The 58,293-nt window shown below is 39.6% G+C and overlaps 1 protein-coding gene across 1 annotated transcript; it reads right to left on the bottom strand.

Moving 5' to 3' along the window:
- Positions 1 to 8,564: 8,564 nt before the first annotated feature.
- On the bottom strand, positions 8,565 to 54,923 carry LOC135477553 (heparan-alpha-glucosaminide N-acetyltransferase-like). The gene is made up of 17 exons (XM_064757698.1): positions 54,843 to 54,923; positions 41,157 to 41,347; positions 35,345 to 35,472; positions 33,209 to 33,324; positions 32,157 to 32,226; positions 28,567 to 28,651; positions 27,400 to 27,557; positions 26,433 to 26,540; positions 25,696 to 25,844; positions 25,146 to 25,258; positions 24,553 to 24,674; positions 23,587 to 23,713; positions 21,802 to 21,888; positions 21,063 to 21,134; positions 15,767 to 15,837; positions 10,883 to 10,995; positions 8,565 to 10,250 (listed from the first exon to the last, which is right to left on the bottom strand). The coding sequence occupies exons 1-17, from the start codon at positions 54,892 to 54,894 to the stop codon at positions 10,075 to 10,077; spliced, it is 1,938 nt and encodes a 645-aa protein (XP_064613768.1). The 5' UTR covers positions 54,895 to 54,923; the 3' UTR covers positions 8,565 to 10,074.
- Between the last annotated feature and the right edge of the window lie 3,370 nt (positions 54,924 to 58,293).

Here is a 58,293-nt window from a genome sequence, read left to right as displayed (position 1 = left end):
GTTCTAGTGTAATGGTGTAACGCTGGTGGAGTTACATGTGTTCTGATGTAATGGCCTAACGCTGATGGAGTTACATGTTCTAGTGTAATGGTGTAACGCTGGTGGAGCTACACATGTTCTGATGTAATGGTGTAACGCTGGTGGAGTTACACATGTTCTAGTGTAATGGGGTAATGCTGGTGGAGTTACGCATGCTCTAGTGTAATGGTGTAATGCTGGTGAAGTTACACATGCTCTAGTGTAGTGGTGTAATGCTGGTGGAGTTACACATGCTCTAGTGTAGTGGTGTAATGCTGGTGGAGTTACACATGCTCTAGTGTAATGGGGTAATGCTGGTGGAGTTACACATGTTTTAGTGTAATGGTGTAATGCTGGTGGAGTTACACATGTTCTAGTGTAATGCTGGTGGAGTTACACATGCTCTAGTGTAATGGTGTAATGCTGGTGGAGTTACACATGCCCTAGTGTAATGGTGTAATGCTGGTGGAGTTACACATGCTCTAGTGTAATGGGGTAATGCTGGTGGAGTTACACATGCCCTAGTGTAGTGGTGTAACGCTGGTGAAGTTACACATGCTCTAGTGTAATGGTGTAATGCTGGTGGAGTTACATGTTCTAGTGTAATGGTGTAACGCTGGTGGAGCTACACATGTTCTGATGTAATGGTGTAATGCTGGTGGAGTTACACATGTTCTAATGTAATGGTGTAATGCTGGTGGAGTTACACATGCTCTAGTGTAATAATGTAATGCTGGTGGAGTTACACATGCTCTAGTGTAATGTGTAACACTGGTGAAGTTACACATGCTCTAGCGTAGTGGTGTAATGCTGATGGAGTTACACATGCTCTAGTGTAGTGATGTAACGCTGGTGGAGTTACACATGTTTTAGTGTAATGGTGTAACACTAGTGGAGTTACACATGTTTTAGTGTAATGGTGTAACGCTGGTGGAGTTACACATGTTCTAGTGTAATGCTGGTGAAGTTAAACATGCTCTAGTATAATGGTGTAATGCTGGTGGAGTTACACATGTCCTAGTGTAATGGTGTAATGCTGGTGGAGTTACACATGTTCTAGTGTAATGGTGTAATGCTGGTGGAGTAACACATGCTCTAGTGTAATGGTGTAATGCTGGTGGAGTTACACATGCTCTAGTGTAGTGGGGTAACGCTGGTGAAGTTACACATGTTCTAGTGTAATGGTGTAACACTAGTGGAGTTACACATGTTTTAGTGTAATGGTGTAATGCTGGTGGAGTTACACATGTTCTAGTGTAATGCTGGTGGAGTTACACATGCTCTAGTGTAATGGTGTAATGCTGGTGGAGTTACACATGTCCTAGTGTAATGGTGTAATGCTGGTGGAGTTACACATGTTCTAATGTAATGGTGTAATGCTGGTGGAGTTACACATGCTCTAGTGTAATGCTGGTGGAGTTACACATGTTCTAGTTTAATGGTGTAACGCTGGTGGAGTTACACATGCTCTAGTGTAATGGTGTAATGTTGGTGGAGTTACATGTTCTTGTGCAATGGTGTAACGCTGGTGGAGTTACACATGTTGTAGTGTAATAGTGCATCACTGATGAAATTATACCAGTATTTTACAATGTACTAAGTACCAGTATAAATCACAAAGGTATATCTTACAATTTATGTCCTAAACTACCTAAGATTTCACTGACAAAAGTGCATGTCACAAAACATTGCTTTTGGTCTGAAACTTACAATTTTCCAGTAGAATGTTATCGCATGTTCCAAGCAAACCTCAAAACGCCTTTCTAATCTCGGTAGAACTCTCTAGAAAAATAAGTAAGTTAGTCTTGGATGAAATTTATGGTCATCTATGGTATTAGTGGTGTGTTGCTGGTTGAGTGGTATATGCTATGAACTATCCACCTGTTTAAGAATGCTTGCATGACGTATTACTGGAAGACAAATCTTACTCTAGGGTAGATTGCACAGATGGCCCCGTGTTTCAGATTGCCACTATAGGTGTATTACAACTTTTTGAACATGGTGAAGGTGTATAGAGCTGTACAAATGTCTGTACAAATTTCGTAGGCAGAAATATAGTTATACAGGCATTAGATGTGTACCTTTAGCTGCTATGGGAATGTCCCACTACCCAAAGTGTACAGGTAAAACCAAGGTGCTGTTTGTCATCATTTATTAGGGTGTGCATGTATCAGTGCAGTTACCACTAAGTATAATATGTGCCAATACAGTGTGCATTTCTTCATTTCCTCTGTTAGGTTACAATGTGTAGTCATTAACACTTCTGCTAATACAACCATGTACAACACTGCTAATACAACCATGTACAACACTGCTAATACAGCCATCTACAGCACTGCCAATACAACCATGTACAACACATGATACAACTATTTACAACACGCCTGATACAACCATTTGCAACACGGCTAATACAACCATTTACAGCTCGGCTAATACAACTATTTACAACACGCCTGATACAACCATTTGCAACACGGCTAATAAAACCATTTACAACACGGCTGATACAACCATTTACAACGAGATGATACAACCATTTACAACACTACTAAGACAAGCGTTTAGTGCTAATATGGAATTGTACCATTGTGAGAAGTGTATGTTACTCGTGAATGTTTGTTTAACTTACATGTAAACAAATGTCATTAATGTACCCTTGTTTGTTTTGTAAACCAGTATGACAGTTGTAAATTCCAACCTGTGCTTATACCATGTGATTATAACTGTCTTCATTTAGTGTGTGATGAGAAGTTAACAGTTGTAACATGTAGTTTATCATCAGCTGTTTATGAATGTATAACTGATATATGTATTATATAACTTCGTGCACAAGGTGTAAGTCTAAATCTACACCTTCGTACTGGTACTTAATCCCAACTGGAAAGGTGTGCACCTTTACGGTATATTTAGGAAGTTACATGCATTTATAAATGATGATATAGGAAAATGTCAGTGCAATGAGAAACGAACCAATTTTTGAAACGTGCGCCATTGTGCCCAGCAGAAAATTGTACGTGGGCGCATATATCTTAAGCCAAATGGATATGATACTTACGTCATCCGGTTAAAGATTGTCATACGGTAATCAAATTATTTATGATGTTTTTCTTCGTCTACTAGGTGCTTTCCTATTTGTGGTTTTTACTGAAGCTGAAAAGAAAAATGTTTTGCTCACTTTTGTAAATAAATATGCGAACTTTTGTCAACACACAGAAGTTTGTTATGCGGTCTTCAGTGAGAACTGAATATATCAAAACTCGTCGCCTTTATGTATTAGTGAAATCATTTGAAATGTTACGACGATTTTTCATTGACGCCGAATATGAAACAAATGCATTTAGAAATAAATAAGAAACGGCAACGCAAAAATATGCATGGAATGTTGCAGCTGTTGTAATCCGCTATTTTTACACTCACAAGACATTGCTGACCAAGCGGTATAACGTCGAGTATATAGCCAGCCCTTGGCTGAAAGATTGCGGAATGTGTAATTTGTCATGGATTACTTCCAGTTTCACGTCAGAAAATGAGGTGGTTTTATCCCTTGGTTTCCTCCACACACAAAACTAATCATGGCGATAAACGCGAAGTTTATGTTAAGCTAGACGTTATGATTTATTTATATTTATTTAATTTAAGAATAATTCACTTCTACGTCGGCGGCCAGCATTGTGGTGGAGGAGCGTTGAGGAAAATGCTTCGCGAGCACGCTAACCACTTGGCCACACCATGACGTTATCCATCACTCACATGTTTCACTAGTTTCAGGTTGAACTCTGATGTTCCTATCTGATTTCTGAAAACATATGTAGGAGGAAACCGGATAGAGAAACCATAATATTGTAGCAAATTTGCCAACCGTATGTAAACTTTAAAGAGACTATCCCAGAGATTTTTGGCAAGAAATCGATAAGCGCACATCCGATTTTTTAATTTGAGTTTAGAAAAGCCCAATTAATTGCTTTTCACAAAATATCAGCCTGATCTGACGTGCAGGTGTTACCGTTCAAAATCGGTAATAATGTTCGTAAAATTGATAATACTTTGTCAGAATTTGGAGTGATTTTAACACTACAGATAATACAGGATAACGAGTTTGATATTTTCTGAAACGCAAATATTGGAGCTATGTTTGGTAAAGAGAGAAAAAATTGATTTGACAAACGAATATGGGTTTTTGCTGGCCAAAATCTCTGATAGCCCGTTAAGCTATTATGAGAAAAATACAACTGACGCAATACAGAACAACTTGATTAACATGTCAACGCAAAACCAAGGAAGTTGACCAAGGCAGTTGTTCTCAAATTGTAAACCTTCCCTGTATATTAAGCTAAAATAATCAGTGGATCTACTCACTTTGAATTTCTTCTGCATTTATACGCGTAGAATGTCAGGATTAATTTGCCTGAATTTGTTTTTTGATTTGTAGAGAAACTAAGCATTTTGTTATCTCACAGGCCGATTCCAGGTATCCATTTCTGACTTCAGTCTTCACAGTTACGTTTATATTTTGGTACCACAAGTTGAAAACCTATCATGTTTTAGTTAACACTGACGAGGTGATGACAATTATATTGTCCATGTCACAGAACAGTGTTTTCGAATTATGGCTGAAGTCAAACTGGAGTCATACGTGAGTGTCAAGAATGGTATAATCCGCATCGTGTTCCAGTACTACAGAGGCAGATGGACGTAATGTTGACAGTCCATGCTGGCTTCCTATCTGGTCGTACGTTGGAGGGTCTCCGGCATCCTGCGGATAGTCGTGTGTTTCTTCCCATAATGCTGGCCGCTGTCGCATAAGGGGGCTGCTTAAAAGAAAGAAAAATTCCGACTGCAAAAGTGAAAAAAAAAAAAACGAAAAAAAAACCCCGCACAGTTAAAAAGAAAGAAAAACGCCCTTTGCCCTTTTACGACACCGTAGTTTTCTACCTGTACATCGTAAATCTGTTTGTCCGATATGTGCTGGCATTATACATGCTCATAGTTTTTGCTGTTCCTTGCTTTTCTATGTTCACGATGTTAAAAGTAATTCTTGTACTTCGTGCCTGCCTTGGTCTTTGGCGTGGCGCTTTACACGTTTGTCAACAAGAGAAAAGCCTTATACAGCTTCATATTATGTATCTTGTGCTTTCCAGGGCAACATCATAACAATAGTGAACACATCCTGTCCGCTTCGGGACCGGTAGATCCAGGATCAATCCTTGATCGAGTCACACCCAAGACTTTAAAAGAGGAAGTTGTAACTTCCTCGCTTGGCGTTCAGCATGAAGGGGATAGTGCAACGACTGGTTGACCCGTATCAGTATAATGGCTCGGGCGGGGCGGCTTACTTGCCTTCGGTACGTCGTATCAGTGAAGCAGCACTAGATAAAAGAGTGGTGGAAATCCGTCCTGCTACAAGGAGGCACATTACACGTACATGCACCCTAAGGATTCCTTCGCCGTCATATGACTGAAAAATTGTTGAGTACGACGTTAAATCCCAAGCACTCACTCACTCACTCACTCACTCAATACTTTTGTCGAACAGGTAATCGATTAGCGTGCTTCCATCACTGGAAGCAGGTGAGGGAATAAATTTTTTTCTGAACTTTAAGTAGGCCTAGATGGCAATACGTTTTCGACGGTACTCTTTCGTGCAGTCTTACATGAGGTTCACTGAAGACCACTTGTCTTCAAACAGTATGACATGTCACACGTGGAAAAGTCAGTACTACTTGCCAAACGTCAGTGGTTTATACCCGGGCATTTATTACGGTTTCCTCCGGCCATCATATAAACTGACTGCCATAGGACAAATGGAATTCGTATACCGACATTAACAACTATAAAAAATGTTATAAAATCAATTCAAACTCGGTCTGTATGCGTTAATATGTTGTGTTAATCATTTCCACTTATTACATATATCGCATATATATCGTGGAAACACTGCACGTGGAATCTGTTATATCTGGTGACATGTACACCTACACATTTTGGTAATACCAGAGCACTATCATGATTACCATTTAGCAGAATGTCGGTTTTTCGCACAATTGCGAGCATAGGTATCATAGGGTTAGCCAGAGGGGTGTCTCTGTGTCTTTGAGGCACGCTAATCTAGCAAAATTTGACAGGGAAACGAGACAGCCTGATTTTTAAATTCTGGCTAAATCATTGGTGGATAGTCAGTGGGCGTGTTCCCTCGTAAACCATGCCTCACACTGAACTTGTCTTTTATGAACGATCTTAACACTGTCTCACCAGAACGTCATTTCGATGACACCGAACATAACACCGGATAGAACACCCCCTCCCCCTCCAGGACATGCGCTGTTCGGGCCGGATGAGCGCCATGTGAAATAACCAACAGCAGGGCATTGAGCGTATGTTGTTTTGGTTATGTGGTTAAGGCAATATCAGCTTTTCGCTGATTCTGGAAGAAACTGTAAGTCACAGTACAAAAAGTACACCATTTCATAAATAATTATTTTATTTATACAAAAGACAAATGATATGTACAGTTTTCTGTTCGAGCATTGATGCATATACAAATGCCAGTAATGGAAGAAGGCTTTGCTTGTATGTAAAGTACAGCAATATCGCGATTACAACCTTTATTTGCTACTGTTCTAAACACATTTATCAATTTGTCGGTGTAATACACGTCTACATAGTGTATTACATGTCAGTAGTATAAGATAGAGTTATATAAATATATGGTATACATATGAATGCTGTTAAACAAATATACCAGGAGAAAACTACAGAATGTTACTACTCTAATATAGCGTTTCTGTGTTATAATCAAATGATAAAAAAAGTAAAAACTAAATGCTATCATTTCTTTTTGACTATGAATCCTATTACAGTGGATACTACGTACGTAAAAATCAATATTTGTGTGTGTGTGTGTGTGTGTGTGTGTGTGTGTGTGTGTGTGTGTGTGTGTGTGTGTGTGTGTGTGTCGTTTTTCAGAAGAATAAATTACTAAACTCACACGTAACACTATCGGTATAAAGACAACACAGGGAGGACTGTTGTCACCGGATATGGGCGAGTAGATCACATTAACCACTGGTATTCTTTAAAAGCTTAAAATAGATCCATGAGAGTCACTAGTGTCGTTTTGTCGATGTATTTCGGTTGACTTCTGTCATTGTTGTGGCTATACCAATGGATATACCAAGATCACGAGCATTATCATTGTTAGTATATGGATACGAACAAGTCGAAGAGAATCATTAATGCTGTTATTGAGAACAAAAACAAGTTCATGTTATAATGATACAAATAAGTTCACGAAAATCATCACTTTTGCTATATAGATGCAAACGAGTTCACGAGAATCATCAATGTTTTTATTGTATACGAAAATAAGTTCGCCAGATTCATCATCCTTGTTATATTGGCACAAACAAGTTCACGAAAATCATCACATTTGCTATATAGATGCAAACGAGTTCACGGGAATCATCATTATTGAGCTTCCCGGCAGATAGTCGTCTCCAGTGTCCCTTGAGACACGAACAATTTACGGTATTGCCATTTTCACCTGAGCTGACATGCAATGGCAATCTCTCCTCATTTCTGTTTCGTTAGGGGAGTTTCGAGAGATACGAACTCTTTTATTGTTAAAGGTAAAAACAGTCCTACTATATCATGTGACTTGTGAAAAAGTTCACAAATACTCAACTCCTCAATTTTCCCCATTGATAGTCTGTTCTAAACTATTTTTTGTGAAACTTATTTCAGACGCTCAAATTTCAGTAATTATGATCGAAAATAATTGCCTAACATTCTTGACAGGTCACATGATTGAGACGCTTCATCAATTCATCATCAATGGATCATTTCAAATCGTACATGATATAGATGTGTGTTGTTGGCCACTAACTAGGTCTATTCAATATGTACAAGAGTAAGAATATGTATCTTTTATAATAACTATTCACAGAAAACATCATCTAATATATGAGTTTCCATTTTGTATCAATAGAGATAACGAACAGATATGTTATAGAGTAAGTTTTTATGTAAATGATCCCACAATGTACATGTATATAATGTGTACTTCATTTAAGACGACGTGAAAATCTTCAGGATTTTTTTGATGGCACGAATGTTAATCTTGTTGAGATTGGAGGACACAGCAACTAGAAATTGTCTCTCTAACCAAAAGTGTTCTAACTCTACTATCTCGTCTAAAGTTAACCAGGTCCAAGTTGTTCAGGCTGTCCGATCCTGTCACGTGTACATGTAGTTGTCAATCTGCTGACCAATCAGTAAAGAATTCTGATGAGAAACGCCGTGTGACTGGACATTCTATGCTGGCCAATCAAACTGCGTTTACAAGCATCGCCCTTTGCAAACTACAGATCACTAGCCAATAGTGATATCGTGAACAATAAGATCTCTGCAGGTTTGGCTTGAATGTTCATTGGGCATGAAAGTCCTCCACGGGACAAAGCATTCCTTGGAAACTATACATCCACCAAGGTACAAAGGTCTTCTCCTATGCAGAGCTTATCACTCCATGGACATAATACAATATGTCATAGCTTGTTATCAGCACTAATATTGAGGTGTTTTTAACACGTGGGTATAAAAGGAAGAAAGAAAAAAGGACCAAAGAGCAACAATTATCGTATCAACATTCTTCTGAAGAGCTGCCACAATATATCTTTCTTACCCCCCTTCCTGCAGGTAACGTTATGATTCGCTATTTCTGGAAGTCTGGTTAGGCTTTTGAATCATGACTTTCACACATCCAACTTTCAGTGGTTTTCTTGCTCCCTGATATAAAACAAAACGCTTACGAGTTATGACACCAATGTGTAGGCACTATGCTGAGTCACTATATGTTTCAATCTCATTCTGTATTTGAACAACATATATCCATGTTCAGCAAATCTTTTCATTCTGCAGTTGCATGATAATAATAAAGGGAATATGTGAACAACCGACTTACACACGATTGTGAACAACGAGTTTGCATACGATTGTGAACAACCGGTTTGCATACGATTGTGAACAACCAGCTTCTATATACATCGTACACTATCGTCAACAACCGACTTGCATATAAAACCATGGACAACCAACTTGCATAAGACTGTGGAAAGACGGCTTCTGTACGACTGTGAACAACCGACTTGCATATACGACTGTGAACAACCGGCTTGCATATACGACCATGGACAACCGACTAGCATAAGATTGTGAATAGCCCGCTTCTATACGACTGTCAACAACCGACTTGCATATACGACTGTGAACAACCGGCTTGCATATACGACCATGGACAACTGACTTGCTTAAGATTGTGAAAAGCCCGCTTCTATACGACTGTCAACAACCGGCTTGCATATACGACTGTGAACAACCGGCTTGCATATACGACCATGGACAACCGACTTGCATAAGACTGTGAAAAGGCCGCTTCTGTACGAATGTCAACAACCGGCTTGCATATACGACTGTGAACAACCGGCTTGCATATATGACCATGGACAACCGACTTGCTTAAGATTGTGAAAAGCCCGCTTCTGTACGACTGTGAACAACCGGCTTGCATATACGACCATGGACAACCGACTTGCCTGAAATGCATCATCACGTTTCAAACCAAGGACTTCATTGTGTTAAAATACATGTAATCAGAGCGCCCAGGTCTACACTAGGTGTAACCTTTCGAAGTGATGGGACAAAAAACACACCCAAGGTGTTCCACAGAATCCCTTTTGCCTGACCCTCGGGGATACAAAGCTTTACTTTTTTTAGTAGCTAGTGTCCTAACCGTGGTTAATGTTCATGGTATTTTGTAGATATCTATTAACCCAATCGGCTATAGGACACGGAATTCAATAAAAGGCGAAATCACACTTTTGAGCGAAATTTGCATATCGGCAGACAGACCCTTGTTCACGTGTCACTCCTATCATTTTGGGAAAAACATTACGTTCAGAAGCAGGGTTTGGTGAAACACAAATCGTATCCTGCTATTTCTCTCCATTTGTTGACTTGTAGAAAAAGAGTTCCCGAAGTCCCTTAACACACAGGGGGCCTTTATATGGCAACAAAGATCTTCTTCTTGAAGAGGACATAAGCGACGAAGATCCAGAGCCCAGATCCCCAGAGATCCCGGATCAGCAGCTTCCAGTGGATCATCTCCGTTTTCCACGTGACCGGAAAACACCCTCCGAGGAGACCGTGACACATGTAGATCACGATAGAGTTCATACCTGCCCGAAAGAAAAATCAAGGAATGACTGACCGATTGAGTAATTCATCGATTGATAAACTGACTGCCTGATTCATTCGATTAACTGATTCAGGTGATAAACTGAGTTAATTAACGGATTCACTGATTCAGCTGTTGATTAAGTTGATTGACTGATTGTAAACCGTGGGGCATGTAAATTACCTGTAGGACTTAGCTCATACCTGCACAGAAAATAAAAGATTAGTTGATTTATTTGATTGTATGAGACAATCACCCAGCACACCTCGGCACATACAGATTATCAGTCTCTGTCGTCGTCTGCATACCCGTGTGCACTGTGGTCAGCGTAATGATTCTTTTTTCTAACCAAGAATAAGTCACTGCCTAACAGACTGACATTTTCAGCAAGATTCAATGATTGAGTGAATGGCTGGCCCATCGACTGTATCCTTAGCAATCTATTTATTTATTTATTAGATTGAGTTTTACGCCGTATTCAAGAAAACTATATTGTTTGTGCGACGGCGGACAGTCTTATGGTGGGAGAAAACCGAGCAGAGCCCGGAGAAATCCACGACCATCCGCAGGCTGCCGGCCAACCCGTTTTTCATTTGCTTCCTACGCCCCTGGAATATAAAGTTAGGGGCTTACCCGGGTAAATGAAGGGGGTGCCGTCCCACCATCCGAACACGTCCACACACACGTACAGCAGGGTCAGGAAGGCGAAGGCCAGCGAGGAGGTCGCCAGCGCAAACGATACAGACCTGTCAATCAAGAAACGCGGAATTCATCTGTTTATTTGTTTATGTATTTATTTATTTCATTGGATTGGTGTTTAACCCCAAACTCAATAATTTCTCACTTATATGCCGTCAGTTAAATCCATGGGTTCAGGAAATCGAAGTGTTCGGGGTAGACTACCGCACTTTGCAAGGTATCTTGTATTTTTCGTGAATTACAATCAGCAGTTAAATCAGTAAGAGCTGGGTTCGAACCCGTGACCACCGGAAATCGCAGCGAGCTAAGGCTTTAAGTGTGTACCCGCGCCGATAATAGAGAGGTCCTTTGGTTTGGGTGCCTTATGCATGCAGATCAACCATAATTCAGTTAAAACACGGAATTCTGCCGTATGATAGCCTACAAAGATGACAAAACGTGGTCTGAGAGATTTGTACGCTATAACAGTCCTGTGCAAATATATCAACACATAACCTGAGAATTTTTGGTGTGTGACGGTCATGTACAGAGATATCAAAACGTGGTCTGAGGGATTTGTGCCCTGTGACAGTCTTGCACAAAGATGTCAAAATATAGTCTAAGAGATTTGTATTGTAAGACAGTCCGGCAAAAAGATATCAAAACGTGGTCTGAGAGATTTGTGCCCTGTGACAGTCTTGCACAATGATGTCAAAACATAGTCTAAGAGATCTGTATTGTAAGACAGTCCTGCAAAAAGATATCAAAACGTGGTCTGAGAGATTTGTGCCCTGTGACAGTCCTGCAAAACAGATGAGAGATTTGTGTTGTCTGACAGTCCTGCAAAAAAGATTTCAAAAAGTGTTCCGAGAGATTTCTGCCGTGTGACACTCCTGAACAAAGAAATCAAAACGTGGTCCCATAGATTTGTGCTGTGTGGCAGTCAAAATGATTTTAAAACGTGTTACGTGACATTTGTGCCCTTTGACAGTCCTGCACAAAGATATCAATACGTGGTCTAAGAGATTTCTGCCGTGTGACACTCCTGCACAAAGATATCAAAACTTGGTGGGTGACATTTTTGCTATGTTATACGACACTCATACTAATGCAGCAATTTTACACATTTAGTTCCAAAAGCTTCCTTATCGGGGCTGCAACTCCCTAGTCTATATTCTACACATATACCCTACTGACTCAGACAATCTAACACGTGATTTTAGGGACTCAGTCTGGCTTTTGTCATACTCATTTCAGCGCATGCATGGCTCTCTACATTCGCTTCACATCACTGGGGTCAAGTTAATCAGGCAGGAAGTGGTGTTAGAAAACACAACCTTTGTTTTTAATAATACTGTGTACAGCTAGGATTATCTTTATCTCACGTATGCAAAACATGATTCTAACCAAGGCCTGAGAGAAATGCTGTTCCGCGTGGGGACACTTCCTGCTAAGCCTTCACAAGCCAACATGTATCGTAAGCGTACCAAAACTAAAGCTTGTCTAGTTTTGGCAGTGATGTAATGCTGATTAAATAGATTCGCATGAGGTTACCCGTGATGATGCTAAGCCTGCACATGCCAAGGTCTATTTGTGGCAGTGAAATAAATATAGCAACATACAAGTGACTTCAGACCGGGTGTCTAGACCAGCTCATGCTTCCTCTCTGACCGTACGTGGGAAGGTCTTCCACCAACCTGCGGATGGTCGTGGGTTTCTCCCTGGCTCTGTCCGGTTTCCCCCCACCATAATGCTGGCCGCCGTCATATAAGTGAAATATTCTTGAGTACGGCGTAAAACACCAATGAAATAAATAAATAAATAAAATCAAACCGGGTGTATTGTGTACAAAAATAAATTCAATTCATTCATACGGGTCTAAATATAGCAAGTTTATTCGTGAATTGTGAACAGACACTTCCTAGTGCAACAAGCGCATGGCGTTTGACCCAGAATATGTATAATAAACAAATCGGTAGATTGAACTGTAGACTGTAGACCATAGAATTCTGACACCGGTTTCAAGCTGTCGGGTGATTTTCACAGCTACTGTGTTCACCGCGGCGCGTCATTTTTTTTTTTTGGCAGGGATACAAATGTCCCAAATATAAGGCAATGTCCTGAATGAAAATGCACAAGCCGCATGTAAGCTAGACGGGCCTAATGTTGCGGCAATGTTAACAGATGCTTTGGCTGAGCGATTTCAATTTGTATATTTACAGTGTCTTACTTATACTGTGCTATAATACCGCATCTATTTATGTCATTCTCATCTGAAAAAATTACAATTTACCAACAATACAACCTACATGTATATTCAGTGTATAACTTGAACCAGTGTGTAGCATATTGAGAGATCGTGAAATATCGTAAATAGGCCTACAGGAGAATCGCGGATTCCCAAAACACGCATTACATCATTATAATTACCGAAATAATGTGATATATGGTACGTATATTTGTACCTCATTGGGTAAAGTATACATACAAAGAGCCGTGTGTCGCATATTGTGCAAATCGCTGATTTCCAAATGACTCGTCACTTGTAGGACTGATTTCACATTTAGCAAAAGTATTAATTTTTACATTTTTGGACTGATTTCATATGGGTGGTTTAGAATTTACGGACGATTCATACGGGCTGTTAACAATTTAGGGTTGATTCATATGGGTTGTATACAATTTCGGGTTGATTCATACGGGCTGTTTACAGTTTAGGGTTGATTAATATGGGTTGTGTAGAATTTACGGACGATTCATATGGGCTGTTAACAATTTAGGGTTGATTCATATGGGCTGTATACAATTTCGGGTTGATTCATACGGGCTGTTTACAATTTCGGGTTGATTAATATGGGTTGTGTAGAATTTAGGGTTGATTTATATGGGCGGTTTAGAATTTAGGGTTGATTCATACGGGCTGTTAACAATTTAGGGTTGATTCATACGGGCTGTTAACAATTTAGGGTTAATTCATACGGGCTGTTTACAATTTAGGGTTGATTCATACGGGCTGTTAACAATTTAGGGTTAATTCATACGGGCTGTTTACAATTTAAGGTTAATTAATATGGGTTGTGTAGAATTTAGGGTTGATTTATATGGGCTGTTAACAATTTAGGATTGATTCATACGGGCTGTAAACAATTTAGGGTTGATTCATATGGGCTGTTTACAGTTTAGGGTTGATTCATACGGGCTGTTAACAATTTAGGGTTAATTCATACGGGCTGTTAACAATTTAGGGTTGATTCATACGGGCTGTAAACAATTTAGGGTTGATTCATATGGGCTGTTTACAATTTACGAACGATTCATATGGGCTGTTAACAATTTAGGGTTGATTCATATGGGCTGTTAACAATTTAGGGTTGATTCATACGGGCTGTTAACAATTTAGGGTTAATTCATACGGGCTGTTTACAATTTAGGGTTGATTCATACGGGCTGTTAACAATTTAGGGTTAATTCATACGGGCTGTTTACAATTTAGGGTTAATTAATATGGGTTGTGTAGAATTTAGGGTTGATTTATATGGGCTGTTTACAATTTAGGGTTGATTCATACGGGCTGTAAACAATTTAGGGTTGATTCGTATGGGCTGTTTACAATTTACGAACGATTCATATGGGCTGTTAACAATTTAGGGTTGATTCATATGGGCTGTTAACAATTTAGGGTTGATTCATACGGGCTGTTTACAATTTAGGGTTGAGTCATACGGGCTGTTTACAATTTAGGGTTGATTAATATGGGTTGTGTAAAATTTAGGGTTGATTTATATGGGCTGTTTACAATTTAGGGTTGATTCATATGGGCTGTTTACAGTTTAGGGTTGATCCATATGGACTGTTTAGAATTTACGGTTGATTCATACGGGCTGTTAACAATTTAGGGTTGATTCATACGGGCTGTTAACAATTTAGGGTTGATTCATACGGGCTGTTAACAATTTAGGGTTGATTCATATGGGCTGTTTACAATTTAGGGTTGATTAATATGGGTTGTGTAGAATTTAGGGTTGATTCATATGGGCTGTTAACAATTTAGGTTGATTCATACGGGCTGTTAACAATTTAGGGTTGATTCATACGGGCTGTTAACAATTTAGAGTTGATTAATATGGGTTGTGTAGAATTTAAGATTGCTTTATATGGGCTGTGTACAGTTTAGGGTTGATTCATACGGGCTGTTTACAATTTAGGGTTGATTCATATGGGCTGTTTAGAATTTACGGTTGATTCATACGGGCTGTTAACAATTTACGGTTGATTCATATGGGCTGTTTACAATTTAGGGTTGATTAATATGGGTTGTGTAGAATTTAGGGTTGATTTATATGGGCTGTTTACAATTTAGGGTGGATTCATACGGGCTGTTTAGAATTTACGGTTGATTCATATGGGCGGTTTAGAACTTAAAGTTGATTCACATGGGCTATTTACAATTTAGGATAGATTCCCATGGGAGCTTTAGAAAATAGGGTTGACTTCACAGGGGTCGTTAGAATTTAGGGTTGATTTTACAAGGGTGGTTTTACAATTTAAGTTCGATTTTACATGGCGGGTTAGAATTCAGGGTCGATTTTTCATGGGTGGTTAAAATTTAGGGTTGATTTTACATGGCGGGTTAGAGTTTAGGGTGCGATTTTACACATAAAGCTGATATTACATTTAGGGTTGATTTCAAACTTAGAAGTTGTACAGAGCATTGTAAGGTGTATAGGCGAAAAGCAATGTTTTTTTTCTGTGAACAGGCTGAAAATTTCAGGTTTCCGGGCGTAAAGCAAACTTTTTATCCATGCCGATAAAAAGACGGAAACACAGGTGTCAACTTACCATAAGTTCTTGTTAAGAGGCACCCAACCCTCGTGCTGTGTACACTGAGTCAGCAGAGCAGCCAAAGCTCCCTGAAGGGAAAGAGAACAACGAAGGCAGATATATCATCAAAATATGTTAATAAATGAAAAGAATAAAAAAAAAAGAAATCAACAATTACAAAAAATGACCGTAAATCTTTTCCTTGCCATCATCCATAATCGTGAACATCATGGCTTTAATGATTTATTTATTTATTTGATTGGTGTTTTACGCCGTACTCGAGAATATTTCACTTATACGACGGCGGCCAGCATTATGGTGAGAGGAAACCGGGCAGAGCCTGGGGGAAACCCATGACATTTTGAGCTAAACATAACGCACCAATTAAATAATATAAATATTATAAATAAATAAAGAATACGTTCTTAAAACGTCAAAAAATCTGCATGGTTGATTATGTGAACAGTGACGTATAATAAATTGCTATTAACATAAAGACATCTGTTTTGTTGGGGTTTTTTTACCTAATTTTGCTTAAGCCATGGTGATAGGAAACATGTAAGTTACTACTATTTAAGCACTTAAATGAACAGTTTAATGGAGTAAAACTCAAACTACATGAGGAAAATTGACAAGAGGGCGTATTTCACCGATTACGTGTGACCATTTGCCAACTATCATAGTGTCGTCGCTGCTCGGATTTTACTATCTACGCTATGGTGTTTTGTAAGGTCTCTCTATATACATTATGAATGCGATTAAGTTCGACATTTACTTAGATATGGAGATGGGATAATTTAGTTAAGAAGTACAGCATGGGGAGCAAAATCAGAGCAGCGACGACAGCGTGATAGCCTGGCAGTTACAGGGGGTTCCAAAACAATGGAGACAACGTTGTATGATGGCCGCGTAAACCATAAAATTGAAGGCTGCAGCACAGGGGGCAAAATCAGAGCAGCGACGACAGCGTGATAGCCTGGCAGTTACAGGGGGTTCCAAAACAATGGAGACAACGTTGTATGATGGCCGTATATACCATAAAATTGAAGGCTGCAGCACAGGGGGCAAAATCAGAGCAGCGACGACAGCGTGATAGCCTGGCAGTTACAGGGGGTTCCAAAACAATGGAGAAAACGTTGTATGATGGCCGTATATACCATAAAATTGAAGGCTACAGCACAGGGGGCAAAACCAGAGCAGCGACGACAGTGCGATATAATTAAAGAATACATAAAAAAGAACCATAAAAGAAAAATTATGTTTCTATGCTTAATGACAAAAATTATACCCCGGAATATTTTGGGGGTATTTTTATACATGTTACCCCTCTATATGATGTGTATTTTCCTCCCACCGCTGCAAGCTAGTTAATTTTCGGACTGACCGCTGGAGCCTTAAGAAATCTGTACTTTGAAGCCCATTTTTACCCCTCCCAAAGTTTTATTCTAACTGTTCGTGTAAATCCTTAAAAAGTAGCACATTACACGCCCCCTAGTACCACGGCTTAAGCAGAAGTATGTAAAAAAAATATGCAAGGATCTTAATTGCAATTTATTAGACGTCACCGGTGTAGAATTATCCAAACCCAAGCTTACTCCTCCACGCATACACCAATGCATTTCCCTTGCGTATACTGCCATTTTTGTACAGACCCGGAAATACTGCGGTCACCTCAATACAGGGCATGGAATATCACCACATCCCTGTTCCTTGTTGTATTTCGCATGCTACATAATTAATAAGTATATATATATATATATATATATATATATATATATATATATATATATATATATATATGTTGTTCCAAAGCCGATGGTTATTCCCCTTGAAAAACAGTAATTTTATACATATGTATGTGCGCATATTTTACTACACAGAAAGAAACAGGGCATGACTTATAATACACCTGGGGAAATATTTTTAAGAATATTGACTAGGAAGTTATACTGTGTTACTTATTCAAGCAGTTGTAGGCAACATAACGGATTTCAACTGACCCATATCAAGGTCAGGCATCAACCGAGGGGAATACCTTTCACTGTACAGCATTTATTTATGTATATAATCATTTCCTTTTTGTATTTTCAGTGGTTTTACATCATGATAATTTCAATCGTACGAACAAGGCATAGATACATGCACTTTCACTCGGCAACACACAAACAACCTATTTAAGTATGCACAGAGAGAAACTAGGAAGGGTCAAGGGGAGATAACTGAATCTCATCAAGCCAAAAACGTGTACAGGCGGTATTTATACAAGCAATGCTAGTCACAATTCACACTCGAGAGAGTGAGTGCTTGGGGATTAACGTCGTACTTAACAATTTAACAATTTTTCAGTCATATGACGATGAAGGAGTTCTTAGAGTGTATGTAATGTGCTTCCTTGTTGCAGGACAGATTTCCTCCCTGCGGAGACAGCTTACCGAAGGCAAGTAAGCCGCCCCTCCCGAGCCATTATACTGATATGGAACAACCAATCGTTGCACTATCCCCTTCATGCTGAACAATGAGGAAGTTACAACTTCCTCATTTTTAAGGTGTTAGTTGTGACCCGACCCAGGATTGACCCTGGATCTACTGCCGCCGACGCGGACGCTCTACCAACTGTGCCATCGGGGCCGGTCCACACTTGAAATTACGCGGGGACATTCCAAGTTGACTGTTTCCTGGTTTAAGCATATAGGACCCAACCCATACGACTTACACGGATGCTTTAACTTCCGGACCATTGGCGACGTCCACTCCTGACTTTCAAATAAGACGAGTAGAATTCTCCTACAAGGAATGTCCAGAATGTCCGGCGTAATGCTTCCAAAATGTGTTTAATTCCGATTAGCTTGGTGCCTGAGCTGTACATACATTGTGTTGATGAATTAAATCTCATGGTTGTATGTATGAGCGTTTGTAATGCGAGCGCGACTTACATATATACGTTTTATTAACAGTGCCTAGCATCGTAAACAATTGGAACATCTATTAAATTCACGGGTTTTGAACATTACCTTTATAGTTTCCAAAAAACACAGTTTGATCTCGTTTGTGGTTATGAGTGTGTTAATAATTGTGATGCACGAAAAGTTGTAACATAGTTATTTTATTTCCCAGTACTCCGACAACTTTCCTATTTTTGGACATGCAAACCGGAGCCAGTAAAAAGTAGTCAAGCTCCAGAAAAAGCACCGCACCTTAACGGAAACGATCTACCTACAGAGTGATCTGATTGGAGGAAGAGACGTCGATGCGAACGGCATTCCGGCTAATCGCTGAGGGTTATTTGATATTGTCGATATACTTGATGATCATAGTTTGCGACGCAGTAATAGCAGAATCGTCACGACGTTTATTCGATTGGTTTGACTGGACTTTGTGTCGACTGATTTGTCATTGCCTTATGCTTTCATCTCCACTTGATCATCTGCCAGCTGTCTCACTGTCGTCGTTGTTCTGGCTTCACTCCGTACTATTGTTTATTTAATTCATCGTTCCATTTTGGGACCTCTGTGGCTCAGTTGGCTCAGCACGACGCAATGACCCAGAAGTCTTTCACCATTGCGGTCGATGTGAGTTCAATTCCAGCTCATGCTTGCTTCCTCTCCGACCGAAAATGGATGGTTGTGGGTTTCCATCGGGCACTGACGGATTTCCGCCCACCATAATGCTCCCCGTCTTATAAGCGAAATATTCTTGAGTACGGCGTAAAACACCCACTAAACAGATAAATAAATAAATCATTCTATTTTGAACCAAAACGCAAAAGCAGTTTCATATGGGTGAATATAGGTGTCAAAACAGCCACTCCTATATCAATCTTCAACCATAATGGATATTCAGGATTAATAATCGCAAGACCAATTTCCAAAACAAAATTTAACACAAAACTCTAAATCATTACGAAAGCAGAAATAGGAACATATATGTCAAAAGTGTACAGATATTCTGTACAGAATGTTCTCCCCTTATGCCTGACCTATGCCTGCTCTCGTATGAATATGATTAAGGCGTAATCTTCAACAGGCCCGATCTTCCTTATTCACTTAACGGTACATTGATGATCTGCCTGCTTTAAACAATCCATCTATACCAAAGGCTGTGAAGGATGTATACCCACGCTGGATTTATAGGAAACTACAAACTCTCCAGATGGTATATCTTGTCTGGACCTATATTTGTTCAAAAACCAAAACGGTTTCCTCTCTCGCAGACTTTTACGACAAGAGGGATAGTTTTGAATTTTGACATTGTAACATTGTATTACATCAAAAACAATACACGGAAGGGTCCTGCATATGGCATGTACATATGTCGCCTTGTACATTTGTCAAATCCCATGTGTTATATGACGATTTCAATCAACGTCGCAAATTATTACTGCAAAAACTAGTGTGTCAAGGTTATTTCATCAAACGTCATCAATCTAAGTTTCTGAAGTTTACAATGAGTGTAATAAGTAAACATGGACAAAGCGTCCAGAATCTCCACCGTTTTGCTTCATGATTGTGTCGTCTTCCGCTTCACCCAGGGCTAGGGGCTGTATATTCATCGTGCTGATCGTTAGAACAGTTTAACAGTTGCAATCAAAGCGCAACAGGGATGCATATTTTATTATCGACAACTTATATTCTAGCATGGTGCACCATTTGAATACTGATTTCACTCACTCGCCTACAACATACCTTGCGTCTTTGATCAAGGAATGGGTAAAACTCAGTATCCGCATCGTGTAAAATGTTACTTTATAGGTGGCCGTTAATCCATGTTGCGCTTTGATTGCATCTATTCCTGTTGCCATATACAGCCCATAAGTGTAAAAATAAATTCGGTTGCTGTGAGGTCAAGTCCAGCCGATCCTGGCTTCCTCTCCGGCCGTACGTGGGAAGGTCTGGCAGCAACCTGCGAATGGTCGTTGGTTTCCCCCGGGCTCTGTCCGGTTTCCTCTCAACATAATGCTGGCTGTCGTATAAGTGAAATATTCTTGAGTACTGCGTAAAGCACCAATCAAATAAATAAATAAATAAATAAAAAAATAAACTTAAAACTCTAACTTCAAATTTGACTATGCCAGTTGCAAGTCTAAATTGGCATTGTGGAATCCGCCCCATGCAACCGTGGTTTTACGGTGTATCTAGGATTAAGTTATCTTAATCCAAGGGTGTTTGCGTGAATTGGTCGTAAACCTAACAGATGAAAACTGACAAGAGGCCGTATTTCACCAGTTACGTGTGATCATTTGTCAACTTTCACACTGTCGTGACTTCTATGGTTTTACTTTCTATGCTGTCTTTTATTACATTGTATGTATACCCACCGTTATAACCGCCCAGACGATCCATCGCTTGATCCGTGAACAGTGACCTGGGTACATCAGCACCCGGCCAGCCTGTTGGAGAGAAAGTGGAAAACACAATTTGAGTGATGAGTGAAGTATTGATCATAGGAGATTTCGGATTTGTCCATACAAGGTGAGCGAGAATTTCGGAGCAACATCATTTTACTATTAATTACAGAAGTAAAGGTGTTTTTTGATGCTAAGAGGGCGTTTAGAGTTGATGTTTTAAATTGTGCTAAGGGGCGTGTAAGTTGGTTCTATTTATGCAATTACATGAACAGTTAGAATAAAACTAAAAGACTAAGGCAAATTTACACCAGTTACGCGTGACCGTTCGCCAGCTATCACACTGTCGTAGCTGCTCTGGTTTTACTCCCTCTGCTGTACAGTTTTTAATTATTTTGACAGGCTCAGCATGATATTCACAAATATATCAGAATTTTCGTACTGCCTAAGATCAGAGAAAACGGTAATTTGTTCACAAGTATTTCCTGTTCACTTTATTTGAATGACAAGGCTATTTGTGCTTTGATTGCTTTGAACATTAGTTTTTTTTCGTACCGTGCCAGTTCTTCCTTCTAAAGTACATGTATATTGGTATTCTACTGCGTCATTATACGCTAGCCAGCCAAGAAGATTGTTTACCAAAGGTGGCGGAAAAAATGACTTACACACAAACGCGGAAAAAGAAAGAAATAAAAATCCCGTTTGTGGTTACCTGAAGCCCGAGAAAACACGTGAACACCGTGGAGAAAGTTCCCAGAATTCCTTCCGGTTCGAATGAGAACTGGGTCTGGTACAAAGCCTATGAAAAACATATGCATGTGTAAATTCATTATCACGACAAAAACACACATAACATATTCGTGTTTCTGCGCGCTTAGCATCACGTAACTATACACACAACTAAACTGTAATCTATAACACCTCCAAAGAAACAGAAAAGTTTGCTTTGAACAGTATATCGGTCAGAGTAACAAGACAAGATGCCCTACATATTGCCAGCGCGCTGACCGGTACTTGGACCAAATCACTCCTCCTATGCAAAGTAGTACCATAGCTAACGATATTAAGCTTTTAGGTCAGTGACGGCTAATGATTTGCATTTAACATCACTGCATTTTTTGATACATAATTCTGCTCGAGGCATTTTACCGGGGGCAAGTTATTTGCTACTATATATGCATTTACATGAACAGTTAGAATAAAACCTTGAATAAAGTAAATTGACAAGAGGCCGTATTTTACCGGTTCCGTATGAACATCTGTCACCTATCACTCTGTCGTCGCAGCTCTGGTTTTACTCTCTATATTGTATGTCTTGAATTATATTTAATTATTTTGAAAGTTTCAATATAATATTCACGAATGTATCAGGATTTTTTTTTAACTCGCGCCGGGAAGATTTTTTTTTTTTTGATTGTTGTTTTACGCCGAACTCAAGAATATTTCACTTATACGACGGCGGCCAGCATTAAGGTGGCGCACCGGGAAGAGCATAACTGTGTACTCGTATCAATGAGAACACCACAAGTACGAGCCCAATCTTTCTATGCCAAACGTGTTGCGCTAATTGTATAACTTATAAGAAAATTCAACAAGAACTAAATGTATAGTTTATAAAGACGAGTAATGCATTTAATTATAAAAAAAACTTTTCTACTGTTGCGAAATTTTTCTGAGAAAGGAAGATGGAAAATGCAAACACTACAAAGTCAGGACGAGAAACATGATGTGTGCATCAGTGAATATTAGCCGATGCTCCGGACAGGAAGTGACGTATCCGAGGATTTTATAATGTCACTGCATTTTTTACCTAAGTCTGCTCAAGCCATGATGCCATGATGTAAACTGACGACAGACCTATTTCACTGGTTTCATGTGGCTATTTGCCAACTATCACACTGTCGTCGCTGTTCTGTTTTTTCTGATTCTGAACTGGTGACGGTGAGGTACAAATAATATTTCAAAACCTACTATAAAGCGCATGAACGACGAGCGGCTACCCTGAGCTTAATATGGCTGCCTACATATACTCTACTACCAATATTCATTTTTCTTACTGCTTGTTGTCGTTTTATGCTAAGTTTCTCTAAAATTCAGCATTCACCATATACCACCACTGCTGTCTTTCCGTTTATGCAACCGCGGTTGCGGGAAAATCCTTGATAAAATAGTTTAAAACCGGGAATCTTTTTCCGCGCAATGGAAACTCGGGTCCAAGCTGGATTGGCCATTGTGTATTATGTAACAAGTTTTCCCTCAAAAAGTCACGTCAAAGGCAGAAATGAACAATCACAGGCTACACAGCTTAGTCACAAATGACTTTAGGCGGACAAGGTTCCGTTTTACTGCTTAAACAATGTAGTCTGTCGTTCATTCCTGTCCATTGCAATAATCAGTCCAGCTTGGACCCGAGTAGCCATTGCACAGGAAAGGGTATTTAATCCATTGTTGTGACATAGCTCTAAGCAGGCAACTACACGCATGCAGAAAAAAATACCTTGACGTCAGCCCAAGGATATATGTGGTCCAGACCCAGGATATGTCTATCAATATATGCAGCAGCACCGCCTGTGCAGTTGTAGTACTTTCCGTCCTCGCTTATTCCCCCTGGACCTGTGTAGCCTCTACAAAGCATAGAACATTGCATAATAAAAAAAATGGCAATGAAATTCACATTTCTAATTCACACCTTCTCAATATACTTTCTGTCATCACTGCATTAAACTATGCTGGTCCAAGCTGTAATGTTTAGTGTTCATCCTTGAAGTTATCAGGGACTATTGTATACATACGTGTATTACTGCATACGTAATTAATGTATACAACATTCCCAGATATCATCTTCCTTGTTTGATTTATCGTCGATTATTTGATCTGTAAATTTTTTTAGTTAACTTTTCGTTACCTGTTTCCTATTTGATATCTCAATTATTTCTCACGTGGTGCTTAACAGGTAAAAGAATAAGGTCTGCATATGTAGCTATGTGGATAAGGAAACTATTCACACTATAGGCCCCAACGGGTTTTCGGCACGACGGCTGCACTGGTTTCTTTGAAACAAGGGCGATAAACAGCTGAACCAATGCCCAGTAGCATGTCAGTGAAATTTGTGAATCCATGAAAAAAACATAGCTGAATTCTTCAAGCGCGACAAATTAAACTTTCGAGTACGCGCTATATCATATAAAACTGGAATTCGTCCCACTGAAATCAAATGACTGGCATTTCCTTGATAACAAAAGAAATTTTTTGGTTATGATGGTAATAGAAAGACAATTTTAAAAAACCTACATTTCGGTATAAAATGCCTTAAATGTTTCTGATTTAGCCTCAACACTAAACGACATCTGTGTCCGTTAACTGATATAATCACACAGAACTGGTATTATGATTCTGAAGTGTCTCCGTGGATTTTATTCCTCCTATAGCCAACCGTCGCATTTTCGCGTTACAACAAACTTACGTGGGGCAGTCAGGGACCGGAAGTCCATAGGTCAGTCCACAGTAGAGCCCCAGAATAGCTAAATTTACGACCCACTCCGGCCAAAAGAGAATCAAGTCCCGTACTGGAGCCCAGCGCCTGTCCTGAAACAACAACGCACAACAAGGTAAGACGGCAGCCAGATATGGTGATAGAGCAGGAAGCATCGGATCTTGAACAGCTGGCTCTTGAAAAAAAACTGGCTATTAGCCAATTCGTTCTTGAACAACTGCATAGTTCTTTAATAATTTGTTCTTGAACAACTGCATGGTTCTTTAATAATTCGTTCTTGGACAACTACATGGTTCTTTAATAATTAATTCTTGAATAACTGCATGGTTCTTTAATAATTCGTTCTTGCACAACTACATGGTTCTTTAATAATTCGTTCTTAGACAACTGCATGGTTCTCTAATAATTTATTCTTGAGCAACAGGCCCTTGAGCAATTCGCTTTTAAACAATTCACTCTTGAATAACTGACTATTAAACAATTCGCCCATAGGCCATTCTCTGTTGAACAACTTTTTCGAGGCCGATTCATTCTTCAGCCATTTACTTTTGACCAATAAGTACCTGATGTGAATCCTCGCCTCTAGCGCAGAAGACTTCCACGATGCCGAGAATGAGGTAGGTCAAGGCGAGCCTCTGAAGAACTCCGGGGTACCGCAACTTTGTCAGGTCAATTCCTGGAGTGGAAATGAGAGAGATCATTGGTATTCCCGAAAACAACCACTTTTTTCATTCTATTAACAATTAGTAGAGACAATCGTTAAATCTTTTAAATCGGATTTCGAAAGGAAACATGCTGCAAATCATCTGAACACCGGGTAAGGGTGCAAGGCAAAAGTGTTTCGTGTTTCTGCATTTAGGTTAACAGATTTTTTTAACAATCGTACGGGAGAAAAATCTGAAGCAAAGAGTTAATCTGAAATCTCTGACAGGACCCTTGTTTAGACTTGTCATTTTCGAACATTTTTTGTATCTGATACATCTGCGGTGCAGCGTCATTCCACAGTTCAAAGGTCATTCCTGGTTGGATTTCAATCAAAACTGGGTGGAAAAAAAAAACAGAACTTCACTCATACGAGTGGTGTGATGGAGAGTTCGACAGGACAATACTCACTGTAGAAGCTTGTGTTGTACATAATACCAAGGGCAAATATGATGACGCTGCGACGAATGACCTTGATGAGAAGTTTGTATCGTGGGATTTGCTTCTTCAACATACTCCTGAAGGACAGAGCCATGGCTGTACCCATGATGAACACAAACCTACAACAACATCAACAACAAACTCTACATTTCTGATACAAACGTTTCATTATCTGAACTGACTATGCATTAAATGAATTTTTTATAACGAAAAGCAGGAAACTAACACCGATTCATTACATAAGAGTGTAACTTCTTTCTTTTAGCAAGCGTCTCGTGTCTTCACCTTGTTTTCGCCACGATATGGTTGAAATATTGCCAATGTGGCGTTAAGCCATAAGCATTCATTCATTCATTCACTCTTTCTTCGAGCAAGGGTTTATTTCTTATTGTGTTTTTTACATCATAGATGCAGCCTGGTGAACCACGTCGTGCCAACACTGAAACTGACAGAGGCTTAAAATATTTTAATTGAAATTCAAATGATATCAAGTATGTAATGAAAACTTAGTTTCATTGATTTGCTCCTTGGTTGCCGTATTTTATTACATAATATTCCTGGTTTTATGTTGACCTACTTCTTATCAAAATAGTTCTGCAGCCAGGACACAAACAGTGGATGTAAACATGAACTATGATACATAAAACAGAAGGGGGACACCATTTAACTTATCAGAGAGCGACTCATAGATATAATGATATCGTTACCATGGAAACACGAGGTCAGCTCCAGTAATGCCGTGCCAGGCGGGATGTTTAAAGTACCAATAACCTCCGCCGCCATAGTTGATAAAAATCATGAACGCTAGAGAAAACCTGGAAAACAAAAGAACGACTTTGTTAAAATAATAAAGTTTTGCTATATTTTTTACTTATTTATTTACTTAATAATTTATTTATTCAGTAATTTATTTGTTAGATGTTTAACGCCATACTCAAAATATTTCACTTATATACGATGGCATAATGCTGCCCGCCGTCGTATAAGTGAAATTTCTTTTTTGTACGGCCTAAAACACCAATCAAATAAATAAATTTGTCGGCCAGTTTCATGGCTGGGGGAAATCAGAATGCACGTAGTAAACTACAGCCTTTTGGCATGTTGTTGACGAACTTTTGCACCGTGTGACGTAGGCTTGCATAACATATAAATGGACGACAAGAAGACAACTTGTTTTCCAACAATACAGTGTGTATATATGTGCATCTCAGTCCCGTGTTACGTAGCCATCAATACAGTGTGTATATCTGTACGTATCAGTCACGTGTTACGTAGCCATCAATACAGTGTGTATATCTGTACGTATCAGTCACGTGTTACGTAGCCATCAATACAGTTTGTATATCTGTACGTATCAGTCACGTGTTACGTAGCCATCAATACAGTGTGCATATCTGTACGTCACACTCACGTGTTACGTAGCCATCAATACAGTGTGTACATCTGTACGTCTCAGTCACATGTTATGTGGCCATCAATACAGTGTGTATATTTGTACGTCAAATAAGTTAAAATAATTTTAAAACATACATAAATAAGTGAAACAGTCAATTAATACGGCGCGAAGCGCCAATACAAGAATCCAAATATATTTGGTATGAAGCTTTATTTGAATGTTTACAACGGCAAGTATTTAAAACTGATCATTAAATATTTTTCTTTATTTCCGCTCACCCCCGGAAACAGTCCAGCGATCGCAGCCGTTGTTTGGGTTTGTTCTCTGGCTCGGCAGTTTTTTCCGTTGTTCCGTTTTCTTTCACACCTCCATTGTCCATAGATCCGTTCTCCATGGAATTATGATCCTTGACGGAACCGTCATACGGTTGCAATGTCTAATGGAAGTATCGAAAAAACACTTTAAATAAAACTTTTAAACTAATGTTTTTGATTTTTTTTTATGAAGACCTTAAAAAATGATACACTTAGAAGAAAAAAACAACTGGTATTCATTATGATTCCATCACACTACTTCTTTAGAGTTTTGAAGCTTGAATGAAGCTTCAAGTTATAAAGATATATTTTCTAAAAATAATTACTCTGGGTCAAACCAGAATCCGGATGTCCGAAATCACCCTCCCCTTCCATCCCCCAACATTTCCAAAAATAAAAGAAAGAAAACTAAGAAAAACAGGAAGTCATGTTGCTTAGTCTGGCTTCATATATATTGTTTACTGGGCCATTCATAGTGTTCATTGATTGCACCATTGGTTTGAATGGAGAAATGTAGGGGATACAGTGTACACAAAAAAACCATTACTACACCTGAATGGGAGTAATTATGAAAATAATTACCCGAGTATAATTAAACTTAAGCATGGAAATAGGTTCAATACTTTAGGTAGGGTTGCATGGACAATATCACAATACATGGAAAAGCACTATTACGCAAAGTCCTAAATGGGGTAGTTACGAAAATACTTATCTGATTACCATTAAACTTTGGCATGCACAAGTTGAAATGATAGGAAAGATGTATGGTTACTTTCATCAAAATCGGCGCTGTAATTTGCGAGGAGATGCATGGGTCAAAATAGGAAAGCATATGTTATCTGTAATTTTTAGCCGATTTTGTATTTTGGACCAATTATACTGCATTAATTCTAAGTTTCGCACCGGCATGTTATGGTGGCTGCATACTGTTTTTGAGTGCTTGGACTGAGCTGATATCTAATACATCGAGGATAACCTATTGTGGAAATACCCAACATATGAGTTCTACGTCACAAAACGCCATCGCAAAGGCGGGAATGAAGAACACTAAAAAGCTTTGGTTCACATTTAAGACGGGGAAAGGTTTCTCAGTTCCGGAAAATAAAAACTGAGGAGTCTGTAAAAACTTACAAATGTACTCGTGTTTTCCAGTGGCTGAGGGTCAGCAATCTCCGCCGACTTAAAACAGCACAACATTTTCTGTACATTGCGATTTCTGAAAGACAAAGAAAGAAACTGTTATTTACAGAAATATTTATTGAAATTGCACGTTTTCAAATCTCTTCTTGACTCATATGTATCGCCATTCAATAATAACTAGATTTTTCTGTCATTCCAAAGACAAAAAATAAGAATTAAAAGAGGGAACCAAAGCTCCGATCAGCATGCAGCATTTTGCATTTTTGCGAAATAAGCAAACTCTTAATAACAAATTTTATGGAAATACAACAACTCAGTGTTCAGAAAGCATGTGCAACATATCAATAAATTACAAGCGATGCAACATTCACCACCCCGAGATTTTCATACAAGCATGGCTTTGGGCTTAAACGAAAATCACACATTTATACAACCTATACTATAAATGAAAGAGCTATACGCTATACAAACTGTGTGGAATTCCTTTTTTTCAGGTTTTTAAAAAAGTTTTCGTGAGAGAGAAAATCGTCATTTTCTTCAAAATCCTCCGAGTCGAGGCACATTGATAGTTTCGTCAAGTTTTACACTTGCGCAATGAAAAGCTTCCTTTAATAGCTACTGGGAAAAGCTAAACACGGTGGCGTATGTAATCCGTTAAAATGGCGGCCTAAAGGAGACTTCTAAGTGTTCGGTGTTTAACTTAAACACTCAGATAATAAGCACTGCGGGCAAAAAATTGAGATTTTATTTAATACTGAGTATAGCTCTTTCGTTTATGGTACATGTTGTATAAATCTTTTAAGTCTGCAAGAGCAATGTATGCGCGCTGTTATTTTATCTTTCCCATGCTATATCATTTTATATGCGTCATATTCGCGTCCAACAATAATACAACGGCCCTAACAACATCGATGAAAACACAATGTCGATGGAAACACAATGTCGATAACAAGACAATGTCCATGACAATACAATGTCTGTGAAAACACAATGTCGATGAAAACACAATGTCCATGAAAATACAATGTCTGTGAAAACACAATGTCGATAAAAACACGACGTCAATGACAACACGACGTCCGTGAAAACACGATGTCGATGAAATCTCAATGTCGATGAAAACACAATGTCGATAACAACACGATGTCCACGGCAACACGATGTTCATGGAAACACGATGTCCACGGAAAGACAATGTCCACGAAAACACGACGTCCATGAAAACACGACTTCCATGAAAACGCAATGTCGATGAAAACGCAATGTCGGTTAAAACGCAACGTCGATGACAACACGATGTCGATGACAACACGACGTCCATGAAAATACGATGTCGATGACAAAACGATGTCCATAGAAACACAATGTCTATGAAAAAACGATTTTTATGACAACACAATGTCGATGACAACACGATGTCCATGGAAAAACGATGTCCATGCAAACACGATGTCCATGAAAGTACAATGTCCATGAAAAAAACAGACGATTCATATACAGCCCTCACTCTAACCGAATCAAAATGACGTCCAGATTATCTGTATTTTCTTTCATCATGTAGATTGTACTTGATGTGATTTTCGCTTCTTTCGTTTCGTCAAACATTTGTTTACTACCCTGTAGACTGAGCAAAGACTCAAGCGTCGACACAATCATTCGTGTACTTCAACGATGAGTACTACGTATATTGCGTTCCAAGTCATCACTCAACAAACAAATTTATACCTAAATTTTAATATTCCGTGTTCAAAATATAAACTGAAGATGTGTAACTTATTATTTTAATTACGCATTCGGCGAAATTTGACATTGGACTGATATTTGTCTGCATTTTATTCAAGGTCATTTGTGATGATTCATAATATGGTCTTCATGACGTTATGACATAATTAATTTTACAGTGAATAAAAATAAAAAATGAAATAAAATTAGACGGAGCATATTGAACAAGCTGATTCTCTGATCCCTACATTTCTACGTTCAACATAAAAAATGTAAAAAGATCATGAAAACCATATTTAGAATTAGCATGAAATGGTCTTTCAGATATTGTTTGCTTTAGTTAAAAGTGCATGATCTTTTCCTGTAAGGTTCACCACCTCTCACAGGATCGAGCGAACACAAAGCTGTTTTTTTTTTTAAAGAAATTCCAAGTTGGATAAAAATCGGCGTGAGGTGCGAATCACTTTAATGATCTCCTAACACAAAACTGCCAGAAAAACTGGCTAGAGAAGATTCAGACAGAATCCCAGGCGGAAACAAAACATAATGACTCGTTTGTTGTCAATAATCCGACAAACTGTCGACTGATTAACGGAAATCTGTGCGCAAATTTTTCTGGAAGCTCTTGGCATCAACACGACGGACTTTGCATACGGATGTAAGAAAACCTGAAGCTTACTTCAGTTATTTTGGGTTTGTTTGTCGACAGCTGATCCAAGCAGCTTATAAACACGCTGTGTTAGAAGATTGTCACAGACAGAAGACGTTCTTTTTTCCTTTTTTCTGTAGAGTTTTTGTTTTTAAATAATTCACCTTAGAATAACTATTATTGAATGAAAAAAGTAATCAAGTAGTCAGCATCATTACTATTAGAGATCACCCATGTGTTTCAGTTAAAATAGGTTAATTTTTCATTCCTAAGTCATTAAAGCCATTTTTTGGGCCTGTCTGACTGAATGGACTTTCCAAAAAGATTGGTTTCGCGAGCTATATAGCGGTCAGAACCATAAATTATAACCAATGATCATTCGTCAGTTATGGTACTACACTCACTTCCTGTTTCGGTTCTGAGTCTCCATCATTTGGCTACAGTCCACAGTTAATACTTTCAGGTTGGGACGAATGTAAACCCGTGTTATTTTTAGAAACATTTTCATTTGCTCCATAGTTTCATTCTACTAGAGATCTAAATTTGTGTGTGTTTCTGGGTGGGTCTGATTTAGCTGCTGGCCATTTTACGCCGTTTGTAGCTGTGTGTTCTCGTGAGAACGGATGGCGTTTGCCTGATTATCTGTCCGAAGCATTAACATAATTCTTAATGCAGAATTACGGTCTGAAAGCCGCACTGAGCACAGGAAGGAAACAAGCCCCAAACCGCTCTCGCGAGATTTCTTGAAACAGGAGGCTATACAAATGACCCATGCTTTCACCATAGTAATTTTATGGCTCAGCGCCATATTGTTTTGCTGTCGTTTCAGATTGTCAAAATACATGTCATTCGAAAAGAAATGGCCCACGAGAGAGAGTTTTCAGTTTCATCTTGTCTTGGATGAAAGGACAGTTTCACCTAGCGCGTTCCTGTCACGCGGAACGCTGACGCAACAGACTGACTGAACAATGGACTGATACTGAGGTTGAAACAATGAACTGATCCTCAGGACAGAAGTTGAAACAATGGACTGATCCTCAGGACAGAAGTTGAAACAATGGAATGATCCTCAGGGCAGAAGTTGAAACAATGGACTGATCCTCAGGGCAGAAGTTGAAACAATGGACTGATCCTCGGGGCAGAAGTTGAAACAATGGACTGATCCTCGGGACAAAGGTTACAGACCGAATGGATCATTAATTATACGCACCTGAATAAGTACTTCAAAACACCCCAAACGCCTCTGAGGAACAATAGCACTCCCAGTGTGACAAGCAGGGCTGTAAACACAAGGTCATTGTAATAAGGTATGTATATAAACCTTTCTTATTAATTTTTAATAACCAATTCGCCCAGTTGAACGTTGCATTATGATACATACGCGAACTTCTACCATACATATATTGCGTATTGCGGGGACCAAGTCATTAATCGAATGCTTCAAAATGGTAGGGCAAAAGGTGACGGCCCTTTTCATGAGTGAGGTGTGGGGGGAGGGGGGTGGGGTTGGAAGGATGGAGCAACATTGCCCTCTAGGTTACAAGAGCACATTGATTTTTCTTATAAGTTATGTAATAAATTTATCAATTTCTCTACAACATATATATTTAAACTGCTTTAGCTTTTATGTCTGGAAGTCAATTCATAATATTTTGTCACTTTGGTAACCCCAAGGAGGTAACCATGGGCGGAAACTTTTCAATTCTATCTTGAAATTCTGACATTTTATCTGGGTACAAAAAATAACAGTGCAGACATTTATAGTGTAGCAACGAGGCAGTGTGGCAATATTGTCCAATCAGTACCCCAGGACTGTCTAATCCGGGCGGAATCTTTCATCCAGTTCCATCCCATGTAACGTGTATAACACGGTGGAATGAATCCTTAAGTTTAACATTTTGGTTGGTATATTTTTGGACGGAATTTTAAATTACATTAATGTTCTGAATGAATTATGTTCTTTTATTAGTGCCTTTGAAAGGGAGATTTATAAAGTATGTCTATTCAGAAGGTCAGAAACTTGAGAAAAAATTGTGGCAAGGCCACCTTTTATCAAGATAAACATCTGGAAAGATCTGTACAAATAAGTCTACATTGGATTTCACAAGCGCGATATTTACAACATGAAATATCGCCAGAATCTGTGTCAAAATAGAAATAAATATTAGAATACCTTAAGTCTACGATCATATTTACCGAAAGTGTCTCTATGTGCTCTAGACTCAATATTGACATGTTTTGACAGATGACGTCATGACTTACGTATCAGATCGCTCTGGGGTTGGTTGGCCAGGATCACGTGACAGATGGAGTTTCTGTACGTGGTCCAGTTCATGAAAATCCAGTAATCCGCGTCGTCGACGAAATATTTGTGGAATCTGTTTTCAAGCAGAAGAAAACAAACAATATCAACGTTTTGGCCAGCCTACATTTCCACACGTCTTATGACAGCAAACATTCTATTGTCTACCAAACAGGCGTATTTTAATTACACAAAGTTTGAACAAGATGTTTTGTGCTTGGAGTTACATAGGTTTTTGCACAGAAAAATGAACCCTTTGACCTTGAAGATTAGAATGATCTTGGCAAATGTTTTGTATTCTTGATGAACGTATGCTTTGGTTGCATGCAGAGGGAAAGTATATACTGATGTATTACAGAAAAAGAAAAAAACACCCATATACCTGTTCGGTGGAATTTTCATTTAATTCGAATAGATATTTTCAAAATGATTTGAAATTCTGTTCATAATATTCAGAATGTATGACAGTTTTTAAACAGGCTATGTAAAGAATTTCAAACGAACACCTCGCGGCCGAAGTGGCATAAAGCCATAATCAGTCATTCACAAAGCCATCAAGACCATATTTTATTCATCTTCAAACCAATCCATTAAGTCACGAGGGTTGGTCAGGTACCTAGCTGATGGTCGTTGGTTTTCTTCCGAACCCTGCTCGATTTTTTACATACATATAACTTAGGGCCGGTATGTGTAAGTGACGACCGACGGTCGTGGTGATGGGAGGAGTAAACACTTTTGTGGGCGGATAAAACAAGAGGAAACACTTTTATGGCCGGAGGAAACAGGAGTAAGCCTTTTTATGGGCGGAGGAAACACATTTATGGGCGGAGAAAGTAGGAGTACGCACTTTTATGGGAGGAGGAAACAGGAGTAAATGTTTTTATGGGCGGAGGAAACAGGAGTAAGCCTTTATATGGGCAGCGGAAACAGGAGTAAGCCTTTTATGGGCGGAGGAAACAGGAGTAAGCATTTTTATAGATAAGGCAACGGGAGTAAGCATTTTTATGGTCGGAGGAAACTTGTAAACATATTTATTGGCGGAAGAAACAGAAGCACTTTAATGGGTGAAGGGATCACGAGTGCCCGATATAAACCGCCGACCATTGAAAAATAACAAACATTCCCACTGACAGACTTTCTCATTGACAAATAACAAACTTTCCCATTCACAAATCACAGACTTTCCATTCACAAATCAGACTTTCCCACTGACAACTCACAAACTTTCCCTCTGACAAATAAACTTTCCCACTGACAAATCACAAACTTTCTCATTGACAAATCGCAAACCTTCCCATTAACAAACCACAAACCTTCCCATTGACAAATAACAAACTTTCCCTTTGACAAATCACAAACTTTCCCATTGACAAATCACAAACTTTCCCATTGACAAATCACAAACTTTCCCATTGACAAATCACTATCTTTCCCATTGACAAATAACAAACCTTCCCATTGACAAATGACAAACTTTCCCATTAACAAATAACAAACCTTCCCACGCATGACGCACAGGTAGGTACATCATATGAGTGGAAGACAACGATCTTCAACGAAATTTAGACAGCGCAAGCGTCCACATGAAAGTCGTCGGTAACTTACTAAAAACCAAGGGCAACCACGAGCGGGTATTCTTTCAAAATGAGTAAATAAAAAATCAAAAGGTTCTATACAAATATGTCAGATTAGTTTTGAAATATTTTTGGAACACTGAACAAAGCTATACATAGGTAGACTGAAAAAATGTATCTGTTAATTTTAACAGAAAACCTGTTGTCTGAGTGATGCTAGAACACATTCTGTTGTTGCAGCAAGTTGTTCTGTTAAACATAACAGACATATTCTAATAATTCAACATAAAGATTGTATCAGAATAACAGGATATTATGGTGAACATAACAGAATATTACGTTATAATAAAAGAGTACATTCGAGTATCACTCAAACAACAGGCTTTCCGTTAAAATTAAAAGATGAATTTTTTGAGAGTAGATGGTGAACTTTTCCCACGACCATGTGAGAGTTGGCCAAGATGGAGTATTTTATCAAGATAAAACGCTGCAGATATATACAGGCGTTAGTGCTTTACTTACGGACATATGTCTTCCACATGGTCGTTTGACAAATTTCGCTTGAGGGCCAGTGACGTCGCATGCGTCGTGTTCACGAGGATCGTCGTGACGTTACGCTGTTTGAACGTCGCCACCCACTGTAGCGGACACTAAAACATACAACACAAAACTTTGTAACAAATACTGCTAGAGAATACAATGACATGCAGTATGTATGTGTGTCTATTTGCGTGCGTGTGCGCGCGTGTGTGGACGTGTGTATATGTATGTGTGTATGATGTGCATGCGTGCGTGTATGTATGTATGTATGTATGTATGTATGTATGTATACTTGAGGTTTTACGTCGTATTTAGCAATTGTTCAGACAAATATTGTGTCTTCTCGTGGCAGGGTGAGTCCATGCCGTCAAAGTGGTACCCCTACTGAAGTATCATGCCCAAGGCACCAGACATTATACTGACACCAGGCCAACCGTCTTGTTTCCTTGCTCCAATCTCTCTGCGCTAAGCGCTAAGCGAGGCAGCAAAAAGTACCAGTTTTAAAGCCTTTGGTATGACCAGACCCGAGTTTGATCCCAGGTCTCCTCTCTCTAAATGGCGCACAATAAGGTTTAATCCTGAAGACTGTAAAACATTTTTTCCATCCAATATTACAAAATATGACAATCATTTTAAATTTGTTTTCTTCACTTCATTACTGCTTAACACCACAGGCCTATCCAAGAATTTTTCACTGATACGATGGTGGTTAGTTTTATGGGCGGAGGAAACTGGAGGAAACCACCCACCTTAACAAAATTAATAACTCTCAGTCATATGAAATCGTTTTTCGCTCATATATTTCTTATCTCCTTTGAACCATACGGCAAAAGTGTCTCATTAGATTTTTGAGCCATGACATGAACGGCCAAATCAGCATTTCTGGATTTTTGGTGATTTACGATAAGATTTAGGCCAGATAAGATGAGGTCTCTCGCAGACTAACGCGGCTAAATTTGGCAAGGTTTTGCGTAAGTGGCTAGATTGATTATACATCTTACTGTTTTGTAGAAGATAAGTACTTTTACTACTCTCACATGAGTCATAAAGCATCAGTCTTTGAACAGTCTTTAATTATCTGTTCATATGGCTGTATAGTTTATTTTAATAGATGAATTAGCTCCGATTTTTTTAATGATTTTACCTAACCTTTTTTTCTCCTTGAAGAAACAAATATACCGGAATTTGCTTAGATGACCTAGCCAGCGTTCGTCAAACTATGAAGCTTCGCAAACGGGCAAAAACGCCTTGTTGTCAAAATAGGCGAGCATAAATAGATGGCGTACAGACAGCACACTTGTGTAATTAAGAGCATCACGACCCTAAAGTGGTGGCGTGTGGTTTTGTTCTTCCGGTAATAGCACAAATCTCCCGAGACAAAGTCTGAGCATGTCGATATGATAAAGATTGCAAAGGTTTGTTGTGACCTGCCAATACATTTATGAGGTTCGTCGTGACCCACCAGTGGATTTGTGAGGTTTGTCATGACATGCCAGTGGATTTGTGAGGTTCGTCGTGACCTGACAATGGATTTAGGATGTTTGTCGTGACCCGCCTGTGGATTTGTGAGGTTCGTCGTGAGCCACCAGTGGATTTGTGAGGTTCGTTGTGAGCCACCAGTGGATATGTGAGATTTGTCATGACATGCCAGTGGATTTGTGAGGTTCGTCGTGACCTGACAATGGATTTAGGATGTTTGTCGTGACCCGCCAGTGGATTTGTGAGGTTCGTCGTGAGCCACCAGTGGATTTGTGAGGTTCGTCGTGAGCCACCAGTGGATTTGTGAGGTTTATCATGACATGCCAGTGGATTTGCGAGGTTTATCATGACATGCCAGTGGATTTGTGAGGTTCGTCGTGAGCCACCAGTGGATTTGTGGGGTTCGTCCTGAGCCACCAGTGGATTTGTGAAGTTTGTCATGACATGACAGTGGATTTGTGAGGTTCGTCGTGACCGGACAATGGATTTAGGATGTTCGTCGTGACCCGCCAGTGGATTTGTGAGGTTTGTTGTGACATTGTAATGAATATGTAAGTACATTTTGTTCAGGTGTATATATACGTTATCTGCCTCTTTGTAGTATTATCGATTGTGCCAAAAAACGTTAGCTGGATTCTACTTGATTTATTTATTTAGTTATTCGATTGGTGTTTTACGCCATACTCAAAAGTATTTCGCATATACGACGACGGCCAGCATTATGATGGGAGGAAACCGGGAAGAGCCCGGGGGAAACCCACCACCATCCGCAGGTTGCTAACAGACCTTCGCACGTATGGCCAGAGAAGATTAGCTGGATTCTAGGCTGCTATAATGTTTTAGCCTCATAAATTTAGAAAGGAATATTTCAGTTCCTTTCGAAAAATCCAGCTGTACAAATGTGAATAAACACAGTTTGTTCACGCCTTGTCATGAGAATCGTCACAACACACCAATACGTACAGGCCCTGGGATCACGAAACGATCTTGAACAGAAGTCAAAATTTTAATTTGGTATGTTCCTTAATCTGAAATTTGTTCTACAATAACTTACCCAGAATTTACGTTATTAAGCAATACTCTGACTTCGTTACATCAGAAATAAAAGCATTAAAGTGATGTGAAATTTTGACTTAAGTCTAAGAACCCTTTGTGATCCCGGGACCAGGCGTTTCGCATAACAAGCACGTGCAAATAGATGGTGTACATTTCGAAAAAAGTTTTATATTCGCTTCTGAGTAAGTTACATTTGACTGGTTAAATCATGAACAAAACCTGAAGACTACAAATCAGAAGTCTCGTTATTGCTGATAATCTGCTTAATATCTATATATATTGAAGACAATAAAAAGTAATCGTTGTGTGCATTCATTTATACAGAACATCATTCCCTCAGTTTTTGAATAGTGTAGGCATGCGGCAATTTAGCTGCATCATGCCTGAAACTTTCTTTAGAGGATTCTAACCGAATGAAATTATTTTGTCGCAGTCTTTTGAAAACTGTGACAGTACGTGCGGCTGTCAATTGTTACGTAACAGAGCAACAGCTGAGAGTTTTGCTTCTGCTATCACAACATCGACATCATATTTCAGATTAGGTACAGTCTGTCACCGGCGTGTGTTGTGAACAAAAGGAAGAGCCCCGTTGTGAGTTAAAATTAAATATCCACCACGGAGATGCTAAAAAGAAATCCGCACCAGAAGTATCATTATCACGCAGCCCTACACAGCCCTACAATAAGCTGTTATTTGAAACTTATTCATTTGTTGATCGTTTGTAAACTCAAGCATGTTTCTCTTCACAGGCCACTGTGTGCATATGCAGCCAATGTTTGCTCGGTATGTGTGAAAATCATTGCAATTAACCTGCGCCTATTCACGGTTTGTCCAATGAACGTGCTTGACATAATAGTGAGAGCACGAGACAGACAACGGCGATCGCCTCAGCCAATCAGAATTTGCCTTTCTTTTGTGTTCCACTTCTGAGTTTATTCTGACTCCTTTTCTCTCCAGTTTCGTCTTCATGGATCCAGGTAACTATAGGGACCGGTTCCACGGAAAGTGTACATGTAACAGTTCTAGTAATTCACTATGGCATTTTTAAAATATTTATATGACTATTTATATAATTTTATTGAAGAGTATTTCATTTATGTAATGGCACCCAGTTTTATGCGTGGAGGGAAACGAGCAAGTCCTGGGTGTAGCTACCACATCACAGGAGTTCTTGCAAACCTGACTGAAAAGACTTCAGACTTCCAGACTTGCTGCTGCATTGGTCAAGGGTTAATTCACAAGAGATTAACAAAAGAAAAGAACAATAGTCTTAAAACATAGTCCGAGTACACTGACTGTTGGTTGAGGAATATTTGGATAGCCATATTCATGGCTGCTCAACCCACATATGGCGTATACAAATATTCCTCAAGCAACTGTCAGTGCACTCGGGCTATGTAAAAGACTATGGCATAGATGAGAGCAAAACTAGAGCAGCGTCAACAGTGTGATAGTTGGCAAATGGTAGGTCACACGTAAAAGCTTAAATAGTAGCAACTTTTGTATGTATGTATGTATGCTTAATGTCTAACGTCGCTCTTAGCAATTGTTCCGTCACACGAGGGGTCATTAGGTGTGTATACAAAAGTACTACCGCCAACTGTACTGCCGACAAAGTACTGCCGCCACTGAAATATCATGCCGAAGACACCAGACATGACACCCCACCCAATAACATTATACTGAGACCGGGCCAACCAGTCATGTTTCCTTGCTCTAACCTCTCAGTGATGAACTCTAAGCTAGACAGCAGCAAGTACCATTTTTGGAAATCTGTTTGTATGACCCGACCAGGTTTCAGCAACTTGTGTGAGTCACCAAGTAACACACTTGGTTATGAGTGAATGATTATGGTTTAACGCCACATACGGCAGCCGTATTGTGATGACACTTGGTTATGCCATCTGGATTCAACCAACTCTCCATTCCCTGCCTTCAAGTGGGCTGCATGAATCAAAGATCTATCTGTACCCCACGGGCATTAAGGGTCACCAGATCCTTTGTAGCAGATAGTCTGAAAATGGTTATGGACAAGAATAGTCCACAGTGTAATAAATCATCTGAGCGTGCCAAAAGCCAGGCTAGTGTGGGACATGGGTAAACATACCGTGTTTATATACATGTATTAGATGTAAATAAGTATATTAGATGTAAATGGGTATATTAAAATGGCTTTCCCGCATTAATATTGGGCAGATCAGTGGGACTTCAGCGGAAAACATTTATCATTTGGAGACAGGATATAACTGTGTAACATTCAGCATAAAGGTTCTGCTATTCTTTTGCCAACTAATCTTTATTCGCACTTAACTGTCCTGACATTCATCCTTATTCGCACTTAACTCCCTTGACATTAGTCCTTATCCACACTTAATTGCCCTGGCATTCGTCCATTCGTCTTTATCCACATTTAACTCTCCTGACATTCGCAAGCTTGTCAGGAGCTTCCCTGCCCATACTTAACTCTCTTGGTAAGCATCCTCATCTACACTTAACTCTCTTGGCAAGCATCATCATACACACTTAACTCTCTTGGCAAGCATCCGCATCCACACTTAACTCTCTTGGCAAGCATCCCCATCCATACTTAACTCTCTTGGGAAACATCGTCATCTACACTTAACTCTCTTGAAAACCATCCTCATCCACACAAGTCAAATTCGCAAGAAACCTGGAACAGGCGAAATGTCTAGAATGACGCACACTTTACCAAATACATCCGGCAAAAAAGGTCATCAGAACAACCTTTGTGTCCGCGTCAAAGACATAACTTGTGGTAATTTTAAACAAATAGTCCAAAAGGTTTCTCCACTTGGAAAAGGGAAAAACGACTTTGGTCCTGTTTAACCTCGCTAACTCTGTGAACATAAGAAAGTGGGTGTTTACTTTCGCTATCACCTTTCTTAGACAGAGAAATGCTAAACATTTTTGTCAGTAAATCTGTCAGGGAATTAAGGATTTAAGCAAAGTGTTCAAAATTCACAGAACAGGAGGTCAGTCGGTAAAAACAATATCCACAGTCAGAGTCCCAATGACCATTTCATTTATTAAATGCATTCTTGTGCAAACAATTAAGGTTCAACAAGTGCGTCTCTTTCTGGTCAGACATATGACCAATCTTTCAATGGACTAACCATCAAATAAAAACAAATCATTCCGTATTAAACTCAGTTTATAAGTAAATGAACTGAGATATTTTTTCATTACTACATGCGGTATGATCAAAAAGTTCCTAAAGCCAGTGTGTATTTTTTTTTACCTTCCAACACTCGTCGTTTTGAGCGTACAGCTCCAGATCAAAGTTCAGGGAGCTGTTGACGGTGAGCCAGGCTGTGTCTAGTTTGAGCTCCGGTTTATTTGAGCCGTTGTGCCGATTGTACTGCTGTATCCACATCATCTCCGACATGCGAGATTCTCCGCCATCTTCACTCACTGTTTGCGAGTAGGAGACTGCAACCAAAATAATAGGAGAGTTAAAGATGGATGCCTAAATGAAGAAATATTTTTCTTAAATTTATCTAGCCTTTCTGGTTTAGTACAGAACAGTACACGTGGAAGAGTTTAAATTTAAATAAGAGTTACTGCAGGCCCACGAGGTGTAAAATAGTACTGTTAACTGTGAAAAAAATTAGGCTGTAAATCGGTGTAAAATAACACTTTTATCTGTGCTGGAAATCAATTCTGTATATCGGTGAAAAAAAAAACACTACGATATGCGAAGGAATTCAGAATGTTCTATATCGATGTAAAATAACACTTCTATCTACAAAAGAATTCAATGCTGTAAAACGGTATTAAATAATATGTGTAGGGAATTGATGTTATGAAACGGTGTAAAATAACACTTTGATACGTGAAGGAATTAAATCAATGTTTATCTGTCCAATGTATGTATTTGGGAATATGTTGAGTAGGCAAATTCTACATGAGCAGGTTTTGAAAAACAAGCGACTGTTTTTTTCCCTTTTATCTTATTGGCAGAAAGGTCACCATGAACACAGAAACAGGTTCATAATGCACAAAAAAGGTTAACGACAATGGTGGCCTTTGTACCCTTGTACAACATGCTGATAATGAGATGTTAAATACGATAGGAATCCTGCTAAATCAATCTCCACTGACTGGGTTAGGATACACCTGTTTGGCCCTCGAAAACAAGCCAGAGCGCGGAGAGTTCGATGAGAATATTTGAAGATCCTGTTTTTGCAGTCGATTTTTTTCTGGAATCTGAATGATTTGATTAGGTTCTTACATTGTATATAGAGCAGTCAAACAACAAGAAATGTTCCCTTAACACAATGGCAGAGGGTTGATCATAGGTGATCAAGTGAATCATAAAAGACAATGGACAGACAATCTACCTGATATTCCCCAGAACCCAAAAGTATTTGTTTGAAAGTATTTTAACTAATACTGGTGTTAAGTCATGTTTTATATTCAAGAATTTAGCCAAATTCAGCAACCAATGCAAAACTGAAGACTTGGCTTAAAGTTAAATCCAGTGATAAGTCAAAACAGTTTAAACCGAACGCACTTCTTTGATAAATTTGAATCTGTTACGTCGCGTTCACACGGTGAACCGTTCATTGTTCTTACCCATCGAATTCAAGTAATCCAATTAAAACAAGACCTGGTCCCGTATTTTCAAACGCCTCGAGATTTAAGTGAAAAATTTGATCACAGCCAGAATTAAAATGTTTCGCTCTAGAACGTTTAATATTTCTATACTGATTCTTTACTTCAGAATGCACTAGCCACAATTTGGGTTATTTTCTGCTCTGATTTAAGGACTTACAATTGAAGTCTTAAGCTGCTTGATAAATACGGCCCTTGCTCTATGTCGTCAACCGTGGGCTGCCACAATGCGAGTGGTCGAATTCTACAGTTAAATATCGTCTGTCCATTTTGCTTTAATTCGGTTGGTCGGATTCAGTGAGTCCATAAGACAAATCGCACCGGCTGAATGCGGATCAACGCATTGTTTTTGTCTTGTTCAGAGCTCGTATATTCCGCATATTTATGTAAGTCAACGTACCGAGTGTCCGTCATAAACACAGTATATATTGTATTATGTGCTGTATATATACTGTATAATGAGGCAAAATACGCCAGTTAAGTACTCATACCCTGCAAGAATCAAAATGGAGAACTTCACTCTTGTCAATAATATGAGAATGTTTGGCAGTCAGGTTTGGGTTGTTCAAAATAATCTCTTTGCTTGGGATAGCTTATATTTATTAAGAATAAAATACATATAAATAAAAAGGGCAATACTTGTGAGTTAACATGGAGAAGACGATGCCAGCTCATATACATGTATATGTCAACCTACATAAATGCCAATGCCAGTGTACATGTTAATATGACTATTAATGCACACGAACTAGGGGTTCAAATCCAGCCTTGGACAATGAATTTGTAGATTGTCCCACTTGTAAAATGATACAACATGCTGAATGCTGTAAAATGGAAAAATGTAACGTAATGCTATGTTTACAAGATTTGTAAAATTTATATTGCGGTATTAACACAAGAACTAAAAGTGTTAATTTGACACAAGATAGTGTTAGGCTAAAACATTTTCTAATCATTTTGTAAAGTGCTAAATTTACAACATTTAAAGAGTGCTAACCTAATTTATAGATACTTTCCCTTTATGCACCAATATCAAATCCTGGACTAAACACTATTTATATTATACATAGCAAAGCTTTCATACTTTCAAAAACAAAACCTGCACCAAGATTAGAGAGTTAATTTGATTGTTAAGTTAATAACGGAGAAGTGTGCCGGAAGTTGTAGGAAATAAGCCTCACATACCCAGACAGATGGAGGCAAACAATAAACACGGATGCGGTAAAGCGTTCTAATTTTAAACTTTATTGAATTCTCGTATTTTTCTGATTCGAAGGTGCCTGTACCTTCTTATAAGTTTCATATTAGAAAAGTATGTTTCGTGTTCTATAATCTTTGTTCAGCAAATTCCACAGACATACATATGTATGTCCGCCATTTTGTCATTATCAAAAGCTTGAATTCGGTTCTTGTCGCATTTCAGGTAAAAGTCGGTGCTTCCTTTGGGTTTTCCCTGCGGCTTTGCACAGATTATACAAAGTCCCGTGATGTTATTTAGCCCGACTGACAATTAATCTCCGCAGCAAATGTCTGGTCACGTGTTAAGGAGATGTCAACCAAAACAAAGCCATGTGGAGAGCGGATGGTTAAACTGTTCTCGATAGCTCCGGCGCAGTCAACACCAGGTGATAGGGTGTGCAGAGCACCAAGTATAAATCCGACAAAACGCCAGACGCTAAATAGCCACCAGCAGTTAGTTCTGACTTTTAAATGGCAGACGTTGAGATTTACAAGTACATGAAATTAAATCAAGGCGTTGTTGTTTCTCCACAGTTTAAATCTAGTCATGTCCTGTCTGGGCTCGGTCCAGCCAGGAATTTGACCAGCTGTCATCTAATTCTCAACGCTAAACAGACTGCATTCCGACAAAATTCAACACAAACTGTAAGGTTAGCAATATTTTCGTTGTCACACTAAAACTTTTTCAACTCACAGTAATATTTCCCTTGTCACACGAAAACTCACAACAATATTTTGTTTTCAGGCTAAAACCTTACCGACTCACAGCAATATTTCCGTCGTCACACTAAAAGTCATAAACTCACAGAAATATTTCCGTTGTCACACTAAAGTCATAAACTCACAGAAATACTCCGTTGTCACACTAAAGTCATAAACTCACAGCAATATTTCCGTTGTCACACTAAAGGTCATAAACTCACAGCAACATTACGTTGTCACATTCCCTAAAACTCACCATCACACAACAGTATAGCTGTTTTCAAACTAAAACTCACAAACTCACAGAAATATTTTCGTTGTCACACTAAAAGTCATAAACTCACAGAAATACTCCGTTGTCACACTAAAGTTATAAACTCACAGCAATATTTCCGTTGTCACACTAAAAGTCATAAACTCACAGCAACATTCCGTTGTCACATGCCCTAAAACTCACCATCACACAACAGTACAGCTGTTGCCATATTAAAACTCACAAACTCACAGAAATATTTTCGTTGTCACCAAAATCCTATCGACTCACATTGCCATAAGTCCATGGTCACTCTAAAACTCTTCAAAACTCACCAATTCTTGACTACTGCACTATAAGCACAAATCAAATAAATTAAAAACAAAACATATAACAACTTTTGATATTATCTTCACATAAAACAAACCGAAGGAGCCCCAAGGCATTTTAGAATTTTTGTTTTAATCCATGGATTCTGTGTCCATGTAGTATTCCTTTTCCTTAAGATAACAAGCAACTCTACAATCCAAATCGTAAAGACATTGTCAGTTTCGTAGAGCATTATTACATGGTCCAACAACGCCGTTATCTTAGCCTCTTGAACTTTAAATATTGACATAACTTCATAAGGTTTCACCAGATTGTTATTTTAAACTGGGAACCTGGCGCTGAAAACGGGTCGTTATCGAACGTGCCGGTCAGGCCAGTTGGCTTGAGGACATGAATTTCAAAGCAGTGCTTAATTCCCTTGGTGGAAGCTCTTCAAACATGGAGCAAAGCCTTGGGGGGACAGCCTAAGTCGCTGGTCTGTTTGTACGGAGGGGTTTCCTAAGCAGCGGAATGTGTTTGTGAGGGGCTTGTAACATTTTACCCTTCTCTCAGCTGAAATATCTGCATCACAACAGCTGAGGCGAGAAAAAAAGAACAAAAAACCTCCCAAAAAACAAAAAAAAAAAACGGCCTTGAAATAAAGAAGAAGAAGAAGAAAAAAGAAATCCAAAAGGAAAAAAGAGACGAACTGTATTTTGGTTTCTTCATTAAGACAGTCATACGTTTGTCAATACGTGTGACTTGCATACATTTTAGCTGTACAGTCGTCCAAACACATATTCCTACACTTGTCCTCAACCAGTTAAGTCCAATAATCGCAATCACACATTCATATACTAACCCTCGACCATAATGAGCATTCTGGGACAATATAATCTGAACACAGACGTCGAAACAGGCTTTCGTATATCACCAATCAATCGGAAAATTAATTACAAGACCCATTTCCAACACAACGTTTATCATAAACCACTAACGAATTGATGGGTCAAAACAGTACAAAAAGACAAGCGTTGAGGCGCATTCATGAAAAGAGAAGCAGTTATCACTTTTTGATGGAAAGGAATGTTCTATATGCAAATCATTTTATTCAGTATGCAAACCGTTACCATACTAGTTTGTAAGCGTCATAATCTGTACATGTATGCCAGATGCGCTCTGATTTATTTATTTGATTGATTGGAGGTTTACGCGGTATACTCAAGAGTGTTTCACTGAATATACGACTGCTGCCAGTATTATGGTGGGAGGAAACCGAGCAAGTTGCCGGCAGACCTTCCCACGTACGAACGAAAAGCTGGGCTTAACCTCATAACGACCGCATTTATGAGAAGTTCCTGGGCCATCATGCTGCGCTAGCACGCTCACCACTCCCACACGGAGGTCCATTTGCGCTTTTGATTGCAGCTGTTCATGTTATGAATCATATCAACCAATCATGCATGCCGATTTAATAACACCAACAAACTGTGTCCATTTTGGTTGAGGGCTGGTGTATGAATGTCTGTTTCGATGCCTATAGACTCTAACGCTGGACAATATGTGATAGCAATTCGACCCTGAGTCCCAGGGAACACCGTGACACCAGGCGGCCTAAAGCAAAGACCCTGATTTGCACATGCGTGGTTCTACTTAGTTTTCCGATCTGTCCTTTGGCCGCCATTCAGTCTAAAAACTCAATAATTATAAACCCCGAGTTGTTGTTGTTTAACGAAGGCGACTTGCCGACGCCAGACGGTCGTTTCGCAATCATGAGTTACCCGTCTTGAGTAAAGTTCTTGGTGAATGTGCTGAAGTACGACATGGCACCAATATAGCCATTTGGAGCAAACAATTACTAAAGACTAACTGAGAACCAGAAGAAACATGTCAAACAACTTTTATTTTTTGGTGCTGATTTGAAACTCAAATATTGGGAGCTTTGATTTCTGGTCATTACGTCTCATTAGGCCTACGATCAAACATTTGTTTCATCGTACTTTAAATGAGAGTACGATGAGCAACGATCAAACAGAAACATAAGATGACAGTACAGACAGTCAATGATGTTCAAATCTGAAGGTTTGCCAGGGTTATGACATGCCGTCAAATCAATCGAATGCTGTGGTTTTCAACAAATGATAAACGCTGTGAATAATACGCAAATAAATAAATAATAATACCCTGAGAATGAGAATTACCAAATACCAACGGTTCCATTAGTCAAACATGCTTTTGTAGCAGTTGGTGGAGATTGAGATGTCACAGACAAACATCAAATTCTAAAACAATATCCGGCGTAAAGCACCAATCAAATAAATAAATAAATAAATACATAAATAAACAAAACAATATCTTTGCATCTGTTGCATTGATTGGTCAGTTGGAAATATATCAGGCATTTCTACATACATTCTACGGGAAGCAACAAGTCAAATGCCAACGCAACTTTCATATTTGTAATGAATAAAAAAGAGTACAGCCTATGGAGTAAAACGAGAGCAGCAACAACAGTGTGATAGTCGGCCAAACAAGACTGGGTCAGAGTTATGGAACCAAGGTTGAAGTAAACATAACCAAAAGGGCACAATGCTCTCTGTACAGTAGGTTAGCGAACCGTCTAAAACGATTCAGATGCAACCTGTGTGGTCCATCTTCCATGCCAGTAATGAATGGTCTGTCAGCAACCTGCGGATGGTCGCGGGTTTTCATCGGGCTTTGCCCGGTTTCCTCCCACCATAATGCTGGCCGCTGTCATATAAGTGAAATATTCTTGAGTACGGCCTAAAACAACTAACAAAATTAGATAAATAAATGTAATTAAATGTCCTGTTTTCGTTGTAGTTTTTCGGGACATGTAACAAGTGAGTGTAACAGAGAACAATGTACGAAACAGCTTTGAAAGGAACTGCCTTCATGGTATATACACAGAGTTATGATTATATCAGGGTCAAGTTTGACGAAATAAGACCGGATCCGTTGGCTGTAGAGATTAAGTAATACTCAAGAAACACTGCTGCATATGCCAGTCACAACCGACCACCTTGTTACTTACCACCTTCTAGCCTATAATGATAGTAATACTGACTTTTTATTTGCACATTTCATTGATTTATTTATTGATTGATTGGTAATTACGCCGTGCATAAGAATATTTCATGTACATGACGGTGGCTAGCATTATGGTGGGAGGAAACCGGGCAACGCCCAGGGAAACACAAGGCTATCTGCAGGTTGCAGACAGACCTTTAGTCGGAGAGGAAGCCAGCATAAGCTGGACTTGAACTCACAACAGCCGCACTGGTAAGACTCCTGGGTCATTGCGCTATATTGCATTGGCCAGACAGGCACCTTGTACATTAAAAGCACTGTCCCCTTAATACTGAAGGCTAATTTAAAAACCATTACTCAACCTTGTAATTAAAATATTTCCAGTGAAACATTAGGATAAAAAACTGATTAACTGATTGGTCGACTGATTGATTGATTTATAATGTCTGTAACACATCAATTTATAACTATATGTGTAGTTCCCTCCGGATCCACTGAGACTTTAAGTCAGGAGAAATTTGAATGGTCTTTGGCGAAACTCAAAATCCATTAACCACGTTAAACTCTATATGTATTTTCGCCTCGCTGATAGCCTGTCCAGGACACACCTGGTAAATCACTGACCTCGTCTGTCATCGGTGAACCGACGAAGTGCCTGTCTGACGAACTGTGCGGTGTGACTGGAATATGGCCAGTGTGGTCAACGGGGCACAGTTACCATCACTCCTCCACCTGGTCGGGCGCAGAACGTCACGTCTGCCGACAACCCCATCTGCTACATCCTTGTGCTACCACCTGGGACACGGTGATATCCGATCAGACCTGGCAGCGACCGCCAGTGACGGGACCCTTTTTATATTGGTCAGCGGATGGGAATTTAAGATTCCTCTGGAATTGCATGGGGCACCCTTTTCCAAGGAGAAATGTTCCAAGGCAGTGTCGATAAGGGGGGATAATTTAACACTTGTCATCCGGTACCTCACTTCCATAATATGTTTATACGCCTACATGAGTTTTAACATTGCTTATTACCAACGATTGATTTCCATTACTGACACCATTTCGTAACAAAACGTCGCCAGTCCATTTCTCAAAACTGTTTTCCGGCAATCACGGTTGTCCAGGTGATGATGCCAACTACTACAATAATTATGAAATTATTCGAGTTCCATGAAGTTCACTTTTTGATTCACTCGTTACACGGACAGAAGCATACGGATTCATAGTCTTAACGTATCAGGTAATTTTATTGCAAAATCGCTATTATAATATCGCTGCAAACGATTTTATTAAATATAGCTTTAACTGCAAGACAAACTGAAAAATGACGTCTGTTGTCCTAGGAAATATGACACGGACGCGGTAAGGGTGGAGCCATCGTCTCCATGACAACCACTCAGGCTCCTACCAAGTCCGCTTACGCTTTACACCAGTAAATTCGCCTCTAAGTACAGTATTTTTTTTAGCAGAAAACACTAGTTTACATCTCAAATTGTTTTAAGTTGAAACTTGTTGATGGTAGAAGACATTGAATCCTATCAAATGTGACAAGAATATGTGACTAAGGATATGGAAGACCGCTAGTATTTACCTTTTGAAAAGTGCCGAGGGTATACTGCTGGGATCGACCCGTCTGTCTTATTTGAGAACGAACGAATGAATGAATGAATGTTTGGGATTCAACAACGTCGCGCTTAACAATATTTCAGTCATGTAACAACGAAGTATCATTAGGTGTGTGTATACATATACTGTGTCTTCTTGCGGCAGTTCAAGTTCATTCCGCCAAAGTCCTGCCGCCACTGAAGTATTATGCTGAAGACACCAGACGTGGCACCCCGGCCAGCCATATTATACTGACACCAGGTTAGTCATAAAAGCATTGCAGAAATCATTAATGAGGCTAGACGTTTGCTGTTTCACTTGCCACGTAGTCTGTCGTCTCCATTTTAATTATCGTCTAATGTTGTCCGTTGCTATTTGTGCTTGCCCAGTATTATAGGTCCCAATGACATCTCGCCTCGCCACAACATTTTCTCTCTCTCTCTCTGTATTACCGCAGCTATTCATCTTGTGGTTGAGTGAACCACGATCGCGTGTTTGTCAAACGTAAACAAAATTAAATGTTTGGAATTCGGCTTAAACAAAATTAAACTGTTTGCGGCCATTTCTGAACATAAATATGCGTCACGTAACCCCTTATAATTCGGGTTGCTCTCAGCCGAACATGTTCTGTTCCAATTTGCAAGAAATTACCGGGCTCCATTTTTTTCACATCGGCTTTATATTTGTCTACATCAGGTTGTTAAGCCGGTGTAATTATAGACTTAATACTGCAGGGAGGCGGGGATAGCGTGTGTGAAGACATGCGGACATGTGTGGGTAAAGATTGTCTCCGGGGTTGCAGGGGAGGGATAGAAAGTTGTCCAAAAGTAGGCGGAAAAACGCCGTGTGGATGATTTTCCCTTCTAACAAAGATTATCCTGGTCAGTATTTGTCAGAAGGACGAGCTCACAGACTCGTGGAATTCTTCCAGCGTTCCCAGGAATGCAGAGAGCAGAGCTGACGCGGAGAAAGACAAATTTAAACGGGCAGTGTTCTTCCACAGGTGTCCCACGGACACATCTTACAACCACAATGACCTCGTTCTCGGCTAGGGTTAATTACATTTGTACCACCTGCGGCTGCGGCTGCTCGTTGCTCACGCGCGTGCGGAGGACGTTCTGTGACGTCATATGATGACGCCATTGGCTGTGATCATGCCATAGTACTTACACGGTCAGCAAAGGGAAAGCTTGACACTTGCGGGTCTTTACCCTTAACATACGAGTCAGAGTCAAAGAACATAAATTACCTCTATATCACATAAATACCGAGATTCCAAACGATTTGAGTGACAATTGACTAAATTTGATTAAATTTGTGCGCTAGAACATTGTTTGCTTTGTTACAGACATTATTGAAAAAGGCTTCTTCCCTTTATATAGGAATCTGACCTAGTTTCCTGCAGCTTTAGATAATATACACGCTTTTAGATCTTTTAATTTGTGTTGAACATTGTTTTGGAAATTGCCCTTGACATTACTGACCAGCAGGTTTGACGATTTGTATGCTAATGTCTGTTTCGATGCCTAGATTCACAGTAAAAGCAGAGCGTATAGGCCTTTATATGTATATACAGGCCTTGATTAAGCCAGACACACCATATCTCTCCGTAGGCCTAGTTTGACGAGCGAATCCCGCCTGTTTACCCAACGCCCATCCAATTTATATATTTCAGATTGTATATCAGAGTATGTCAGTGCAAGTAAACTGTCCATCAAGCTTCAAAGGGTTTTGTAAGACACCATACAAGATACCAGTCCTTTGTTGCCGCCTGATTTTCCTCGGTAAGTACATGGCACGTATTCCATCCTAGCCTTGGTCCACTCCGCCATTTTCTCAGCTCACTTCACGCCAGCTCGCGTTCTGTATTGTGTCGTATTGTTACAGACGTGACAAAGTACCACCGCCAAAACAGTAAGCTGTAGTATTTACCCTCGCTCAAAAATAACCAGCCTTATTCTATAAATACATCGGCTTTACAGTCGAAACACGTAGGGATATTTAGATTCAGTGTTTACTCTGTACAGTACAGCTCGTATGACAGACGCATTCTGCACAGTGACAGATACGGGTCTTTACATGTATAATGGGCTACCTCTCAAGAAACATATACGGACATCATCCCGTCTTAGAACAGTGACATAATATCTCTAGGTGCGGCTTTAAGTCACGAGAGACCACATATACACATGATGCGGTGCGGTGGTTTCCTCTGTACCCAATTTCCTCTGCACTGTCAAAGTTGTCTGTATGTAACTTTACAGTAAAATTCATCGCAAAATTTAACACAGCATGTATTCGTGTGTAAATCACAGAAAGCGGTATATAATGATTAGCTCCTTAAAAAGGAGTAAGCTCCCAATACATCAGCTTTATTATTACACTGACAAAAAACTTTCGCAACCAGAGAGGACGACAAAATAACGGGGCTTCAGTGACAAACATGCAGGCACATACTATACTATATTATATTATATTTCTATTTTGCCATCGCAATTGCATGCTATTTTTTCTTCTTTTCTTTTCTTTTGGAAGCTAAAACGGTTAACTGAAGTGACGCGGGGTATAAATGATTATTGAACAAGATCACTGGCGAAGAGTTGCAAAGAGACAAAAGGACAAAATCTATAGATCAATTTATAAAAATGTCTTCCAAAAATTGATTCTTCCCAACTTGCTCAGCAAATGCCACGTGTCACATTTACGGCGCTAATATTTAGACAACCACATTTGCATAAATATTAGGGGAAACCGACATATAGAAGAAAAAAAAATTCCTGCAGATAATAGTATATCTATACGCGTCACTACAGACATTCATATACCAGTCGTCAACCATTAATAGTCACACCCATGTTTCGAAAACAATTTTCAACAAAAGGGGACATAAGAACTAAGAAATTATATTAAGTAATAAAGTCACCTAACAGTTATCGCTCAACAGTTTTCAATGATACCGAAATGAGGCAAGGAATGAGTCATATTATAACTGTAAATGTATCCTACGGGTCCATTTTATTCGTCATGATGCGTATACAGTCCGAGCCCCTGGGTCGGCGGTATTAAACAATATAAAACTGAAAAGAACCTTTTGATCCTATAGTTTATCGCCATTTAGATCAACTTGACGTGATTACACCTGCTGATTTTAACCCAGTAAAGTTCATGAGGCGATATTTTTTCTAGCGCTTACGACTGACTTATATGCGTTGAATGCCACGATCCATCCCATGTGAAAAAGACCATATTAACCATTCAAGGGTTCGCGAAGAGAGCAAGTAACAATAATTACATAATTGACGACGTACAGCACAGAGGGTAAAAGCAGAGCAGCGACGATAGCGTGATAGCTGGCAAATGGTCACAAGTAACCGGTGTAAGACGGCATCTTGTCAATTTACCCCCGTCATTAGACCACGTTGTGTATGACGAAACTTTGCTATTCACAAGCTCTCGTACTTGTGTCCTTATCTTAAACGCCATCCTCAGAAGTGGGCATATACCGTATTCCATGAAGACTATTTCCGGGGCCTCCGTGGCTCAGTCGGTTAGCGCGCTAGCGCAGTGTAGTGACCCAGAAGCCTCTCACCAATGCGGTCGCTGTGAGTTCAAGACCAGCTCATGCTGGCTTCCTCTCCGGCCTTACGTGGGAAGGTCTGCCAACAACCTGCGGATGGTCGTGGGTTTCCGCCGGGCTCTGCCCGGTTTCCACCCACCATAATGCTGGCCGCCGTCGTATAAGTGAAATATTCTTGAGTACGGCGTAAAACACCAATCAAAAAAAAAAAAAAGAAGACTATTTCCGGCCTGAAGACGTCGGTTCCAAGCTGTGCTCAAAGACAGCACTCGATCTCTTCTGACAGGCTGCAGTTCTTGTGAACTATCTCTTTGCTTTTGCTACGGACACAGAGAGCGGTAGTGAGGTATTGCAGAGACGTGGACAGGAGTACGCTGTTTGGACCCACTTGTTTTCGGTGCGCTATGCTTCTCATTCAAGGCCATAACCGCACAGAACTCTGAGGTAAGTTGACAACTCACCCGTTTCACCCGTTTTGTGAGCCTCTAATAAATTGCAATTAACATAACTGTGCTTTTTTTTACCTGTTTCTGCTTAAACCATGCTGCTATGGGGGAGGGGAGGGGGCTGTAATTTGTTGCTGTCTGTGCATTTACATGAACGGTTGGGCTAGGGCCCTGACTGAGGTAAGTTGTCAAGAGGCCATATTTCATCGGCTATATGTGACTATTTGCCAGCTATCACACTCCCGTAGCTGCTCCGGTTTTACTTTCTGTGCCGTACGTCTTTTACATTCACTATGTGGCTTGAGCCTTCATCAAAAAGAGGTTACGTAAAGATATCATATCCCCTGTGTATACCTTTGTGGTAAGCATTATGCAGGCCTAACATATCAATTGATCCCTGTTTTTATCATTTGGTAACATCGGTACAGTTTGCTAAACGTGCAGGCCTATCCAGGCAAATGCATACTGAAATGACATGCTGTCAGGACAGAATACTTCAGTATAAAAGCGCATAAACCAGTACACTGTAAATCTGTTCTTGCGTTAACCAGCCGTCTACCACAATGACGTTCCAGGCCAAAAAGTGGCAAGGCCAAGTATCAAAACGACGTATATAGCAAACCACCAAAGAACTAAGAAAATATCTGATGTACGAAAATAGGACGGAATCATGCAAAGAGAAACAGTCAACAGTTTTCAACGATGTTGGAAAAACGCAGGGTTTGTTCTAGGCGAATGAGTGAAATCAGTATTCAAATCGTGTACCATGCTAGTAGATAAAGTAATTCATTTTCAATCATATTTTTATCTGCTCGCTTATCAGAAGTTTTATATATTTGAAGGCTGTGGTTGACCCCTAGTACAACGTTTGTATATTTTGACTGCACGAAGAGTTCACGAATTAACTAAACATGAGCAACAAATAACATGCTCATTTCAACCATGTGCTAAGATGAATGTTTTAACATTTACCAAATTTGTTTGTTTGGTAAAAAAAAAAAAGCTATATATATATAAATATAGTTCGAAAGAGAATTAAAAGGGTATAATGAAGGTGGATGAACGGAACAGTTTTGGTCGGTTGCATTACAAGGATGTGGAAACATAATTTGAGAAGCGTTGGCTTACCTGGAGAAAATGCAATCAAGATGAAGAACAGAAAGCAGGGGTATTCCGACATGCTGGTCTCGAGACTGTCTGTGTACTGACTGAGGTGGATGCCCTCTGTCCAGAATGCTCAGCTCATTGCCGGGAAGACCCGAAAGCCTCGCTCTCAGAATGAGGCTGCCATGTAGCTGTCTCACTCAGGCAAACATCACGAGACGTTGACAGTGTAAACAAGCGCGAGATACGGGAGGCACGTACAAGGCTTTATCCTAACTGTTAATTTACATGAAATCAAGTCTTGCCGATTCAACAGAGAGACGATTTTAAAATGTCACCTCAAGGTAAATTTTCTAGCCTGCGATAAAACGTAACAGTAAAAAAAGGAAGGAGAAATCTGGGTGGAAATGCTTGTTGCGATCACGACCTGCCGAAAGAAACGATCAGCGTCTCCGTACGTTACGTGAGTTAAACATTTCGTAAGACCCCTTGCACTTGAGTTCAATCAGACCACAATAATGGCCGGACATGCACGATCTATGCTGAGTGAGGCTGTTGTCCAAAAAGTTATTTATTAGCCTTGATGCGTACTTGAGAACGGGCCGACCGTATTTTGCGGGTGGTGGTGGGGGGAGGGTGGGGGGAAATGGAGGTTTTTTGAAAAAACATCACACCATAAAGTGCACTTCACATGGAGCGTCAAGTCCGACATCCGTGTACCAATCGTAAACCATAAAAAAGTCCTTCCAAGTCGAGAATTGCAAGAGATCCGCAGTCTTATGGGAAAAGTTTATAGCCATTATTTCATCCGACAAAGAAAGCTGAGAATCTTTTTTTGTACTTTTATATGTTAGACCACATTAAAAACTCTGTATTAAGAAATAAAAACCAAGCATTTCAAGTATGCTTTAAGGTTTTATTCTAATTGTTAATGAGGCAACTTATTCACACCTTCACTGGAATTAAGAAAGCCGCGTAATAAAGTTATCTCATCAAGATTATGAATTTGTAGACCTCGGCCTTGTTAGTCATCAACGATAATGGACATTTCGCGAGATCAGTTTCCATAACAACTGTGGACACAACCGCTCAAGAACTAAGAAAGTATATAAAGCCAGAAATTAGAGTCGTGTCAACAATGTCAGAAAAGCTCAAAAAATTTTCTCGGCGCGTACATTTAATTAGTATCCTATATCTTGTACGATGCTAGTTTTTATGTTGTCGTCAAAAATATTTATTTCAGTTACGTTTTTACTGCCACCTGAAGGTGTCATTCAACACGATGCGTATACAGCCCCTAACCCAATGAGGAGATTATGAAGCAGAGCGCTAGAGATTCTGAACACTGCGCATATTTTATAATTCATACCAATTTTTTTCGTTCAATGCCGACCGATTTTCTTGTCCTTACTCCTTATTTTTTATGGCCAGGAAGAATCGGGAAGTGAAGCAAGGCACTTCAATAAACACGATGAGCGATAATCGCGATATTTGCCAAATGGAGATGTTCAGTTCTTCACAAAACATGCTACAGGCGTTTTACTGATTTGGTTTTGAATGTGTGAAGTTTATTTATTTGTAAACGAGGACATTCTCTTTTGTGACAAAGATATAAACGGTATAAAAACACTGCATTTCTACGAGAGTCGCGTGTTCACCAAAGGTGTTATTCTATCTCACGATCTCCGAAACATGCAAACCAACTTTTCACGACATCCAGCCACTTTTTTCCGTCCCGAAGCGTCAAAAACTATTCTGGTTTCCTGACATTTGTGAATTTTATAGCGTTCTGGTGTGTAGCGTGTTTATTCTTCCAGGTGACACTGCTCCGATTAAGGCCTGTTCAGGTTATAGCTTTTCACAACAGGTGAGAAGTGCTTACTCTCAAATGTTGCGTCATGGCACCGAAGGACAAATAAATTGTGGACGGATGTGATTAATGAAGCTTTCTAGCTACAATTACTTTCAACAAAATCATGTCATCCTGTCTACCTGAAACAAAAGTACAAAATTGTTGTATTTATTTATCTGATTTATATTTTATGCCGAACTCAGGAATATTTCATTTATACGGCGGCTAGAATTATGGTGGAAAGGAACGGGGTAGAGCCTGTGGGAAATCCACGACCATCCACATGTTGCTGATACACCTTCTAACGTACGGAGAAGACGCCAGCTTGAGCTGGAGTTGATCTCACAATGACCATATTGGTGAGAGGCTCTTGAGTCATTGTGATTAACTGGAACGCCAACCACTAAGCCACAGGGGCTTCCAAAACGCGAGTATAATCTCACACTATGCATGTGGAAGCTGAAAAGCGTTCACATTGACCACTTTGTGTAAGATGACGTGATTAAATGTATCCAACGGCAATTCTGCTCAGTTTTTACACTTTAACGAAAAAAGATAACCATTCTTTAACATCAGTAAAACTTATGGATCGATGTATTTCGTGTGCGACAAGCAGCTCTATGGGAGATTGTTGTTGTTGGGGATTCTGTTCTTCTTGCACACCTCTCGCAGCCCATGTGCCGCTCTTATCGCTCGCTATACATCACTGCTACCACTAGACAAGTTTGACTTTTTAAACTTGTGCAGCTCACAAGGGCTTGTTTTCCGCTTGGCCTCACCGCTGATATCCTCGCGCACACTTATAAATAACCAATGAAATCGTGTCAGGTGACCGTTAGAATCATGTTGAATGTACTAAAGAGAATGCATATACATTAAGTGTGAATAGAAACAAATGTTGAGAGAGCGATTTTCAGACCTTACCGTGACCCCAGGGACTTTGGCGTAGTTTATTTATTTATTTGATTGGTGTTTTACGCCGTACTCAAGAATATTTTACTTATACGACGGCGGCCAGAATTATGGCGGGAGGAAACCGGACAGAGCCTGAGGGAAACCCACGACCATCCGCAGGTTGCTGGCAGACCTTCCCACGTACGGCCGGAGAGGAAGCCAGCATATGCTGGGCTTGAACTCACAGCGACCGCATTGGTGAGAGACTCCTGGGTCATTACGCTGCGCTAGCGCTCTAACCGACTGAGCCACGGAGGCCCCCCTTGGCGTAGTTCAGTATTTCCGTACAAAATTTGCTAGTGGTGGCAGTGATGAACATGGAGAGCGACACATGCGCTGCAGGGAGTATGTTCTTTGTGTTCTTAATCACGCGGATAATTTTTTAAAATGCGCATGCGTTTCAGGAATCATTTTTACTTTTGTGCGTAATGTCTGTTATGCTATTGGGGAGATTTGGTGAAGGAGGTTGTTTAGCGTGCTCCCATCGTGTAAAATACCGGGGGTTGGTTTCATGAAGTGCACTTATTTAAAGGTGAAGAAAACGGTGATGATGCCAAAATCAGATGAAAGAGCGTCAGGACTCCCCATTGGTCACGACCGCATGCTACTAAGGTCCAGTTCTGTTCTCGTTCGCAGCGTGTGACTGTTTCCATGTCACAGCAATACACC

This window comes from Liolophura sinensis, chromosome 11 (genome assembly GCF_032854445.1).
Source record: "Liolophura sinensis isolate JHLJ2023 chromosome 11, CUHK_Ljap_v2, whole genome shotgun sequence".
In the NCBI taxonomy this organism is placed as follows: Eukaryota; Metazoa; Mollusca; class Polyplacophora; order Chitonida; family Chitonidae; genus Liolophura; species Liolophura sinensis.
This window is presented reverse-complemented; position numbering and strand designations above follow the sequence as displayed.

What these genes read in the sequence shown, in the direction of transcription:
- LOC135477553 (XM_064757698.1), bottom strand. Translation starts at nt 54,894, where the DNA reads ATGTCGGAATACCCCTGCTTTCTGTTCTTCATCTTGATTGCATTTTCT. An exon ending in CCGGTCCCTGACTGCCCCAC is followed by an intron (nt 23,714 to 24,552) that starts GTAAGTTTGTTG and finishes TATGCTTTGTAG; the next exon opens with AGGCTACACAGGTCCAGGGG. An exon ending in TCGTCTGGGCGGTTATAACG is followed by an intron (nt 15,838 to 21,062) that starts GTGGGTATACAT and finishes CTTTCCCTTCAG; the next exon opens with GGAGCTTTGGCTGCTCTGCT.